General features: G+C 40.9%; 1 protein-coding gene across 1 annotated transcript; it reads left to right on the top strand.

The window, feature by feature from the left end:
• The first annotated feature begins 12438 nt into the window (after positions 1-12438).
• GLP1R (glucagon-like peptide 1 receptor) lies at positions 12439-67155 on the top strand. The gene is made up of 12 exons (XM_010581129.1): positions 12439-12529; positions 13824-13934; positions 36687-36796; positions 39433-39539; positions 42982-43135; positions 44687-44846; positions 53349-53409; positions 57538-57607; positions 58330-58418; positions 61299-61437; positions 62326-62367; positions 66966-67155. The coding sequence occupies exons 1-12, from the start codon at positions 12460-12462 to the stop codon at positions 67131-67133; spliced, it is 1281 nt and encodes a 426-aa protein (XP_010579431.1). The 5' UTR covers positions 12439-12459; the 3' UTR covers positions 67134-67155.
• The last annotated feature ends 4934 nt before the right edge of the window (positions 67156-72089 follow it).

Genomic DNA, 72089 nt, shown 5'->3' with positions numbered 1-72089 from the left:
ATAAGACTGAAGTTTTTAGGTTTTCTTTCCTTTTTTTTTTTTTTAAATTATTTTAAGTTATTTAAATTGCAGTCAGCCTAGTGAGATCCTGTAGTCCACTGGAGCTTTGCTAAATTGTAGCGATGAGCACTGGTGTTTATTTTGTTTTTGAAAAGCAAATGAAAATGTCCTTTTTTTTTTTTTTTTAAACACTCCATATAGCTAAATGAGTCTTCATTTTGGAGATCGGAAGTACAAAGGATGAAACTTTAATGAATTCATGACTCGCTCATTTTAATAATTGGAAACTGTTGTGTAAAGGATGTTGAGAGAGGTTTGCATACACAAAGACTTATTCACAGGATCTGAATAAATCTTGGTTGCCATAAAGGAGGAGGATGCACCTTCCAGTGACCTGAAAAGAAGCTGTTCCTGCAGGTTGTTGGAGCACAAGGTTTTTCATGTACCTGCCATTTCTAGCCTGGTTTTGGCTATGGGCTTTAAGAATATAATAAAAGTTGACCTTTTTTTTCCTTTCCACTTAGTATTTTTAATTCTACATGGGTAATAAGAATGTTTGGCTCACTAGGTAAAAATCTTAATTGCAGCATATTCTACGGTGTCTAGGTACCGCATATCAATCTTAAAGGTCTATCTGATCTACTGACTAGTCCTTCATAGGGTTTAAAATTTGTAATTTTATTACTCAGTGATGAAGAATAACTTGGTTTATTTTGTGGGTTGGGTTTGGGGTTTTTTTTGTGTGATGGTTTTTTTTTTAAGGAATATTGGTGATTGCTCTCAGCCTGTTGAGAGCTAGGTGTGTCAGAGTAGTAAGACATGGAGAGAGAAGCTGTGGTAGTGAGTTTCTTTAAAAGATGCTCTTCTAATAAAAGTGCATGAGCATCTCGGACAGCTTTGGAGATATTAATCTTATGTTGTGATTTGCTGCATTTCCATAACATGCAAAGTAAAAATTAATTTAAGTATTATATGTGGGTGTATGTGTAAGAAGGGAGGATAAGATGGCTCAGAAATATAGGCAGAATCCAATAATTAAAGTTAGAAAGTGAATGGAGACTATTAATGCTTCCATACTGTGAATCCACTTAAGGTCCTGTGCTTTGAGTCATGTCTTCCTAGACTCCACATACACTCAGTAGGAGGGAGAGGAAGAAGACAGCAAGAAAGGAAAAAGGCAAGGGACATGTAATGCTGTATTCTCTGGGTGATTTGGAGGGGTGTAGGAGGGGTGTGTGTACTCACGCACGTGCATGTGTGGCTGGTGTGACGTTTGAGTAGAAGTTTCACATACAGTGGCTAATTTACCGATTTTAAACTTAAACATTTCAGTGAACTTTCTGTCCTCAAAATCTATGCTGCTAAAGCAAAGATACCTGAGGTGGAAGAGTGATTGTTGTCTGTAGTGTATCAGTGTGCTACTTTGCTAGCTGTGAGGAAAAGACATATTTTGGGCAAGGTAGTCAGGCATGAAAGCTTTTACCAATCTCTAGAAGCAGAGGTGATGTACAGTGCTGATACTGCAGCACTTCTATCTAAGGATTTTGACTACTTTACCCAATCCATTCCTTCTAATTGGAAAAGTAGAAAGAAATATAAGCTACCAGCCACAGCTGTAAAGCTGAAAGAGTAAAAATGACACGAAAGGAAAAATTATCTTACAAAAGCACAAATACTTTTAACTTTGAGGTGTTCAAGATGCTGATAGTGTCTCTGGTACCTCCAGCTGTGTAGTTGTCTTCTGCAACAACTTAAACCATTCTTGTAAGAAATGGAAGCGGTGGCTAATATAACGCAAGTGATGACATATAATAAAAAAGTAAGGAAGCTGATAGCAACAAGTACAAACCAACAGTTTAAAAAATGCTAATAAAGGTTAAAGTATCTGAAAGGTCTGTGGCGACTGGGGCTAAAGGACAACTAACTGGCTCTTTTGTCAGAAACTAGGTCAGTCTTAACACTGTTGGGGTGGCGGAGTCTGGCCTCTCCTCCACAGGGCTCCAGTGCAGAGTGTTAGCATGTGGTACCATATGGTAGTAATACCATGAAAAATTCAATTTGTGTTTGCTTTCACTAGGAACTATTAGCTGTTTAATCTGATACTCATCCAACAGTGTTGTGAAAAGGCTTAAAAATGATGTAATGTCATAAATACTAACCAACCTGTTATCTAGGGAAAATTGAATCGGGTATATTTTAACTACATCAGTCCCATTTTATTAATTAAAATTATTGTGACATCCTTCATGTTTTGCAAGGTAATTCCTTTTAAGGAAACTTATTTGCATGGTTAATTCAACTCAGACCAGAAATAAGTGTGGAATTCAATACTGAGGGTAATTGACCACAGTAGCATCTTGCCTAAGGGTGCATTGGATTCTCTGTCACTTGGAATCTTCAAGTCAAGATTAGATGTGTGTCTGAGTGGTATTTTCTGGTTAAGCTAGCATGTGTGAGATGGATGCAGGAGTTAGTGTGGGGCTCTAGAAGGTGCTATGCAGGGAATTGATGAGATTTTCATTATGGGTCCTTCTGGCCCATCAAAGGTCACCATGGTTGCCATGTTCCATTCCTAGTGGCAAAAGGTGAAAAATCATGAGTCATCTAGTAACAAGCATAGATGAAGAGACTTTAAGGGCTATATCTCCAATAACTGAAGTCCTCAAGTCTTTGTGAGTAAAAACATATGACTCCTAGCTTAATGTTTTTATACAGGTAGTGGGCTTCATTTTAGCCTCCTCTTAGTTCTAAGATGGTGGATAATTAAGATAATACTTATGCCTTACTGTGAGCTGTGCTGCTTTTGTCTCTGCTTCACAGCAACTCTTATCCTCTTAAGCATTTTGCATGTTTAATTTTACCCTGGAGAGTTTGCCTGGCCGGCTCACAGTGTGATGGCACAAGTGCTTATGGTGGCATAAGGAGAAGAGGGGAGCGAGGCATGGGGGAGGAAATCACAACCTTTCTCTGAGGACAGAGAAACCACCTCTTTCAACAGCAGTGCTGGTTTATGCTGCTTTAAATGCTGATAGTTATGCTGTAAGATGACCCTGTGCTCCAGAAGTACATCTTAAGGATGAACTGAGAAGTAAAACATAAAAATTCTTTGCAGAGCAGGTTAGTTCAGAAGGCAGACTTTTCGTCAGGAGAGACATGTCAAATAAAGCCACTGCTGTTTAAGTTTCCAAGTTTTTTCCTCTAGTCTCTTCTCTGCGAATCTGTTCTGTTCCTACAAGTGCTGCTTGATTTAAGGTTAATGTCAGATGGGAAATATCTGGCTGTGAAACTACTAACATGGAACTAATGGAATGATTTCAATTCTTTTAAGTGACCTATCTATTTTCACCTTTATTACTGCATGGTCACTGCTTCCCTCAGTGCTTTGAAAATTGGAGCTGAGGGAGGGGAAGCTTTGTGCCCAACTCAAAATACTCATTTTGACAAAGGTTAGAGACTTGACTGTAGGGGCAACTTGTAGCAGCCTTCCAGTACCTAAAGGGGGGGCATACAAGAAAGCCAGAGAGGGACTTTTTACAAGGTCATGTAGTGATAGGACAAGGGGTAATGGCTTTAAACTGAAAGAGGGTAGATTTAGATTAGATGCAAGGAAGAAGTTCTTCACTGTGAGGGTGGTGAGGCACTGGAACAGGTTGCCCAGAGAAGTTGTGGATGCCCCATTCCTGGAAGTGTTCAAGGCCAGGTTGGATGGGGCTTTGAGCAACCTGGTCTAGGGGAAGGTGTCCCTGCCCATGGCAGGGGGGTTGGAACTAGATGATCTTTAAAGGTCCCGTTCAACCCAAACCATTCTATGATTCTATGTTATTACAACATTTTTAATGAAATGCTGACTTCCTCTTTGAGTAGCATAGGCTGCATTTTGTTTCTAGATCTGTGAGGGTAGATCAGAAGTGCTCTTCTTGTCTTCAGCTTTGTAGCTTCCCCTGCTCCCAGAACACTGCTCAGCTTTGGCTTTGTTCCTTCCACAGTGTTTCTAGTGCTACACCTTTTGTATCTGTCTAAAAAATGCAATTTAAATTCTTCATTCTGCTGTTTTGCTTGCTCTGTTGTATAACTGCATCAATAAAAGTTGTCTTCTAAAGAGCACTTCACAATGCATGTGTCAAGATTTGCAATGCACAGTAAAATCTCCTTGTACTGGAGTCCTATGATAATTTAATTCTCATGAGTGCTGGCACACTATGTCTCCCACTAAAATTGTAGGATTGCTTTCTGCTCTCCAAGAGTTTGGGAGTTATAGTTGCTTTTGAATTTTGCTTTTTTCTTCTGTGTCTCTGCATAGCTGCTCAGTAGTTTCTTCTGTCATGTTTGACTGGCTCATGTAATACATCCTTGACAGGAACATTTACCAGAACAGATGAAAGACATTGTAATGAAAATAACATTTTCTGGTAACAATGTCTGTCAGTCTAAATATGTTTCTGCTTCAATGGTAAGCATATGGATTCATGGGTCCTACAGTGACCAGAGGAAACTTCTCTCCAGGCTGGGGAAGCTCTTCATGGGGTAGAAAAACTCTGCAGCTAACTGTTCTTGTCCCAGGTCTGTCCATCACTGAAGACAGAAACAATAGAATAACCCTTCGAACACAGGTTTGTACCAGATTTTCAGTCTATCCTACCTGACTTAAAGGAGTTTGATTTTATTTATTTATTTATGTCTCTAGAAGATGATGCTTAATTTTGTAGCATGCTGAAATATTAGGCTGTACTTTATTCCCTTGATTTTGAGACTGCATGCTATGCAAGTTGATTTAGGTGTTAAAAAAATTTGCTTTGACATCTATGCCCCTGAATGCCAGATAGTTTGCCTTAATCCAGAAAATGATAGGAGCCAAGAGAGATTATTCTCATTGAAGTGCACCTTGTCAAAACAAAAATTTCAGGGATGGGAAGAGAAAACTGGTCAGTTCCAAAGGACGAATGAAGCATTCCAGGATAGACCTGGGACGTTTGGTCCTGGAGTGGAAACCCTTGTGGTCAGGGCTGAATTCTCCCACCTGTTCAGACAGCTTATGTGTTTGGAAAAATTTGTGAAATGGTAAGCCAGCTGAACTGGGAGCTGCCTGTGCCTAGTCAACAGAAGGACTGAGAAGTAGGAATGTGCCTCGAGTCAGTTTTGGTTTTGTTCTTTAAAATGCCTTACCTGAGACTCTGGGCAGAAGCATTCTGTGTTTGGGAATCTGCATTTCCAAACCTTCTTTAGGAGATGCATATGCTTATCCTTTTTCCTTAATCTAGAAAGAACAGGTCTTAAGAATGAGGGGAGGGCATTGGTGATTGGTGCCCTGTGCTATTATAGGCTGCTATGGGATTGAGCACAGCCAATCCTTCTTTCTGAAGCTGTGCAGGTGTGCCAAAGAGGAAGAAAAAAGCATGAGGGCAGGCAGGCCAGGATGAGGGACCATGTGGTGCAGTGGTTATTTTCAGCCAAGAGAATAGGGATGCTGAGATTCAGCCTCTGACTTAAACAAAAGAACAACAAACACCACCACACCACCCCCAACAAAACAAAAAAACTCCCCACAGGTGTTTTTATACATATTCTTGTCTTTGATAGGAGTGGTGTTTGTTCTTTCAGGATGCTCTTTGGATGGGCTGAAATACTGTTTTGAAGCTGCTCAGGATGAAATGGAATAGGGGGATCTTGTGTGTTTTGGGGAGTTATTGAAAGCCCAGTGTTACTGTTCAGGACGGGAGGTGTGCTGTCAGTCTGGGCTGAGCAGCTCTGAAGAGACAGGCAGAGGATGAGTGTCTCTTCTGTGCATTGATCAGATACAAGTGCCTGATGAGAGCTTGCTCTTGCAGCTTTTGAGTTCAAAAGCTTGATGTCATGAAACTTAAAGTCTTAAACCAGTGACAGAATAGAGGGGTCTCCATGGTTAGACAGCTGGTGAAACACTGTTTTCAAGATTTGCCATTATCAAAGTACTGGGACTTTGTTTTTCTTGAAGGTCTCATTGTAAGTGCTAACTGCTGCAGTCTAAGAGAACTCAGCTGGCAGATGTCGCCAGGGAGTTTCTCACTGAACCAGTAGCTCCTTTTGTGGGAGTTCATTTGCTGCTTTTCACTAGCAGGGAGGATGCTGAAAGGTTTCTTTTTCTGGCGCTCTTGAGCTACTTGAAGTCACTGGTTCATTAGTAACTAAGGAACAGAAGCGTTTACAGGAAAAGCTCCTAGAAGCTGGCAATAGACTTTTCTCTGAAAGAAAAGTTGTTTTGATCTGCTGTTTGTTTTTTCTGAAGGGTGAGGGATTTGTCCAGAGTGATCCAACCGCTGATGAAGTATCTTGTAAAATATGACTTGGGAAGCATAACTAATGTTATATCATCTGATCAGTCAAGCAGGCCTACAGAAGGGACAGAGAATAATGACTTTACCTCAAAGAGTTGCTTCGTCTTGCATAATGTCAGATGACTACACTAAACTTGATACCGGGCAATATAATATGGGAAGAGAATGCAATAAATATGGAAATCTGGAGGATGTCAGCTGTCCTAAAGTATGATCTCATTTTATGATTTCTGGAAAAGGTATTGCTCAGATATCTTTAATGATACTTCTTTTGTACTATCTATAGTGTAGGGACAGCACTGTAATTTTTTATGTACCTCCTCCTTTGACATGGCTTCAGTACTTAGAGGAGAGTAACTGGACTGTCAGAGTTGTTGCCTATAATGGATTCAGATTCGCTCATTACACAGAAGTTGAACTAAGTAGTTATAAAATCGGGTTAAAACTCATCTATTTGGGGTAGTGAGGGAGGGAGTTCAAACAATAAAGCCTGCTCCCATACTAACAGACTTCCAGAACATCTTTTGGTTTTCAGGAAGCATTGTACTTGAAGGACTGATCCTCAACAGGATTGCTTTGTCATGGGGTGAACAGTGGGGTCGAAGGACTCTATTAATATGAAGTTCAGTGTTGGGTGTTTTGGTTTAGTGTTGGGATTTTTTTTCTGCAACAGTTAAAGAAATGTAACTGTTCTCACAAAGTGGTGGTTGGAGCATCAGCATTGGCAGGACTTTTTTGACAAATTTATGGTAACTCTTGAGAAATTGGATCTTGACCGATGGGCTTAGGGAGGTAGTAATAGCATCCTGCCATTCACATGCTTTCATATTTACTTCAAATTAGAAGTGGAGAAAAGCAATGACAAATTGCAGGTGGAGATAAGTTTGTTCTGTGAACAGCTAGCCCTGTTGCAGAGTTGTGCTGTGCTACAGCCTCTGTTTTTAAACTTCTGCTCCCAGAGGTGCTGTTGTGGCAAGCCGAAGCATCTTGTAAGTTGGCAAAGTGCTTTCAGGAAGGTGACTGTATTTAAGCCCCACACAAATTAGTTTATTTAAGTTTGAAACCTGGAAATAATTCTTTTTTGGACAGGAGGAACCTCATCCCAATAAATGCACGGTGATACTGGGTCACAGCAAAGCTTTCTGTGGTAGCAGTGTTGTGCTCTGCTGCATTTCGGCTGTGAACTGAGGACAAAACTGTCTTGTAAATTCAAGCTTATGTCCACACTTTGAACTGAATAAACCTGTTAGGTGGCCAGCTTAGCTTCCACTCTGTTGGCTTTTATTGATGCCAACCTATAGTTTATGCTGACATAACAGATGATTTAATAAGATCCATATTATATACGACAGAATGCCAAGTCAGAATGAGCATAAAGCTAGTAATGTGGAATCTTCACCTATCTTGGACTTAGTTGCTATGCTGATCCTGAGCAGAATAACCTTGAAATAATGTGTCACATTGGAGTTTTCAAAGAGGGCAGTAAAGTTTGAAAGTAACTCAGTGGTGCTTCTGACATGAAAGGCAGTAAATGTAATCCAAACTTTCCTGTCATGAGGCAGATATGTCATTGTTACTATCTGAGGGAAGAATACTAAGGCTGTACCAAAGTGTGGTTGAATGCCACGTTGCCTAGCTTTTGCTTCTGAAGACTAAGATTAGTATTTTGGAGGTCCCAATGGTTGTAACATTACATATGAGCCTTTAGTGGCAAGTTGAAGTCTTGCATATTATCCTGAAATGTTAAAAGCATGAAAAAGCTGTAACATGAGTGTTCCCATTTAAAAACAGACAAAGACTTAAGAAATACAAATGTAAGGAGGAATTTCTCGTTCTGTTGCATGTAAGACCTTTTATATGGTTGTAGGAGAAGAGGGAAGAAGATAGCCCCAGTAGTCACCGGCTGCTTCTGAAGCTCTGAGAATTCTCCCTTCCACTCTGAATGATGCTGTTTTGTGGTGCATTTTGTCTGGTCTGAGCCCTCTGCAGGTTTATACTCTGTGTGCTCAGATTTCACTGTATTAAAATAGTGCTTTTGTAGCATTGATCACTTTGGAATCTGTATGGATGCCATTTTTTGCTGCAGCAGGAATAGTTTCAAAGATGTTGAAAAGTGATTAAAATGATTCCTTTTACAGTAGGGTCTATGAAGACAAATGATGGCTACGGAAAGAGGCTTTCCTATAAAGGCGTTAAGGATTCGTAAGGAATTCTGTCTTCAGACTGTTGAATGAGCTAATTTGTCACTAGAGATTAATTACACTTAATAATATACATACACTGAAAGGCTCCCAGTCTTTGTGCTCTTGCCTGTCTTCATTTTTCTGCATCCATTTTATGCTTTTTAGGCTGTACCATTACTTACCTCATTAATGTCCTTCATCCATTCTTGCCTTTTGACTCTTCCACCTTAACCAGTCAGCCATGTTTCCAGCCTCTTCTCCTCCACTATCATTCTGTGATATATTTTCACCACAGCAAAACTACTGCTGTTTTTCCTCCCATGGTTGAGTGTAACTGGGGGGGGGGGAAGAAAAAAAACTAAAAAAACCAAAACCAAACCCACAACTAAAACGCAAGGACCAGTGCTTTTAGCAACAAAAATATAGTCCTGAGTTTAATAAAGCTATTTGAACTTTTGCAATTTGCTCCAAATCTTGGGTATTGTCCCAGGAACCTTGTCCTCGTATATGTGTGTTTAGTGCTTTGATGTTGCAGAAGGAATTAAATCATTCTTCAAGAAAATATAGTATCTCTTATTCAAATAACTACTTACATTGTAAATTTGTGGCACTGGTGATTCTTGTTCACATGGGCCAAAATCTCTGGGAAATCGGGATTAGGATCTATTAAAATAAAATTTAAGTCAATTTGTCTGATAACTGTGAATGTGGTGGTTAGCTGAACCAGAGTAAACTGTTGCGTAGAGAGAACAAATTATGTAGTCTTGGAATTTATATTTGATTGTCTTATTGCAACAGACAATAGATAATAGAAAACTGTCTACCAAATCAGTCATCTCCACAAAAAGGCATGTCTAATTATAGTTTGCTAATCTCCTTGTTCAAGTTGTCTTCTCACATTATGAGAAACCAATATAAGTAGAATGTTTCTAATTTTTCATTAAATGGAGGGATAGAGGCTTGCTTTTTCCTAAGCTGTAATTAAAGCTGGTTCTTCCTGCATTCATGAAGGGAATAGATGAAAAGTCGATTTAGAAGAAAATACTTTAAGGCTTGCTGACTCCATAAGAGCCAATTTTCTTAGTGTGATCAGTTTTGAGGATATTTTCAGGGTATTTTAAAAGGTAGAGTCTTGTTTCTAAATGAAACCCTGTATGCATCTTTATCTTGTAATGATTTTAAAAGGTGAATTTAGATTAACTTGATGTGGTCATCTGCATGCATGATCAGTAGTTACTTTTTGGGAAGATGTGGGACACTTAGTAGCTTCTGAAATTATTCTGAATCATAATTTAAGAGTTCATCCTGAAAAAGTGCCTTCTAATTAAGTTATTAAAGTGTTAACCTGGTGATGAGAAGGTGGTGGAAACAGTCCTATCTAACTTCCAATAGCCACCCTTGTAAAATGAAGACCTTTTCAAAAATGTATAACCTGAAAGTTACTTTTTAAAAACTGCCTGAGAGAAACTTAGGTTTGAAAGTTGTTCTCTCTTTACTCAGCCTACATGGATCTGTAGATGGCATTTTAGTTTTAGAGTTACTGGTTATGTGTTTCTTTACCACACCTGTAGACCTAATTTAGGTGATGATGTTTTCTTTCTCCTTCGGGTATGCTGAGCACAGATCACTACGCTACAGGTTTGTGTGTTTCCATAAGCACATGGGGTTAAAATTCAGTAGGATGCATTCATTTTACGCTAGGGACTTCAGCATAGACAGACTTTGGCAACATTTATTGGCATAAATAAGATGATTTAAATGAGGCACAGAGGCACACAAGGGTCAGAGTTTCAAAGATCCACAGGCTTGTGCTTGTTTTGACTTCAGGGGAAGCTGGCTAAATTATTCTAAAATTATGGCCATGAGGCCCTAGCTACAGTTAAGTTGCATGTAAAGATAGGCAGTTATTCTTGAAACATAACACAGGTATCTACTAAATGTTGTACTTCTCATCATGTGTACAAGAGCATCTTTGTAATTAAATATAGTGGCTTAGTCCAGGCAGAAGCATGATGTGTATGGTGTTTTGTTTTTTTTCAAACACTTTTTTTTTTTTTTTTAATTGGAAGCGTACAAGAGAAGAGGACTTGAGAAGTCTGTAATCCAAAAATGCTGGTTCTACTTCTGTTCTTTTATACCAAGGTGACTGCACTGGTGTCTAAATTTTAGTCATGTTGTAGTGGACAGCATTCAGTTTGGCTTTCCTGAGATGCAGTATAGGTTTAAAATGACTTCTTTGTTTTAAAACAATCCTTCCCATGCCCTGGTTTCCTTCTAACTATCTGCAAAATGTTTAGAAGCACAAATCAAAAATAAAAAGTAGCAGTTGAAGCTGTGGGGGTAAAATTACAAGGTTTATTTACCCTCATGCTTCACTTAATAAACTGATAGACAGCTGGGATTAAATGAATTTTCCTCCACTCAGTTTTAGTGTGTTGTACCATTAGGTTCATGCTGTTGATTGTATGTCTGAGACATCCATGCTGGGCCTTTCTCTGGAAAAAGAATTCTGAGTTAGCTGCATTATTGATCACTCTACAACCTGCTAATCCTTGCATTTGTAATTCAGTTTATATGAATGTGGAGAGGGGAGAGAAGGACTTATGTGTATTTACTTAAATGCAATTAGTAAGCTGGGCCTCTGTGAGCCAGGTGGAGCATCTGCTAGGGTTAAGCGAGCAGCCAGCACTAAATTTTGCAGTTTAATAACAGCTAATTTCCTTTGTGCTCAGACAGAGTTTGTACATACTTCTCCTCTGTCCCCTCAGTACTTGGGGTAGCTGACAGTGGAACCTGCAGCTGATCAAACTGTGCAAAAAGGAGGTCCCTGCTCTTTCTGCAGTTTCAGGAAAAATACACTGGATGCAGGGAAAAGCTGTTATTCATGGAAGAAAAGCTGAGCTGGAAAAGCTTTCATGCACGTTCTGGAAGAATGTGTCGTGGTTTAAGCCCAGCCTGCAACTAGGCACCACGCAGCTGCTTGCTCACTCCTCCTGCTCCCAGTGAAATGGGGAGGAGAATCGGGAAAAAAATAAAAACCTGTGGGTTGAGATAAGAACCATTTAATAACTAAAATAAAATAAAATGTAATACTAACAATAATATTATAATAATTGTAATGAAAAGGAATATAATAAACTAAATTTAAAAAAAAAACAAACCAAAGAGAAGTGATGCACAATGCAATTGCTCACCATCCGCTGACCGATGCCTGAGCAGTGATTTGCCCCGCCCAGCCAACTCCCCCCAGTTTATATGCTGAGCATGACGTTCTATGGTATGGAATACACCTTTGGCTAGTTCAGGTCAGCTGTCCTGGCTATGATCCCTTCTAGCTTCTTGTATACCTGCTTGCTGGCAACGCATAGGAAACTGAAAGATCCTTAACTTAGGAGAAGTGCTACTTAGCAACAACTGAAACATCAGTGTATTATCAACATTATTCTCACACTAAATCCAATACACACTGTACCAGCTACTAAGAAGAAAATTAACTCTATCCCAGCCAAAACCAGGACAAATGCTTGGGGAATATCTGCTGAATACAGTGAATTAACTTGGTGTCATTTGTGGGGTAGCAGAAATACTGCTGTTGGAAAGAAAACCTCTCCTAAAAGGACTTGCTGCTGTCCCTGTCTTTTCATAAGATAATAAATCACACAACTGAGGCATGTTTAAGAGAGCAAGGCTAGATCAGTTGGGGTTTCAGTGAGGACACAGTACAGTTGTTGTGGTTTTTTTTCAGTTCCTTGTGGTACAAATAGAAAGATATTTCTTTGGCTGCTATCAAGCAAATGCATAGCAGTATCTTGTACCCTTTATGATAAGCAGTGCTCTTTGACTTGTGGTAGTCATTTTCACACTTGCCCACTAAGGCTGCATGAAAAACACACAGTTTAAGTCCCTGTAATGTCTGAGACTCGTGATTTCTCTTTCAGAGTTCAGATGGGTCCCTCTCTGGGGTTATGCAGAAGTGGAAGGAGTATCAGCTCCAATGCCTGAAATACTTGTATGAGGCACCCCCCATTGTGGCAGGTAAGCCTGCTTGGTAGGGATAGGATGTATTAATTTTAAAATGCATGATAACAGTAGCAAGGGAGTGATTATGAACTTGATAATACTTCCCCAGCTTGCTTTCGAGTCCATTTCTTCTTTATCCCATTTGCTTCCACCTGCTCTCTGTGGGACTCTTCCCTCTGCTGAGGAAGCATTTTATAGAACAACTTCATTGTAAGGATGTTAGTCTTTAGGTCCAGAGTGTTTTGCAGTGGCAAGTGGTGGCTGTAGCACATCAAAGCAGCACACTAATGTAATACCCCTGAAACTTTTTTAGGGGCCAGGGTTGAGAGAGTACACAGGTGTTAGGAAATCTGGGACCATGCTGTTCCCATTGACCTAGCAGTTTGTGGGCCTTAAAGTTGGTATAATTTGCTTTTGAGCATTGTAAAATGCTGAAATAGCTTTAAAAAAAGTGCCTTAGTGAAAATGAGAATGCAACTTGTCTTAGCAGTTGAGCTGCTGTAATGTGCTGAGGGCAGCTGCAATGTGCCAGCATCATGGTGTTTAGAGGACACTGGTGGCTTGTCAATGACAGTCACAACTGGACACAGTGTGGCCTCTCCTATGCTTCAGTGCTTTTGTGACACACTGAGGAAGATAAGATGGGTCTAAAGTTGTACCTGTGAAGAATTATTTCAAAACTGTTAATTTTCCTTTTCTTAACTACATTATTATGGCAGAGTGAGAGCAGTAGCTGATGACAACAATGGCAGGGAAACATTCATCTCCCTCCGCTCCATTATCCTGTTGAGTGGTTGAGTGCTGCCCTCTAAGAATGACAGCTAAATAAATTTGAAGTTGAAGTATTCTCGTGTTGATTAAGCTGTAATGTGAAGTTATGGTTGTGTGTGGTATTTCATTGATGGATCTATATATTAGGCTAGGCTTTTCAACTGCACGACTGTGAACCATTCTTGGGAATGACTATCTACAGTATTCATAGCAAAAATGATTTTAAATTAAATAGACACGTAAGGGTGTAAAAGAGAAAAGATGGGAATGGATCAGTATTGATTTACCTTTCCCTTGATTTCATTCAAGACCCTAATCTGTTCTTCGGTCCCCCCCGAAACAACAGTTTCCTGTTTTGTGTGGATAAACTCTTTTGGACAAATATCTCATTTAACTCCACATCAGAGCTTAATTGCATAATGCTGGTATGGCTTAAATGCACATCTGTGTTTCCTTTTATCTTCTGCTCTTCAGTCTTTTCCTCCTTGCCATATTAATACAAGGCAGTGGCATGACCCTCCCTTCCATTTCTCTGCAGAAGGCAAGTTCTGCAACAGAACATTTGACAACTACGCCTGCTGGCCCGATGGACTACCTGGCACCTATGTGAATGTCAGCTGCCCCTGGTATCTCCCCTGGGCTAACACAGGTAAGACCCTTTCTTAAAGCTCCTTCAGAGCTTTAAACCAACCCTGTTTTCCTTGCACCATCTTAGCAAGGATAAAATTGGCTTAAATGGCTACGAGTGCAGTCAGTTCTCTGCAGCATAAAAGTAGGAATGGGGCTCAGTATGATACACTATCTCCATTTAGCAGGAGAAAATGAAAATGAGAGAAGAGACTGTTCTTAAGGCTTGCATTTTTGTGCTTTCCTCTGTTTTTGCTGCTTGAAGAGTTGTGACTATTAATAAAATAGCACTGTGGTGCTTGTTGAAGACTATCTAACAGTAATAATGGTGTAGTTTGAAAACTGATATAAAAGTAGCAAAGCTAGATGGTAGGTCATTCTGTAGTAGATAAAGACAAAAAGGTCTAAAGTGAAAGTGTTTTGTGCTGCTTCCTGAGGTAAATTTATTTCTCAGAATGCTGCAAGATGAGGGCATTGTCAGTGGTTGCAAAGACTTTTTTTCTCTGAATGACTGAATATCACCTTTGGATTTTACACCCTTATGTACATGTACACATGATGCCACTTGAAGGCAATGTGTATTGGATTACTTCGTCTAGTATTCTGTCTTTAAACCAGTGACTTGTACAGCTTGTTCTTTGTGAAGACCTTTCTATGTTTTGAAGTCTAAATGAAACAGTTTATTAACTAGCTACCTTGGTGTGGCAAATTGACTTTGGCCCCTGTCAAGGGACAGAGGATACTGGTTAATGAGGATGTATAAATCTGACTGCTGGATGTAAAGATGGTTTAAGTGTGGAGTACATGTTATAAGTGTTAGTATGAACAATTTCAGGTGTGAGGAAAAAAGGGAACTGGATGGTGTGGTCAGAGGTTACTTAGATGTATTGGATAACATGGGACCTTGGCGTGATGCAAATGGTATGGAATAAGGGATGGAGATTATACTGGGTCTGGCTGGGATGGAGGTAACTTTCTTCATAGCAGCCCATATGGTGCTGTTCTTTGTATTTATGGCTAGAAGTGTTGATAATGCACCAGTGGTTTGGCTGTTGCTGAACAGTGCTTGCACAGCATCAAAGCTCTCTCTCCAACCCACACCCTGCCCAAGGCCAGTAGGCTGGGGGCTTGCAAGTGGTTGGGAAGTGACATAACTGCAACAGCTGACCTGATCTGACCAAAGGGATATTCCCTGCCATAGGACATTGTGGTCAGCAATAAAAGCTCAGGAAAAGGGGGAAGAAGGGAGTGGAGGCATTCATGGTTATGGTGGTCATCTTTGCAAGTAATGGTTACACATGCTGAGGCCCTGCTTTCCAAGAAGTGGCTGGACATCTGCCTGCTGATGGGAAGCAGTGAATAAATTCCTTATTTTGCTTTGCTGCAGCTTTTTATTTCCATATTAAACTGTCATTATCTTGAAGGGGTGGTGGCATGGGGGGAGAGGGGAAATCCTCACACCAAAATCAAGTCATCACAACACCGACAAAGGTGGACAATTTACACACGCAATAAAACTCCATCCCTCATCCCTTCACTGCTTTACAACCACAGAAGATTCCTCACAATTATTCCCCTCTCTGGCAACATCCAGTCCTAGTTTTACCTGTTACCTCTCCCAGTTACTGTCTTTATCTTGACCAATGAGCTTTTCCATCTTATTTTCTCCCCCATCTTGTTGAGGAGGGTGAGTGGCTGGGTGGGTGTTTGGCAGTTGGCTGAGGTCAACTCATCACATCCACTATGGTATCTTCAGGGGCTGCAAGGAAGTCTCTGCTCTGGTGCCTGCAGCACCTCCTCCCCTCCATCTTCTCTGACCTCAGTGCTCGCAGGGCTGTTTCTGACACTTTTTTTCTCACGCCTCACTGCCAAGCAGTGTTTGGCCCTTTCTTACATACATTTCTGCTTTGGCAGTTTTATTCCTGTCTTGTTTGTGCTGAACGTCTATGTGGGGTGATTTCCCCCCTTTCCCCCCCAGATGTATTGCTCTGTATTCTACCAGGTTTATATTATGCTACTGTGTCCATAGTTCTAACTTCTGCACATCTTTTATATTATCTCAACTGTCTTGGTAGTAACTGCCAATTTGATAACCTCTGAAGTTAAAATGGTGTTTGCTAATCCTCTTCAGATTTTTAATAAAGATATTATGTGTTTAGAATGGGTAAACAAGCTTTTATAAATGTATGAAATCATTATTTACCTCATAATTAATTGACATAAAATTATTGGATGCTGCAGAATTTTTTCCAATAATGCTAATCTTTCTGGATAGCTAAAACTCTTCACAGGATTAAACTTTCCTCTAAACCTGTTTACTTGCAGTCTTTAAGACCCTGGTCATAGTTATTTGACTTCCAACTGCTCTTGAAACATCACTGCTGGAGAGAGCCAAGGTTTAACACAATACTGCAGATTAATAAATTATTGGAATGTGCACTATCTTTCATACTTTTGGAAATAAGTTTTTTAAAAAGAATTAATTATCCTGAAAACAGTGTTTGTTTCAGTGGAAAGAATAGCAGCATTTTGTATAACCCCTTGCTAGGAAGGGTTGCAAAAGTACTTCAGAAAGTCATTAAACCTCTGGACGTGTTCCCTTGTTGTGCATACTGTGCATATACCTCAGTACCTGTTTTTATCAGCAAGGAATAAGAATGGAATACGGAGGCCTTTCATTGTCTAATATAAAACAAGAAGTTTGTATTGGTGCCAGGTACGTAATTTAGGAGCCTGAATTACTATGACCTGATACTATTTCGTGACATCTTGTGGAGTCATGGTCAAAGTGAATGTTAATGGGTTGCCATGATGAAGAGGTAACATCTTTATAATGGAAGATCTAGAGCAACAGGAAATTGGACACCCTGTGATTTACAGTAATCACTAAAGCATGCTTATTACTTCTTGCTTAGCCCCCTACTTGTAACTTGAAATAGATTCTAGCACTGCAGGGCTTCCATCTCTTCACCTAATGGAAATGGACAAAATGAAAAGGCAAGACCTTGTTTGGGAAGTACCTTCAAAACATGTTCAGTGAAGGTCATCATTAAGTATGAAGTGCTTCAGCCAAGCTTACTCATTTAAGACTGCTGTCCCTTTGATTAGGAGTCAGGTTTCTAAGTGCATAAAGTTTGCTGGGGGACTTCACACCATATCCCCAGAAGTCCCCTGAGGAATAATTTGAAACACTTGAAACTGAATACTGCTTCTGACAGGGTACTAAAATGGAGCAAGCATTGAGTACAAGTCTCTCTATGACCTGGCCATTTTGTAAAAAGTGTAGAAGAGTTGGAAGCAGGGACAGGTGACCCAGGAGGCATATAAAGATGCTGATCATTCAAGGATAGGGTTAGGAAAGCCAAAGCCCACCCAGAATCTGACAAGTCATGTGAAGGGCAACAAAAAGGGCTTCTAAGCAGATATGAGAGAAGATTTGGATCCACTGCTGAATGAGACAGGGAGGATCTTGTGACAAAGGATGGGGAGATGACTGAGGTACTCGCTGCCTCCTTCATCATGGGCTTTACTGGTAAAACTTGCCTTCAGCAATCCCAGGCCCCTGAGATTAGTGGTAAAGTCTGGAGCAAGGAAGGCTTGGCCTTAGTGGAGGAGGATTGGGTTATGGAACACTTAAATGGGACATACACAAGTCCATGGGACTTGGTGGCATGTACTAACAAGTGCTGAATGAGATAGTTGATACCATTATGAGACCACTCTTGATTGTCTTTGAAAGGTCGTGGCAATTGAGGGAGATTCCTGAGGACTGGAGGAAAGCAATTGTCACCACTATCTTCAAGAAGCGCAAGGAGGAGAATCTGGGGAACTATAGGTGATTGGCCTTTCACCAGTCCCCAAGAAGGTGATGAAGCAAATAATCCTGGAAGCTGTTTCCAAACACATAAAGGACAAGAAGGTGACTGGGAGTAGTCAGCATGGCTTTATGAAGGTGAAATCATGCTTGATGAACCTGATATGACTAGCTTGGTAGACAAGGGGAGAGCGGTGGATGTGTTTATCTTGACTTTAGTAAGGCTTTTGACACTGTTTCCCATAACATCCTCATTGACAAACTGAGGAAGTATGGATTAGATAGATGAACAATGATATTAACTGAAAACTGGCTGAGCTGCTGGGCATATAGGCTTGTGGTCAGCAGCACAAAGTCCACTTGGAAATTGTTCCCTAGTGGTCTACCCCAGGGATTGGTAGAAGGGCCAATATGGTTTAACATCTTTATTAATGATCTGAATGATGGGACTGAGTGCACCTTCAGGAAGTTTGCAGACCATACAAAACTGGGAGGAGTGGCTGATACACCACATGATTGTCCTGCTATTCAGAAGGACCTTGAGAAGCTGAAGAAATGTGCTAACAGGAATCCTGTGAAGTTCTGCGAAAGGAAATACAAAGTCCTGCCCCTGGGGAGGAATAGCTGCATGTACCAGTACTGACTGGCTGGAAAGCAGCTTTGCAGAAAAGGCCCTGGAGGTCCTGGTGGATGCCAAGCTCAGCATGAGCAGCAATGTGCCCTTGAGGCAAAGAACACCAACAACTTCCTGGGCTGTATTGGGAAGAGCATTACTGGCAACTCAAGGGGATAATCCTTCCCCTGTACTCTGGGGGGTGAGACATATCTGGAGTGCTTTGTCCAGTCCTGGGTGCCCTAGTATGGGAGAGACATGGACATGCTGTAGCAAGTCCAGCAAATGACCATGAAGATTGTTAAGGGATGGGAGTGTCTCTCATATGAGGTGAGGCTGAGCGAGCTGGTATTCTTCAGCCTGGAGAAGAGAAGGCTGAGGGGGAATGTTATCAATGTGTATGATCACAAATTGAAATACAGGAAATTTCCTTTAAACATAATTATTTTACTGTGAGGTTGGTCAAAAACCTGGAACAGGTGACCCAGAGAGGTTTTGGAGTCTCTATCCTTGAAGAAGATGACTCGACATGGACCTGGGCAACTTGCCTTAATTCACCCTGCTCCGAGCAGGGTGTTGTACTAGGAAATTTCCAGCGTCCCCTTCTAGTCTTGGCTGTTTTGTAATTCTCTGTTTCTGGTAATTTTTTTAAAATAAGTCTTGGTAGCTAGTTACTGTCAGGTGTTACAAATTTCCATTGGTGTCAGCTAGAATAGGAGATTGGGAAAAAATTTTGCATGGGAAGAGTTTGTAATCTTGGAGCATTCCTTGGATTAATTACAGGGTTTGCAAATCTTACACTTTAACAGCTTTTATTCTTGTTTGTGTCCTACTCTTCTTGTCCTAGTAGCTATCAGTCTTGAGCCTGCCCTTCTGCAAATCTCAACAGCAGATGTAGCTCAGCAGGTCGCCTAGCAGAGTTGCAAGCCGAAAATGATGTGGAGAACTTTCTACCTGCTCAGCAGGTGTGTGCTGTGTCACTAGTCCAACCCCACATGATGTTAGTAGGTTCTTGGCTCTGCTTGCTGCCACAGGTGTTCACTGAGGTGTAACTTTCTTCTTGTTTCCTTAACGTGGCAGCTTCTGAATCACTGCCTGCATTGTGGGTGTGGGTTCAGCAGTAATGCTTTCTCCAGGTCTTCAGATTGCTCATTTATCTCAAGGTACAAGAGCAATTGCAGGGAGTTAGGAATCTGTTTGTTGAAAAAATTGAGACTAAAACTGGTGTTCTCAGTGCTGTACATCTATTCAGACTTGTGTGCATACAGAGACTCAAGACCAGTCTTCACAAAACAAATCCATGGAGGATGGGCCTGCAGATCTTTTGTGTTGAGCAATGTGTGCAGTGGTAAGGTGGTGTCTCACAGCACCACTCATCTTGTGATTACAACATTCATCTTCTGCCCTTTTTGAAAGTGCTGCTTGCTAAGGCAGCCTATAAAGTACAGTAGAGACAATCAATACTGTCCCACTTGTGTGTCAGATCTCTTTAGAAATGCTGAGTGTGAGACATTTTTCATTGTGTTACCTAGCGGGTGTGTCAGCATCCCTGCCAAACTCAGTATTAGCAAGGTGACTGCAAGGATGGACTCTGAAGGCTGGGAATATGTCAGTGATAATTGAATAAAAGAAATCCCAACATCAAACCAAGATTTTATGCTTGAGACTGTGTATCCCTGTACTGCTACAGACTTGCTTTGTAAGAGGCAAGTAAATTAAACCGGAAATTTTAGAGGAATTTTTGTTTTATAGCTCGCACTGAAGTACTGGGCATTGGGTTGTTGGTGCGCTTTTGGGATGTGGCCCAAAGGTTGGTTTGTTACATGTTTCTTCAGTGGCACTTCACTACTGCCTTTTTTCCACCTGCAGCTGTGCAGCAAACAAGATTGGGAATTTCACCCAACTGAAATGCGGGGTTTTGTCCTCATTCCTTTGAGACTTCCCCACCCCCTCATGCAGATCAGTTTCCTGATTGGTACGATTGCAGCTGTATTAGCATTCATCTGCTTCAAGTATATTGGTCATTGTAGGATTGCCTTAGCTCAACAGGAAACTGTGAAATAAGGATATTATAGGTGTCTGGGTAATCAGTATCACACTGAAGCTGAAGGAGCTGAGGTTTAGAGTAGCCTCTGCTTCAATGCAGGTTAAACCATTGTCACTGGAATGAGAAATAGGTGGCTAATGTGTCTCACAGCACAATGCAGGGGTTTGGTATCATAGCAAACGAGGAACCCAAACACTGCTGGGCTGTAACTACATGGTGGGAGTTCATAAAATTATCTGTGTCCCTCTACTGCCATATAAAATAGCTTTGTGCATGTAGTGAGGAAGCCCTTTGGGATAATGAGAAGCAGTGGCATTGGGGCAAACAGAAGGTGGAATGGAATCTAATTTTGGTCAAACAAAGCATTCTGTTCAGGGCTCTGTAGTGAAATTAATAAGTTTTCTCTTTGTGAAGACTTCTTGTTTTTTCAAAGTGGTGTTTTGAGTGCTTTGAAAATATGAAGTGAAATGTTGGGATTATCAAAACAAACACATGCTTAATTTCTGCCATGCCTTGCTTCCCTACCCCCAAAACCAAACCAAAGCTTTTTTTTTTTTTTTTAGCCTGCTTATACATCTTTGAAAGAGCAAACTACAGCAATTTCAAACCTGTATGGGCTATTTCACTCCAGCTCTGTTTTGCTTCTATTTGTTCTTACGCAACTCCCACTGTTGGACAGGTCTTCATGGGGAGATGGTGAAATAGCAGGAGGGAGGTTACTGCTAAAAGGATTTGTTCTGTAAAGTTGGCAGCACAGATTTTGGACCACGGCCAAAGCTTGTTGAAGACAAATTTCACGTACTTCTGGCTGCCTGAGTCAAAGCTTTTGCTCCCATATGTGTCTTGGGCCAACCCTTGCCTTTAGTGAAAACCCAGAAAACCCATTCAGTTTATGGTAACATTGAAGTTACACCAGGTAAACTTTGCACGTCTTGCTATCCACACTGTAGTCAGTGAGATTACCACGAGTTATACTAGGGCAGCAGCTGTCTCAAAGTCTAATCAGTGCAGAAACCTCCAAGGGGAGCAGTATTCCTTTAAGGGACAGTGGGCACCCCACCACACTGTCACTGACTGTGTGCTTTTTCTTGTTACCTTCTTATAATTGAAGGCCAGCTGCCAGTAACACCATGTGAATTTGGAAACTGTGGAGCTGCACAATTCATCTTGCAATTATGCCTCCTCTGGGGTTCTGATTTTCTATTGTTTAATAGCACTAAATCCTTTTTAATTAAAAAACCTTCCAGAGGTACTAGTTTCAGACGAGTTACGTGAACAGTAGCCGCATCAGTTGCTCATATATGCACTGGGCTGTACAAAGGCTGGCTCCAAACTTGCATTAACACAGATGTGCCTGTTATTCAGATCTCTACTCAAAATCTTCTGAACTACTTGAATGCTTTTGTTTCAGCTTAGGACCTGTCTCTGGTTTTGAGGTGTCTGACACCTGAATTGGCTTGACTGCTGGTCTGTATCTGTATTGGTATCTTGCTCTGGCACTGTAGTGAATTTTGAAGCCACTCCTTGATTGTCTTACTTGGTGTAACTGAGTTAGTTTGAGCAGTTTGGGGGTCTGTTTCTTTGGAGGGAACTAAACCAGAGACTAATCCAGGTGTGCACTGGATTCTTTTCAGTCCTGGATGGAGACATAAGACCTAATGCTTTGTCTGTACTACTATGAATTCTTCCAATATGACCATACACAGGCCATTGGAGGACTCCTGAACTACTAGGCTCTCGTTAAATCCTGAATGTTTCTTGTGCCAGGTAGAGGGCCACATGGCTTCTATGCCTTTAACTACTGTTGACCATGATGCCTCAATGCTTTGTAAATCCCCATGCTCTCTAGATCCACCTTTCTCCTAGTTTGAAATCCTTTCCTTTAACTAATAACTTCCATTGTCATTCACCTTTGCTTGAATCACTTGTCTCCTATAATTCACTTTATTTTCTGTATTATCCTCTCTTTACTACATTATGTGTTGCAATGGTGACACCTGCTCCTTTGTTCTCCCAGAAGACCAGGCAAAGTACAGCCTGGGGACCCCTGGAAACAACATAGCTTTTCAGCCTGTGACGTGAAAGACCTGAAAGTCTCTCTGGTGGCAGAATAACCCAGCAGTAATATCAGATGATCTCTGATAGTAATATTGTGGCTGCCTCTAGCTACTAGAGATGCAGTCAGAGTCTGATTAAATAAGTTAAAGGGTGTCATGGAGGTCTGGGACCACAGTTTTGCCCAGTCACAGAAATTGCATGAACTGAGCTTTATGTGGGGGTGTGGTAATGCAGAGGCCGGAGACTGGGTTGCTGGTCTAGAGTATGTTTAGGTGCAAGGACACATCCAAGTCAGCTCTTTCCCATTTCCCCCTGCTATAACCTACATTTGAGACCCTTTTTCCAGCATTGCCCATTCCCTCTCTGGTGACAGAACTGCTTTTACTGATGTGTCTTTAGGTAGGTGTGGGCTCTGGGTGGAGGTCTTTGGGTGGAAATGGGGCATTACCTCGGAACTGCCAAGTACCAGAAGTTACCAGTCTGACCATGAGGATTTTATGCTTTTTAAAAGCAATTTCCCTAGAGCTATGAGATACAGGCAAACCTTCTTGTGGTGCAGCAGAGCTGACGGAAATTGTCTGCACAGTCCCCACCCTGCATTAGTGTCTAGCTTAGTCCTCGCTACTGTTTAAATCATGAACTCAGCAAGTCCTAACACCTCCCTCCTGTGTGGCATCTTCCCCTCCCCAAAACCTGTGATTATTGACTTGCACAGTTGTAGTGGCATCATAAACAGCAATACTGCAGATCCTATTCCCTTGTACACAAGCTGCAGAAACGTAAGGGTTGAAATGGATTTTGTTTGGGATCTGAGAGATTCATCTGTGGTTGTTGTGCCCACCAAGGAGAAGGGCTGAAAAAGGAAATAGAACCTTGTCACATTTGTCAAAGTGTTGCCACAAGTGCTTTGGGTCTGTGGCATGCCATATCGTGACCTGGGTGAGAGAGGATTATAAGTAGACTTCTGTCTCAACAGTGATTTTGGGTCGTTGATTGTTGGTGGAAGTGGCCAGTAGCATAATGCCCTCCCCACAGCAGAGTGCTCCTGGACTGGGCAGGCAGCAGCGTGGTGAGGAGCAGGCTGGTGGTAAGCACTGGTTTGGGGTCAGGGGTGTGATATAACTCACTTCCATCTGTCTGTATCTGTAAGTCTTGCTCAATTGTTGTCCCATGAGCAACGTGGTCCCACCAGTCTCCTGGCCCCACTGTCAGCGGGCCATTGGAAAAGCTTCTGCAGCCAACTTTTCCTAAAAGTGATTTACCTGTCCCTGCTCCTCTCCCCTACCCCACCATCAAACACGGTCATGGAGGGCTGATGGTCAAGCAGCTGCTCTCCTGGGGTGTCTGCTGTGCTGCAGGATTAAATCCATTGTCCTGGTCCTCTTTCCTTTCCCCAGGGTTGCCTGTCTGGGCACTCTTCAGACTCAGAGGGGGAGGGATTTGGGGGACAAAGTGCCATAGTGCTACAAGCAAAAAGCAGAAACAGAAGAAGATGTTTGCTTTTGTTTGTGAGACCTCCTATGGGTAATGATGTTGGGGCAGTGAAATGCTGCTGTCACCTGTGCGAGGCAGACTGAAGGAAACCATGCATGTTGCTTTCTAGAGGGCTCTGTGGAAAGCCCTACAGCTGAGGAAGTAGACGTTTGTGAGAGTTTTCCTTCAGACAGTTTTGAAGTATATGCATGGCTGGAACACTTGTTTTGGGGGACCAGGTTAAGCCTTGTCTGGTTTAATCTCTCTCACTTTTTGTTTTATCATCCAGTTTCACAGTCTGAGATCTTAAAACCAAGACAGTTAGCAGATGGCAACGTGGACTTATAGCTAAACTATCTGTTTGTCTTTTAATATGCAAGAAAATAAATTTCACTTCAGATATTGGATACAGTGAAGATGATTAGATATTTATTACATTTCTTCCCTTCTTTGGTCTAATAAAACCAAGTTTCCAGAAAGCTCTCCATAATGGTGAAAAGGGGTGTGACCTTTTTTCAGTGAAAAAGATGTTGCTTTGCATTTGCTAACCCATAAGCAATTCAAAATTTATACTTCTTTGCACTAAAAGCTGTCTCAAGCTAATTGGCAATCTCAGTTTGCTTAAAAAAATAAAAAAACCCTGGTCTTTCAAGTTCGCTTCTGCCTCTGTTTGTTAGTCTTCATCTGGTAGTACACCAGAGAACTCTAGAACATATGCCTCTCATCTCAAGGGTAGATATAGGGACTGTTGGAAGAAATAATTTTAAAAAAATCATTAACAGATAGATGCATGTTAATAATAGCTATTGTGGGCTATGTGGCAATGCCATTCTTCATTTCATCAATTTTATTTGTTTAAACAAATGAAATACATTTTTAGATAAATTGCTGGTTAAGTTCAGATTGAGGTGCATGCAACAGAGCAGTAGCTTACAAACTTTCAGCTGGGGTGAGATATGTGACTTCCTTCAGGGACAGTGAAAAGCTCTATGCTCTGATTCCTCTTCTGCTGCAACAAAGCCATGGGTGTTCCTAATCAAATGTGTGATAGGAACAGAAGTAGGCTTTGCATGTGGCCAGACATTGAAGTGCATATATGGGTGATGGGAGCAGCTGCATGTTGTTCATATGTCAGCTACAGATCTGGTCACCTGAGGCCCTCTAGGAAGAATTTAGTTTTCTGCGTTGCTGGCCATAGCATAAATGCTGGACAGATATGCTGTATGATATCAGCTTGCTTTGACTGCATCTGTGGGAGTTACAGTAGTTGGCAGGACTGCATGTTTTCCAGCAATTTTTCAGTTATAACTGTATAATGTTTTTATTTTGTTAAAATAATTCCTTGAGATGTGCTGTCAAGGATATCAAGGCACACCTCTGCAGAGACCTAGCTAAGCCTCATTCTGTGACTGCTTGAGAAGTTGCCCCCAGCTGATCTGACTGTGAATAGGATATTTAAGTGAGAAATAAAGTTATACCCAGCTGCAAGGAAGCTACTGGACTACCTCTCTGCCTTGCCCATGCTAGTCTAGCAGGTAGCTTAGCTTCCAACAGACATGTTTGAGCTCACCAATGGCCTTAATTTTCATCTATGTTCTCATTACAAGTCTTGCATAATCGAAGTGTATGTTATCTAGCCACTTTTGTCTGCAGCACCAGTATACTCTGTTAAACAGAGGGACCTCAAACATTTCTTCATGTTAAAAAAAAAAAAAAGGCACTTAAGAACTTGCAGTTTTTAATTACAGTGGACAGCGTAAACTGAACTAATTAAGGGCCTGAATAAACGTAGTGCTTATGTGTGCTACATAATTAAATGCCTTGCTGAAAACAGCTTATTATCTTTCTGGCTTACTTAAATGTTGCTAATTAGTAAAGTATTGCTGCCCACCCGCCCCAAGTCCCAAAGATGGGATAAAACATGAATACCTGATCTTAAAACAGCATAGGTGGAGAACAACTTGCTAGAAGAGTCATATGACCCACAGCCCACTTCTTCCTCCCTTTTTCGGGAATCCCTGGCACTTCACCTCTGGATGATGGGAGATACTCCTCTCACATCCAACCTATACATGTTTTCTTGCATAACAAATATGCTTTTGGTGCCATAGTGAGCTTAAAGGTTGCTTCATTCTCCCAAGATCCTCAGTTGAATTTGGGTGAAGATACAGCTCAATCTATTTGTATATCTGTAAAAGTAAATGCTTTATGTAAAGATGAATCGCACTCTTTGCCTCTTGAAGTTATTAGCTCTGTGTTTGAATTTTTTATAGTATTTTCATTTGACAGAGTAGTTATGCAAAAAATGTGGACTGACTTAAAAGGCATCTGCATATAAGTAGTCTAGTTATAGAACATCCTTCCTTTTGCACCATTTCACAAATGCAGCTTTAACTTGAAAATGTGCTCACCTATACAGTGATTGTACTTGTTAATCATGTGCACGGTTTTATTTGTTTTGCAGTATTATCCTTTTCCACTCGTGTTTTGCTGGTAACTTGCCCCTTGACAGTTTTCTGTAATAGACTAGATTTTCATTTTCCCTGAGACTGGGGTCCTTGCTGTGAATTTTGAAAGTATGTTTAGTTCTCCTCAAACATGCTCCAGATGTTAACTATTAGGATTCCCATACATCACTTTAAATTTTCTTTGAATAAGAACAAAGTTTTTCTGGGCAACAGGTTTATGAGAGAACCTGGATACATGACTAGTTCAATGACAATAATAATGATAGTGGTTGTTGGCACCCAGCCAGACTCATCTGACCTTTCTGGAGCTAATTTACTTTTTGACAATTGGAATGAGCAGAAATGAATTAGGCAAGAAAAGGATCAAGTGCTCATCAGCATATTGCCTCTGAAAGAAAAAACTGGATTCAACACGCAAAACCTGTCTGATAATTGTCCTGGAGCTTAATGAAGCAAGGCATCAACAATTTCCTTTAAACAGTATGAAAGCATGGGTAAAAATGTGGAAAACATTGCGTTTGTGTGGCTGATGAATGACAGCAGACCTCTCTAAGTTTTTAAAAGTGTGAGGTAGCATTGGCAGCGGATATTCAAGGAAAGGATTGCACCTTGGCAGGAAAAGAAAAGTTTAAGTCGAAAGGATTGTTTGTCCATCCAAATACCTTTCAAGCAATGAAAACTGAGTGAAAACAAAAATGGAATAGAAAACTTGGGGAAGATTACCAATAGAATGCTGTAAGAGTTCCTGTTTTTTAGATCGGGGCTAGGTCCCAACTTTGGGGTGGAGAATCAGATTGGTGTAAAGATTGGCTTTGTAATGGAAAGGTAAATCCAGACATACCTGCAGCTGTAGTGGCCTCCAGTCATTACTGACAGGAAAGATGGCGGTTTCTGAAATAAAAGCACTTGGTGCTTTTTTTATTATTTGTAAGAGCTTGTGTTTAGTAGCTTTTAGGCTTGCAGAACTTTGCTTGACTGAGTATCAACACAATATAAGTTTGTTTTAAGGCTGATACTTTTCAAAAATAATCTGTCAAAACCTTGTTCTGCATTTCAGCGTGTGGATGAGGAAGAGGAAGATGTTTTCTACGGTATTGGTGATATGCCTCTTGCAGCTCATGGGGGTGAATTTCTTATGTGTGCTCCTGAGACTTCCTAGAGTTTGTACCCTAGTCTCCAGAGGCCACATCAGAGCGGAGCAGTGGTCTTTTCGCCTCCAATCCTGTGTGACTGTCGGGCTAGATGTGCTTTTGGCACACTGGCTGGGCGGGACTTCTTGTGCCCTTGCCAGACAAAGTAGGCTCCAGATCGGAGAGCAGAGGCAATTCATTGATTTCACCCTTCCTCACTGCTTGACTGGAGCAGGAGGAGCTGCTGGGGTGTGATGAGGAGGGCTGAGGAATGGATTGGCAAGAAAAAACATGAGAGGCTGCAGTCAGGTTGCAATTTTGTTTAATTACAGTGTTTTTGGAGAATGGCAAGTCAGAGCAGAAGCTGAGAGAGGAATAGGAAAGTGCAGGGTGGAAGGGGAAGGGTCAGCAGTGGGTAGGTAGATCAGCAGCATAGAAGTAAGCATTGCAGCAACAGGGAGGGTTGGAGGAATAAAGCTGAAGAGGAGAACCCAGGAGGGGAATGCAAGTAGGGGAGGAAGAGGAATGGTGTGATAGTAGCTAAAATGAGAAGGGCAAAGGAGGCAGAGAGAAGAGGAAGGGGTTGGGAGAGGAAGGCAGAGAAATGTTAGTGTTAGGGTATATCTGCTATGGAGCTTGAAACTCAAAATTGGTATCCCCTTGTTGTGTAGTAGAGAAATTCATTGGCAAAGCACAGGGATATGCTGATGTGGCACACTGTAGTGTCCTGAGCAGTTGAATCAAGGACTGTATTTCTTCTTATACTTGAGCTAGCTGGGTTTGGGGTTTTATTGCATAGTACTACTTCTTACCGTGTAGATGCAGCTTATATCTGTAATGCTAGGTCTGCAGAGAGAGTATAAGAGCAACATCTGTAGGAAAGCGTTTACCAGTTGATACAATTTTTCTTTACAGCTTCAGATGCTTTAGCTCATGTATACAGAGGTAATACGCCTTTAACCAATGCCAGAGTGCACAACTTGCTCAATAAAAATGTACGTCTTCACCCTGAAACACGTGAGACTTCATTGTATTTGTTCTACTTTGAAGTATCCGCTTCCTCTATTTTCTGTAGATAGTGGGTAATACTTGTGGAATTATAGTCATCTCTAAATTAAGTTTGATGGTTTGGGTTCCTTTTTATTATATGTTTTGCAGTTGCCTGTGCTGAAAGCTTTCAGTTGTTTAGAATTTTTTGGTTTATCTTTATAACTGTCCTGTGAGAGATGATAAATTAGGATAATTGAATCATTGGTTCTTTAAACCATTGTTTTTGAGGATAACTAAATACCACTAAATGCCAAAGATTGGCAGTTTGTTTGCAGCACCTGGCATTGGTTTTAGCCTGCATCTTCTGGAGCTTCTTGTTTTGCTCATAAGCTGCATCGAACAACTGGTGTTTATTTGCATGTGTATTTCCCTCTTCCTCCTAGCTATACATATTTAACATACTAGTTATCCATTGTTTATTCTCAAAGTTGTTTTTCCTTGCTTTAGCTCAGCAAACATTATGCTAATGATTTGCCTAGCTGTTTCCTTTTCTTTTAGCTTGTTTTTCTTTCACTGTCTGCATATTTTGTTTGTTTATTAGGGTTTTGGGGGTTTTTTTGCTTATTTTTATAAGTCCTTGGAGCATGGGCGTAGTAAAATAGATCCCTTCCTCTGCCCTTGGAAGACTTTAGTTGTCTTTTGCAGCCTTTTAAGAAAACTTTTTATTGAATAATTTTTTGCTTCATTTTAACATCCTCTAATGAGATGTTTTCTATTAATTAGATTAACTAACTGATCCAATAACTTTAAAACACAAAACCTCTTAGCACTGTTGTTACAAGTTTATTATGAATTAAAATTCCAATCATGTTTGTTGTTGCAAAAAATTTATTCCAACCCACTTTTATTCTGAACAAAACTTTTAACGGTGCTTTTTGGTATCTTACCAAACCTTCACAAAGCTGTACTGTTATCATAAATACTTGTTTTTCATAAACAACCTTCTTTTATTACCTTAATTCACATATCTTTTATAGTTCATAAACGCTCTCTATTAAACTTAATGCACACATATATGTGTACATTTTTATGAGTTGTTTTTTAAAGTACATTTCAAAAAGTTGTGAAGGCTGCAGTGTGGTCTAGCATAGTTAATGCAGCTCTTTCTCAATACGAGTTACTCAGCTGAAGTGCTTGGAGAGTATAGCTTCTTTTAGGGTAATAATTTGTGTTTAAAAACAGTATTGTTTTTCAGGAAGATATTTTAATTGTTTATGAGATACTAACTCCTACCCAACAATGTATAAGGTTACAACTTAATGAATGCTTTGTGATTTGGCATGGTCTGTTTTGCTCACACAACCTTTATTGGCCACCATTATGCAAGTAGTTTTTAATTAGAAAGCTATATTCTATCATTTTTCCACAGATCTCTTATTCCTTCACTGTGCAGAATGGATCTGCTTGTGAGATATGTAGTAAAGGGGGCTCTTCTCTGCAGGATCATTGCCTCACTAACTGTGGGAGTTGGTGTTGAGTGAGGCAAGATAGTGCAGAGCTGGCAAGGATGATCTCTGCACTAGGAGGACTGAATCCCCATGCAGAACAAGTTTTGTGGCTTCACAATTTTCTTTGTTGAATAAATCTGGCTTTACTAAGTGACTAGAATATGCTCTTTATTTTTTGGATCATCTGTGTACACATATGAGATAGTAGCACTTTGTGTTCAGTGGGGAGCTGAATGGACCATACAAATAAGAAAATACTGTGTTTGGTATAGACTTGATTCAGTATGCTTAAATATGACTTGACGTCTTACAGTGGTAAGGATGAATGATTTCCCATTAAATGATCTCCCTCTATTCTGTATCCTGAATAAAACAGTGGATTTTGTTGGAAAAAATGTATGACTCTGTACGTAGAATGGTGTTATGTGGGTTAAAACCCACATAAGTAGCTTTAGCTTAACACTTCCCAATTCTTGAATGTTTAGTTTTGTTGTGTTAATTTCATTCCAAAATGAATATTTTTAAATAAGAATTTATATGCAGGCAATATCCCTTGGGTGATGCCAAACAGCATTATCTCCATATGCAGTCTCTGACTCTGTGCTTTTGATAGTACAGCACAGGATTCAGGCACTGAGGATTTCCAGGGCATGCAGGGTGGGCTTGTGCAGCCTGTGGCATGGCCTGTGCTCGCTTAATTGCATCTTCCCTTGCACCATGTAAAGGTATCTGTTAGGTCTGCATAAGTTCACATCCATCTGTGGTTAGGAGTGTGGATGCATGATTCTTTTTCTCTTGTCACTCTTCTTCTTTGCAGTAATTTTTTTTTTTTTTTTTTAATTGGAAGAGGCTGGAAAGATTCTTAGACCTTTCAAGCTAGGAGCTAGCGATGGGGAAAATTCACAGTAGGGATATTAGGATCTTTCCCCACCTCTCACCAGACCATAGAATATAACTGAAAATTATTCTCTTCTTGCTGCAGGAACTTGAAGTGATCACCAACCTTTCTGCCTTCAAGGTAAAATGCAAGGCGTAGCTGTTTTTCAATTTTTTTTTTCATCACTAAAACAAAGAAGTTGGGATGACTAATATTCTATGAGGGAGGAGGAATAGCGGGGAGGGATACTAAATAAAGTACTTTTAGTTAAACTGCCTGTTGAGGTAATATAATTTCAGACGATGTGGCATTGAGCCCAGCATAAATGCGTATTTTGAAAAATGTGATTCTGGGACAGTAGTGCAGGCTGGACCTCCTCATGCTCCCCAGAGGCTTCGTGATCAGGCTGCTCCCTGGTGTCCTATTTCCAGCTGCACGCTCACAGGTGAGTCCGTGAGTCCTGGGTTTCGGATGTCTTCGCTGTAAGCAGCACCAGGATTGGGACTGAGTGACACTTATGCAGCAGCTTTTACAGCTGAGAGTGGCTCCTTTCAGGAGAGCGGTGCCCACGTCACACCACATGCTAGCTGAACAGAGCCAGCTGCTGACAGAGGCACAGTCTCCTACATTCTGATAAATTGTTGTCCCCATCAAAGGGCAAGTTGCTCATTTCAGGAACTAACCAGCCTGCTTTGAAGACTGTCGCAATGGTGTCATATTACAGAGTCCCTGTTTTATGGGAAAAAATTGTTACCTTTTCCAAAATGTTTCCCCTGCTGGAAGTGGAGAACAGATATTAACAGAGGAGAGGTCTATAATACTTGACACACAGCAGCCAGACAAAACTGTGGTCTCTCTTGTTCTTTTTCTCATTCTCTCATGTCTCTACCTGAATAGAATTGATTGGGTAGGACATGCTGTAATTTGTTTTTACAATGAATAATGTTCCAGTTTATCCTCGGGGACAGTTGGGTGAGTAATCTCACACCGACCTTGTCACCCTGACGTTGTAAAATGCAGATCAGGTTGGTTGTTTTAAGCAGAGAAATCATTTAATTTGCTTTTATTTCTAGTAAAAGGGGGCTAATAAGGAAATATTTGTGAGCCTCCTGCCCATATGATAACGTATTTTCTCTGTATGTGAAAGTATTTAGCTAGTTGTAGTGTTTGATTTGACTTACAGGCTCATCAGAGAACTAGATAGACGTTAACTTCAATGCTAACTCTTGGGCTCTTCTCTCTGTCTTTTATCAGTTTACAGAGACTGAGTTCTGGGCATCAATCCATGTTTTAACATGTAATTCTAACGAGGTGTGATTGACACTGTTCAAATAAACTGGCATCATTAAGTTGCTCCTCCAAAGGTTGCGCAACTTTGTGAGTGAATGCATTTAGCTTACAGGTTAAATAAGATTCCCTATGCACTGGCTGTAGATTTTCTTGCTTTTTTGTTGTTGTTGTTTGCAGAGGACAGTAGCCAATTCTAGAATGTAATAATCAGTGTGATTTGAAACATTGACTGTATTGTAACAAAAAGCATTACAAGACAGGAAAAAGGTATTGTAGGACTGCAAGGAGGCGGTAACCACTCGAACCTTCAAAAAAGATTGTTCGTCATGCTGGTCTATTAGAACTGAAGCTGATTGTTGTATGTTTGGTATTTGCACTGCATTAAAGGTAAGAGGGCCCAAGTCACTCTGCGGAATTCAGGCATGGACAAATGTGAATCACCTCTGACTAAACCACCTGCAAGCAAGAAGCTGAAATTGCTCGGCAGTTGAGGGGGGAGCTGTGTGTGTGCCTTCCTTCTGTTGTGGCACACAGGCAGCCTCCAAGCATGTCATTGTTAGTTTGCCTCTATGTATTAATAACTGAATTTTTTTCAGCAATGGCTTCATATGAAAATTGAAGGAAATGAGTTTCCTGGTGAGCTTTGGATCAGGCCCACAGTAAAGGGAGAATATGTACAACTACTATCCCTTTATCCATTTTAGGAGGTTGAAGATCTCTGCCATCCTAAGCCATGACCAGCTGTGCAGAGAAAGAGTCATAAAAAGTTCATGTGAAAAAATTGTTTTAAGAACATTTGTAGGTAGCTTTAATGCAAACCACATACTTTCCTTGGAGCAGTAAGAATGGTAAGAAACCTGCAGTGCTTGAGTCAAAATGTCACTGATTAGAAGCCAGTGGATCTCTTTGAAATTAGTTGGAACTGCTTTCACTAAGCAAAGATGAGAATTTAGCTTGTATATGAAACAATAAAGATCTAAAGTCTCCACTTCAGGTTTTTATCAGTTATTTTGGAGACACACCAGAGCAGAGTTTCTGGCGTTGAGACTTTTCTCTGTCCCTCTCTTCAGTGAGGCAAGACCAGGGAAGAGCCTTCAGTTAAGGTAACATCTCTTCTGATCTGTCAGTCATTAGCAGCCTTTTTCTTGTGTTTGGGCAGTAGCAGGTGGCTGCCTGTGATGGACCTGTTGCCCAGAGGATGAGTAGCTGGAGGTTGTTTGCCTTGTGCTTCTAGGAAACAGAGAAACCAGGAATGGCTGCAGGTGATGTGGTTCAGGAGGCGTCTCCTCTGAAGGTGCATCCTGCAGCAGCTGTGCTGTGTGAAGGCCAGGGCTCATGGGACTGTGGCTCTGGGCCTCCTTTTCTGGAGGGCTTCTGTGGCTGATCATGCACCATACAAAGTTGTCAGCACTCCTGGGCTGGGTTTGCCTCGCAGGTCCTGCACAGTACTGGTGTTGGGTGTGCCCAGCTGCAGGGGTGAAGGGTCTCATGTGGTGTATATCCATCACCCAGCCCTTCATGGCCTTTACACTAAACCTCTACTGATGTTGTGTGGGCTCTGTGGTATTGGACACATAACTGAGAATAATCTATTTCCACAATGGTAAGACTTGTTTTCATGTTCCTGAGTGTAACTGGCTGCCCTGCAGTACCTCAGCCCTGTGCTCTCTTCATGTTGTGGTTTGTGCGGTCTCTCAACTCTTTTATAAGCATCTCTCCATGTATCAACCAGAATCTCAACACCGCCTTAAAGTCTAAGTTTTCTTTTTTAACTTCTTCTATTTCATAAGCATTTTGGCTAAAAAGAATTCCATAGACCAGACATATACTCTCATACACACTCTCATATGCAGTCTCATCTATTTGGATTTTTGGTTTGATTAGTTCTTTTGCTTCTTAAGGCTCCTCCTGGATACAGGCAGCCAATTGGTCTTTAGTTGCCTCTGTGTCCTGTGCTGACCACCACTGTTTTGGCAAGCAGTGAGGCTACAACAACCTGACACAGCAGGGTTGTGGCTACCCTGAGGTCCATAAGAGCTGTCAGTCCAGTTTGAGTGTTTGTGTCTCCTAGATGTGACAGGAACTCTCCAGTGTAATAGGGTTACATTCGTTTCTCTTCATATCTAAATGAATTGTCTTGTCTTTCTGTCTGATGGCAAATTTCATGTTTCTTTTACTGTAAAGTCTTCCATTCTCCAATATATGCCAGGCTTCAGCATACAATAGATTTTCCTCCTTATAAATTCAAAAGAAGTGTTATCAATAAAAAGAAAATTAAAATGTGTCATGATGATTTGGAGAAAAAATAAATACACTGAGGCTAAGCTTTCATCCCAATTAAACCCTGACATTAAGAAATACTGGGGGAAAAAATTCACAAAGAGTTTCAGAGAATGTGAAATAATGTTTGGGGTTTTTTTGTTTGTTTGTTTGTTTTTTTAAATCAATTCTCCTTTAGCAAGTTTTTCTTTTTTTCAGGAATATAGTGGAATTTCTTTGTGTGAGATTTTCTCATAATTTTGTCTTGTAATACTTCTTGGTTACAGCTCACACAATGGCAGTCAGATGGAATTTTTGAGTCCTATGACCCTCTGGACTTTAACCCCACTGGATTTCACCTTCGTTGGCTTCTAATATATATGATATTTACTGATTCCCGATTCCTAGAACTGCCTTTGCATAGATGTTTTGAATGGCTTGCTTCAATTTGCTGTCCGTTAATCCTGAGGGGAGACAAAATGATGCTTGCTGCCCTCCATCAGGTGTAAGATCCGTAACATTGTAGCAGCATCCTGACGAAGGAAGTGGTTGGCACTGGCAGTAGATAATGAGTGCAGATGACAAAATATTCATAGCAGTTAGTGGATGTGAATGTGTATGTTGCATGTGCTGACCTAATCTCTCCTAGTTTTGTGTAATCATACACAGATATCCTTAATAGTAAGGAAAAACCTCCACCAGGCATAACTTAATTTTTATATCATCTTTATATTATTTTTATATTATTTCTTACTGGTATATTCAAGACACCAATTACAAAAGCAAATAGACTATGCCTACCAAAGCCATTATCAGTTACCATTTAGCATACTCATTAGAAATGGCTTATTAGAGTATGAATATCTGTATTATTTTTTAAAACATCATTCTTCACTTAGAATACCTACTACTAGTCTACTGCTGACAATTATCAAACAAATTACTAGTTGTCAACTAATATGCAAATAGCCTACTAGGTTGTTATAATTTCAAATAAGTTTTAATATTCTCCCATTGCACAGAAATGCTCAGTTCTAATGAGTTCTAGTTTGCAGTAATGAGGGAGCTGACAACAGGATGACGTTGCAGCAGGCAAGGCTGCGTTTGAGCAAAAGCTGTTATTGGGAGGTATTTTGATATCCACGGAGAACTGAATCCTCTTAACTTGGCTCCTCACACCTCAGAACATTATAAGTGTCTGTTTCAGAACATAGCCTCTGTAGAGGCTAACTCTGGTTGAGGAATTGACCCAGCACTGCTTTTTGAGGGGTAGCTTCATAACATAGAATACGTCAGTTTACTGGGTCACAAGTGTGATTAGTAAGAAACTTTGTTTGCAAAGCAGCCAACATCATTACTCTAGCTTATGCTCTGTTACAGGGGCATCTCCAGGTTGCTTATGTTCAGCTGCAAAAGTTATTAGACTTTCCCAATACTCCAGACACCAGAGAGAGGGTTTCTTTTGATACACTATGGTTGAGTGCTCCTTCCCCTTTGTACTTTCATTTTGGTGCTTCAGTCTGATCTAATTTTATTATGAGCCATTTCATCATACCTGCTTTTACAAGATCAAGCTGCTAAGTGCTTTGGAAAGACATTTTATTTATTGTTGCTTTTGTTACTCGAACACAAAGACAGAAGAAATAAAAAGAGTACATGGGCAGTTTTGGCAAAGATTTACAGCTTCATTTTGTAGTGCAGATGTTTGTATAAGCATTTACATTTTGAGGAGCTTGTGTTAGCATACCTGTTCTGAGGTTTCTCTGACTCTGGGTCTGCATGATCTCAGAAAAGAAAAAGCACATTTACTCTTTGTGCATCTTCTTTTCCTTGAGAATTTTGTAGCTGAGGCTTAACATTTCCACAATTTATGTGTCTTAAAATCTAATATTTCAGTGACCTGGAACTTATGCATGTTGTGAAATCCACACAAAGATGGCAGCAACTATTTCAGACTGTTGTTGCTGCTGAAGGGTAGCAGTTGTCCTGGAGTATGCACCGTCTGATCCCTTTGCAGCCATGTCCTCCCAGGCTGGTCCCTGGCCCTGAGGACAAGCAGCAGAAGCGTCCGCTTCAGGCAGAGAGCAGGCAAAGTACTCCCCCAGTGATGCTGCGGCTTCCCCCTCCAGCCAGGAGAGCAATTGCTGAGGAAGAAAGGTTGCACCAAGCCTTGGACCACTCTGCACACCTTACCCCACAAGCAGGCTCTCCTCCCATTAACCCCATGGCTTGTTTTGCTTCTGGCAGTGCTGCATGGGCAGGTGTACCGGTTTTGCACCCCGGAGGGGACGTGGCTGCTGAAGGAGAATTCAACCCTGCCCTGGAGGAACCTGTCTGAGTGCGAGGCCTCTGACCAGGTAAAAGTTTCCATCTCTTGCTGCTGTTGTTTAGACCAAAACAGAAGAGCAGAAAAATACAGTCATTGATGCCTGGGCGTTTTTGTCCTGTCAAAGTAATCTTTACCGACCCATCCTGGGTGCCTCACTTCGGTGAACCTAATGGTAGGGGACGTCAGGCCTCTCCCCTTCAACAAAGGGAATGTGAAGCATAGACAAGAGCAGGTTTAAATTTATGTGAGAGCACTAAGAGAAGTGAACCAGGTAGTCCTAGCTGCGGTGCAGTGCGGAGGGCTCAACTGCAGCCTGCCCGAACCGAAGGAGTGGCCTAATGTTATTATTCCTTTGCCTTTTCTTCCATTGGCACGTCATTACAATAAAGTGACTGTTTGTTCTCTCTGTCTTGTTAGCAGCTATTAAGGCAATTGAGGTCAAATGAACTGAAGGATATTTGCTTTTCACCTTTAGGCAGGGGTAGGCCCTGCTTTTTGTTTGTTTGGGGGTGTTTTTGTCTTTTTACCTTAATTTGCTGTGGGCGATGGAATTAGGCTCGTCAGTGTTATTTTCTTGCCCTATTGCTTTATACTCTGCAGGGAACCGAGTCACCTGGCACCAAATGAAAGAGAGCGTAGGGATTTCCAGGGGATTTTTGTCAGCCATTGGCGTCAGCTAGCGCACTGTGTGCGTTCTCATGGCACGTGATACCATTACTGCTGTGAGCCTCCAACGGTGATGCTTTTCTTCGCATAAATTGAGTGCACTCTCTCTGTCCCAGCATACTGGGAACAAGTACATGCCTAGCTGAAACAGTTCAAGTATATGAAATTCCCAAGTGCTGCAGGATCTGTGTCCTCTGGAGTTCCCATTGCTCAGTGCCTTGTTCTTCAGAAAGAATAAATGGCTGCAGACTAGAAGGAGATGGGAAAAGAGATAGTTTCTAATTCTCCAAGTATGTTAAATTTAACTTTTTCCTTTAATTTGCAGCCTTATTCCTTGTCCCTTCCATGTTCTGGGCTATCCCAGCAGAATGCACTATCTTAACACAAAGTGTAAGCCTGGTTGTTTGACTTTTCTGTGTTTGCCATTATGGTTTCTTCCAGAGCTGTGTTGGGACATGCCAAGGAGAGAGATACCTAATGGTAACACTTGGTCATTGGGCACCTGCCTCCACGTTTCCATGAACTGATCTGGATTCTAAAACCCTGTGCACATGGTGTCACTCCCTGAAATGTGAACAGCCATGCTTGGTTTTCCAGCTAATGTATATAGACCCCCTTAATAGCCTACTTTGGTTTATGCATCCTCTACATGAGAACAAGAGGTTATTTTGATAAGTTTGCTGTGTATTATGTTACAACTGTTGCTAAAAGAAGATCCAAAGGGTTTGTGAGTGAATCCTTATAAAATAACGTTGTTTACTTTAAGCGTGCAATGTGGTTTTGATCTGCATAGATGATTTAAATTGTTGGGTCTCAATAGTTTGCCTGAGCTTTCATACTGAAGAGATTTTTCTTTTCTCTTCATAAGGCAGCTCTCGTATCCTTCCCTTTAAAACATTAACCTAGAAAATCCCTGAGGAACAGCCTGTATGCTCACCTTAAATCCTCCTGGCTGTGCTGTACAGTGAATAGCTGTACTTATTTCTGAAGTACAATGAATGTATTCCTTTGTACAGCACAGGTCTCAGGAGTCAACTGCAGAATTACCAGCTTGAAGAAGAGAAGTAAAATGCCTGACTCTATTTAGACAAAGATACATGCTTAGAAATGAACCAGAACAGAGAATATGAATGTGCCTCAGAGGCTGCTGAGCAATAACTCTGTGTTGTAATTCAGACCTGCTGTAGCTTTTCAAATACTTCTCTTCTCCCTAAAGATTTTGGCCAACACTTTCAAGCAAGGGTCTCAGTGGTCATGTTTTCAACAGTGAACCTTGAAGAGAGCCACAGCCCAGGACTGTCAGGGGGGTGTGAGCATTCCCGCGGCTCTGGCCCGTGTTGGGTTGCTCCCTCCCAGGCAGTGCTGTAATACTCAGGTCATGAGATGGTGTTGGGCTATGGTGCATTACCAGGAGGTTGCATAGTTGAGGCAGAAGAGAGACTGTCTGGGGGCAGAAAAGAGTTTAGTTGTATGAATGCAAGGCATGCTTTGCATCGGAGTCGACGAATAGGACCTGGCTTGTTTAATTTTAAGTATAGATGCAGCTGAAGGACCCCCCTCATTACACAGTAAGGAGACTTGCTTTAAGTGTTCAAGTCTGAAAACACCAGCTTTGTGATTTTTACTGCAGGGTTGAGTTGTGTCTGTGCTTCCTGCCATCTGTTTAAGACTTGCTTGTGTGGTAATTCTTGCCTCTCCAACTTTATTGTGAAATAATGTAACATTATCTATTTTCTAGCCTGGCTGCAAAACCTAACTGTTTGAGTGAACACCTGGGAGCAGCTGGGGAATTAAGATTAAATTTTTATTTCTTTAGAGCATACAGAAAGCGGAAGACTGATTTGATATGTGCATTTAAACTTGAAAGTAGGAGAATAAGTTCTCATTATCATTAAGAAAAGTTAGAAAGCAGCTGGGAGAAAAGAACTGAAGCCCATGAGCTCTGTCTTTTCCCCCCTCCCTTTTTTTTTTTTTTTTTTCTCCTTTATATGCTCTCAGGATGCACCAGAAGAACAGCTCCTGAATTTGTCCATCATATACACCATTGGATATGCTCTTTCCTTCTCTGCCCTTGTAACAGCAACTGCCATTCTTCTTGGATTCAGGTAACTGGCGAAGCTCTGAAGAGAGTGGAGAAAAGGTGTTATGTTTTTCTGTATGTTAGTATCAGACTTTGACAGAAACATTTGATTATTTTTTTCCCTTTCTTCCATCACCTCACTATTTCTCTATCTTATGTCACTTCTCTGTTCCTTCCTACAATCATTTCTTCTCAAAATGCAAGTAAAATTCCTAAATTTTTGCAGTGTTACCTGTATGAATGCGTAGAACAGATGCTTTTTATCAGTTGAAATATTTTATTGTGATATTTTTTATTTCAATGAAATTTCCACTGGAAAATATGGAAAAAGAGAGAGATTCCAGCATGCCATCATGGCGTGGCCTTGCAGATGAGGCACTAGTCTGGAGTGTGAGAGGACATTTAGGACAGAAGTTTTCATCTTGCTTTCCTTGGAATTACACAGAACATAAAGCTCAGTCTGGCCTATTTCCCAGACCTCACATGCAGGGTATATTTCAATGCAGAAATGGATTTTTGACACAATTTCTCTTTTTGGATAACTTTCAGAAATTCTTACTTCTTTTGCAATGTGGAAGAGAACCTAATTTTGAAACTTGAAAAGTTTTTGTGAAAGAAATTGCTGTTACCTGATCAGACTGGTGTATTGGTTTCATCCAGGTATGCGCCAACAAATTGCATGGAGTGCATCAAAATTAAGACACTATTTGTTGCACATAAAAATGATACACTGTGTAGGTTTAGTTAAAAAAAAAAAAAAAAAGGAAAAAAAACCACAACAACTTTGGACTCCAACAGAGAGATTTTTTTTTTTTTTTTCCCCCCGTTTGTAAATGCAAGAGGTGTCTTGATTCCAGCCAGACTTTCCTGCAGTTTGGGGATGCTGAGCACAGGAGACTGATATTTAGAAAACACAAAGATGTGATCCTGCTCTGTTGTGGGAATGAAGTCCCTCTGCATCAAGTCCTGCTTCCTGCTGCTGTATATAGCCAGATCCCATCATCTTTCTTACACGCTGATGAGTCTGCCTCCTAAAAAAGTACAGTTTTCCATCTCCTGGTTACTCTTATTCAAAATCAGGTCAGGAACCTTCAGTGCTCTGATCCTTAAGAAACTTTCTACCCTGACTAAAGAATTTCATTGCCAGTTAATGACTGCTGTGGTGCCAGCACTCTCTGTTAGCAAGGCAGTCCCTCTCCTTTCCTCCCTCCTAAGTGTTTATATCCCTTACGTATTTAAAAAGGTCAGTCGTGCTTCTTAGCTTCTAATTTCCAAACCTGAAATGACGAAAGCCTTCTAATATTCTACTACACCTTGTATTATCCCTCCTCTGTCCAGAGGAGAGGCGTAGGCTAGCAATCCCAAAGAAAATTTAAAATGACTGCAGAAATGCAGATACATGCTCACCCTCTGTGAATGCCACATGATAATTATGATTTGTACACGTTGTACCTGTGCAACTTTGGGACTCATCTGACAAAGCACCAGATGGTCTTGAAGTTTCCAAATGTCTCCCAGGATAAGTGCTTTCTCCTTGTTTCACCCATCAATGACACTTTTTTGAGAAATCTTATCAGCCCAAGTGAAAAGGTCACAGAATGCAACCATATACTTTTTGAAGGAAGGAATGAAGGATGCGCATGTTTTTTGGCAGGGAACAAAGAACAAGTTTGTCACTGGGGACTGGTAGGAGAAAGGGAATTCTGATGCCCTGACTTTTGTGGAGAGATGCTTTAGCATTTTTTCCTTTAACTGTGAAGCAGGGACTGGAGAAGTGTACACGAGTGTGTGCTGCTGATTTTGAAAATGAGATTTCAGAGATGTTAAAGGGGCTGAGAGCATTGTTAAAACTATGCCATCAATCCATTCTGTGCTTTCCTGTCTAAATTGTCTATCTGGAGACAACTTGGTCCCCCACATGGGTTGAAGGTGCTGAAGACTGGAACCTCTGCTCGTGGCCTCTCCCCAGTAGCTATGCAACCTCAACAAACGGATATCAAAATCTAATTCAGTGGCACCAAAATGCTGATGTTTTCCACTTTTGTAATAGGAAGGTCTTTTTAAGTCCTTAGACTACAGAGTAACTTTTATATTTGTTTTTAATAATGATACAGCAGAGGAAACAATATATCTCCAGTGTCCAATTTTGCATCTTCTGAAAGAAGTGGAAGAAAAGTCTGCAATTTCAGTGATGGAAGCTGAATTAGGGCCATAACTTCATGACTGAAACAATTTGAATAACTTGCATTGCCTGTAGCAGAAATCCTCAGTAATGACTTGCAACCTATTTTCTTCAATTGGCTAATTTGCATAATTTTTTCAATCAAATTTAAATGTGTAGCAGTTCTGAAGGGTAGAAACAGATTTTGAGTTAAAAGAAAATAAATATTTATCATAAGGAAAGTAAATATTCATCATAGGTAAGTTTTGAAATAAGCTATGACTTAAGTGATGCAAAAAAAATCTATTTGACCAATGGAAAAAAAAGTTCTCCTTCCTATTCAGTGCAAAACTGATAACTTTCAGGCCAAGTTAGAGCAATAAAAATAGACATTTAAAGCATAAGTTCACTGGAACCCTTGCTGGAGCAATTGCTGTTTATCATATGTTACCTGTATCTTTTAGCATCAAAAAAGAATCATACCCAGTGTAACTTCCTTTGAAGCAAAGTATGTACCCTTGCAGTGCTGGAAGAAAAATGTTTGTGGATAAGGCTGGTAAAACATTGGCAGTGCTCTGCCATTGGATGCCACTTATATGACTGCAGTTTCTTTTGCTATCCATTAACATGCTCTTTTTTGACAAGTAGCAATTTTATTGTCTTTGCAGCTGGCTGTTGAAGTTCAAGAGGATTTTTTTTCTTTGTTTTTTTTTGTTTTCAATTCTGAACGCAGAGGTGAAACTTCTGTTCCTTTTAGTTCTACAGAAAGTATTTACAATTCCCCCAGGAGGCAATCTGAACACAGATTTTTCTCTTGTTGTCAAAATGGTAATTCACAGATGGATATTTTTTCATTGTGGGTTTGAGCACAGCCAGAAACTGTAATGCACACCAGCTCCTGAGCCTTGCCAAGTTGAACCTGTGCAGTGATATTGGGGTCAATTCAGAGAGGTAGATTCAGCATTTTGTGAAACTTGACTTTTTTAGTCCTTTCAGATATGTCTTCTGAAAATTACTTTATTTTTACACTTTTTAAACTTTTAAAATATTTTTTTCTTTACGCACGGATCTCCTTCCTTTCCCCACATATTCACACTTAGGGCTGAAATTTTCAATGTGTCTTTTCCTTGATAGTGATTTCTTCCCAAAGACAGTTTGAAATCCCTACAGCCATTCTCAAGTTATGGGATTTCCTCTGGTACCTCCTGATTTCCAACAGGGCTCATTGTTTCCTCCCTCAGTCCTATGCGTGATGCTGCAGCTTTTACATAGGTAGTGGATCATGATGAGTTCTTCCTTTTTACAGACATCTGCATTGCACGAGGAATTATATTCACCTGAACCTCTTCACCTCTTTTATCCTCCGGGCTATATCCGTCTTCATTAAAGACTCAGTGGTGAAGTGGATGTACAGCACAGCCACACAAGAGCACCAGTGGGAAGGACTTATCTCCTTCCAGGTAGGGGCAGACACTGTGGCGGTTCTCAGGGTATTGGAGTCATCACTGTGGTGTGTCTGCACGACGGCAGGTGTTTTCATTTTGTACAACCCTTGTTGTACAAAATGCTGTTCTTCAGTCCACAGAGTTTCTCTGAAACTTGTAGCACAATGTATGCGGTTGTGGCCCCGGGCTTGGTACAGGCAAGTAGTTGATGCTGTGGCATGTTTCTCTGCCTGGGGGAAGTTTGCCCCTACTAGACAGAGAAAAGATGAAGAGGTGGATTTTTTTTTTTTATATATACAAATGCTCTTATCTTCTTCTCATGCTGCAGGTTCATTTCTTCTAGCAGTGACAAGAGGCCATTCATTTCCCTAAGCCGGTACTTTTTGTGATAGGACTGTCCATTTTGTATAACGTCCAAATTAGTTGGTCATTCTTGGAGATCTTTATAATCTGTTGATGACTGAAAAAAGGGAAGCATCTGATTAAAATGCAAATTTGAAAGCATTTAGAAAAGCTTTGGAAGAACAGGCTAATTAAATACTTGAAGGGAGAGGATATACAACTCTTTTGTGAACACAATGAAAGCATGCCTTTCTCCCTTCAGATCTGGAATACAAAAGGTACTTGAATCTTCAAAGAAAGGGATTTTCATTATCTGTACAGCTGTTGTGATTCTAGAACATGGGTACAGCACTGCTGCTGCAATACAGGGTTGAGGTCGTAAAGGGCATGTCTTCTGATGCATACTTAGTACCCATCCTTTTCTGACGCTCTGCCTAAGGCTTAAATGTTAATACCACATAGTGAATCTCACATTATGGTTGATTTTTTTTTCTCATCCACAATGTATCAATTGGCAGAAAATAACATTGTAATACATATCTTAAATGGTATGGAAATGTTTGTATTGGATTGTCAGTCATTCCCTCCTTCCAAAAAAACTCTAGGCTTTATGCTTTCACACATGGTTTATCCAATAGTGTTTTCATCAGATCTGATGGGTATACTAATTAGGTAATCAGGTTTCATACTTATCTAAAGCCCTGCTGACCACCTCTCTGTAATTTACCAGCCAAGAGAGATTTTGCACTTAAATGTGGTGCACTGGGCAATATTACTGTTCTATCAAAAAGCTTTTACTTTGGAAAATAGTCAACATTATGGCATCCACTATTTGCTCTTTAATAGAGAAATTCTCAGCTGCAGAATAGAGTATCTGGGGAAGTGAAAAGATTCACTGACTGCAGTTGATACAGTACCTTTCACTTGCTCTTCTTTTCATCTTTGCGTTGTGCTTTTTCAAATTATAATACATCGCTTATTGAGGGAAAATGCAGAATGTGTAAATTTAATTCTTTTTTAAAGGAGGAATGTTGTTGAAAGCATCTATCTGCTGTGTATATCACCTGTTACTGGCTTCTGTCCCTTCAGTACACAAATGTGATTAATTTAGCAAGTATTGTTTTGAGGAGCAAGAGTAGGAGAGAGAACCGGTCTTTTGGTTTAGCATGCTTTTAGTCTCAGCCCCTGTCACATTCATCTGAGCTGTGCTTTCTTCCATCACAGGAATCACTCAGCTGCCGCTTGGTCTTTGTGATGATGCAGTATTGTGTGGCTGCAAACTACTACTGGTTGCTGGTGGAAGGCATGTACCTATACACGCTGCTGGTACTTTCAGTCTTTTCTGAGCAGAGGATTTTTCGGCTTTATCTCTGCATTGGCTGGGGTAAGTTGATCTTTCGTATGTCCACCTGTGGCTGCATACACTGGCAGATGGTATAATAGGAAAAAATATTGTGTGTCTATTGTCGTGCTGCCCAGTTCAAGTCCTGCACTCTCCATTCCCTTTTTGTTCCCGATCCCTTACCTTGTTTGAGCTGGAGAGTGCTAGGCTGGCACAGCTCTTGGGTGCTCATGGCATAGAGGCTGTGCATTCATAATGCAGGGGCTGTGCGACACCACAGAAACTCCCCAAACCAATGGCAGGCGCATGGTACTTTTCATGCAAGACATCAGTTTCCCAATACAAAATATGCGTGGGTGATTCCAGGTGACTGTAGATTTTCCTGGACTGCCCTGCTTCATCTCCTGAAAGTTTCCCATTACATTCAAACATGTGTTAACTACTTGTGGCGCAAAATAGCGATGATACCTTGTACCTGGTCAAGGATAACAGTAGAGAAATGGTGGCAGTGTGAGCCGGGGGGATGCAAAGGGGCTGAGGAACAAGGAGCTGCTAGCAGGGAGTTGTCAGGTTGGTTATGTGGACAGAGCAGGTTAAGTAGTGATTGTCGGGCAAAAGAGTGGTCAGGGTGTGCATGCCATGGGCATGTATGAGCTTGAGATTAAGGACTGTGATGCCTTGAAATCAGTTGCTTGAGCCAGAGTCACCTTCTATAGAAAAGCTAATGCTTTGATTCTTTCACTGTCCAGTTAGCCTGAAAATATATTACTGTTCAGGTTTAATCCTATTTTTGGAATGATCTCTTGTGTGCTTTTATTGCGTTCTCTCCCTTCCTCTTCTCCCCCCTCCGCTTTGGTGGAAGTCAGGTGGCTTTTGGAAAGCTGAAGGTAAATCCAAGTAAATACTGCAAGTGCTTTCACAGAAACTAGTTTGAACGTTTAAATTGCTTTGACTGTCCTTCTCTATGGATTTTCCAACTGTGAATATTCTAGCAAATTAGTTCACTGGTAAAATGCATATAAATGGCTTACTGTGAATTACCCAATTCTACTGAACAGTGATATATGAGGAGCAAAGGCTTTCTGGTGTATTGATGGGAATAAATACATGCAAGTAACAGCAGTTTCCTGCTGGAGAGTTTTAGTTAAAAAGTTCTCTATCTTCTATTATTGTTTTATATAGGACATGCAGCAAAAGCAACAGCATCTTGTATAACATTTGAACTATGTCTATTTTAATCATATTTTATGAATAGCCATACCCTCAATTTAAAAAAAAAAAAAAAAAAAAAAAAAAAAAAAAAAAAGATGAGGGAGCTAGCTATCCTGAAGCACTGACTGAGGACATGAGAGGAAATGGAAAGGAAATTAAAGCACAATTATATCTAGCCAAATCCTGAGGGTATTGTGTTGTATTATAAGTAAGGGATAGGATAGTTTTGATCTGAATCACTTCTAATTAGAGTTTGTCTCTTGCAAAAGCAGAAGGCAGAAACAGAAGATGCTCTTTTGGTTTTGCTCTTCCTTTACAATCAAAGTTTTGCTACTGTATATTTAATTTCTGGATGAGTTTGTGGAATTGAGTGGCAATGCCAGAACTTGGCACTGGATGTATGGGTTTCATCCAAGCTTCCTAGAAAAGCTCTGCCCGTGCCATTCAACCCTCATCTGTACAGTTTCTTGCTATTCCAGCCATGGCTGCGTATGCAAACCTTGCCAATGATTCTCCACCTTCAAATGCAGAAGCATCTGCTGTTTCACTGCTCCCAGATTAGTTATACCAGTTTCTTCTCTAACAAATGGAAAGATACAAAGATCTTTTCTGCTCTTTCTTGCTTCTTCACTGGTGATTCCATTTTTTGGGTGCTCAGGTCCCTCACCAGGTATCTTTCTGCTGTATTCAATGCTTAGAAGATTTTTGGGTTTGGTTTTTTTTTTTTTGAGCAGCATGATAGCCTCAGCATAATGCCAAGGCTTCAAGAGAGACAGTAGGTTCCTGTTTGAGCTGAGAGTCCTGCTCTTTGAAATAGTTGATTAACTGTAAAAATAAAGCTGGATCAAACCAAAAATATATATTTAATTGTCAGAGCTGAATTGATACCCTGACCCTTTGTTAATGAATTGTCCTCTTACAGGATAATTTTTTTAACCTGTTCATTACTCATCATTTGATGAATATTTATGTTTTAAGATTTCATATATGTATTGTTCACAAACTTAGTGGGTGTTAGTCATTTCATGTTGTTATTTCTTCTAATTATAACTGAACTTTGTGATCACTTACAGACCATACAGTATTGTTTTTGCTGTCTGAATACCTTCTGCAATCCCCCATGTGATCACATATGTTTGCACTTGTACTTCTCTCAAATGTACATATGAATAAAACTGTGTATGCTCCTCAAGGTTTTTGTCCACCTGAGTGTTTGCAGATATTCTTGGTCATTATGTTTGCCCTGTTGTACTTCTTTCAAGGAACAACAGGTCTCAGAACAAAGAAGAAACTAGAGCAAATTACTTCCTCAGGTAATCCCAAACAAAACTGTAATGTAAGGGCCAGCTCTCAAATGGGTAGAAATATCCCAATACATATTTCTGTCCAAGCTTTTAAACTGCTATATTAAATAGTGCTATATTTTGTTATAACAGGGGAAAAAGTCCACATAATTGTGTAAATAAAGAAAAGCACTTTTCCCATTTTATGTCTAACATGATCATGTCATCTCAATTCAAAACACGGAAAGGGTAAACCTGCTTTTCAAACAGAAACTTGTAAAAGATACCATACTCAGTCTGTGTTTTCCTAGGAACAGTTAGCAGTGAGGAGTGTAAAGAAAAATTAATAAATATTTCCCAAATATATTTTTGCTATGTGATAATTTCAGGTCAGTTCATAATGTTATTAGACAGTAGTCCATTTAGTATCAGTTCAAATGAGTAATTATTCTTGCTGTTGGAAGTGTTTTATAAGGGGAAAAATCTGTTTATCTTGTGTTATTGTACTTTGCAAAATCTAGAAAAGTTATAAAAGCTTGACAGACCTAAGGAAACCAATGTAGTTTTAGAAATTGGCAGTCACTTATATCAACCTCATGTATATTAATAGGATTCTATAAACCTTCCTGATTACTTGTGAGGTAACTGTATTCCTGTAATGGCCACTTCCTTGCTGAGATTTCATGCCATACTAGGCTTTGAGATGGCAGTGTTAAATTTTTCCTATTTCATTTAATGTGGGAAATGTCTTGCTTATGTCTTCTTTTTCTTTGTAAAAGCAGACTTTCACACATTTGTGTCAACCTTGAGTTGCACATATCCTACTGCAAAAACAACAGTTTATGCCATTTTCAAAGCTGATGGGGGGGGGGGGGCAGAAACACTAACAGCATCAACAAACAAAATTCTTAATAGGCTAATAGTAGAGCAGGTAGATGAGTTTTTACTTTCAGTGTGGAGATCAGCACAACAGCAGCTAAACAGGATGTTGATTCAGATAGTCATTATCACTTGTAGAAAAAAAATCTGTTGTTATACATTGCTGGTACCTGGTGCTTCCTTCCTCTGGCATAAGAGAAATCCTTGACCACAGATCTCACCTTCTAGAGAGAACAAAACATTTGCAGAAGGGGGAAAGAAAACAATGTCACTACGGAGATGAAGATGATTACCTTTTTGTTTTGTTTGTTTCTCGGGATATGCAGACTGCTCTTCATCAGGGTGTCAGAACACTAACTCAGTGTTCATTGTGTCTGAGCCCAAGTGAAGAGTCACTGAGCTTGACATTGACTTCAAGCAGCTGTGTCAGTGCTGTATAAAGTGTCTCTGGAGAAGAGCAGTTTATACTGTAATGCTGTTGTATGCATCTTTCAGCAGCTTTTAGTGGAAAAAGGACCTGATCATATTCAGAAGCAGGGAGAAGGGAGGAGTGGGGAAACAGCAGCAACATCCCACAGTGACTGGGTGTGACATCCAGGCAGGAAGAATGACAGGAGACAATTTTCAGCACTAAAGGCTAAGAAGAAAATGTTAATAAAAAGCTAAATCTTCTCTGAGCTTCTGTGGCAATTTTAGACCCAGCTGCACTTACAGCAGGGAAACTGCCATAAAAAATAAATAATCCCCTTCCTTCCAAGCCTTGGCAATCCAAACTTGCTCTAAGGAAGAATACTTTGCGGGAATGAAGCTATTAAAGGCAGGAAGCCTGGCTAGGGTGTCAAAATCCACATCCTAATTGTGAGGAAGATCTGACTGGAACACAGCCAGTAAGAAACCTTCCTTCTGAAGCCCCCAGTATGAACTAGGTGTAGCAGCAACAGGATGCATTCATTGCACTGACCACTTCTTGTGTGTTTTCAAATGAAAACTGTGTTTCAGTCAAGGATGTGAAAATAGGTTTTGTGTCCAGACTGATCTTGGTAGGAAATACGTCTGTCAGGAGTTTCTCTTAATTCTCTTCACTTTTTTGTCTTCTGGATTAAACTCTTTCATGCTTTTCCTTTCTTAGAAAGAAAAACATTTCATTTCTTCTCACATCTTCAGTGCTCTTAGTCTTTTTACATCTAGACATGTTTATTGCTTCTTTCAGTTCCTCATCACATACTTCCTGCATTCGTATGTCAAGCAGTTGATCAAGTCAGACCACCCTGATGGTTGAACCAAGTCAGATGGTATCTGAAAGAGGAGGATTGGAGTTCTGGCAGCAATAGGGTCACTCTGGTTTGTGTGCCTGATTGTCTTGGAGGTTGAACTTCTCATCACATGGAAACCAGTGATGTCATCTGAAATATGAGCTTATACACAAACTCATGTGTCCTAAAATGCTGTATTTGGAATATGTTCTTATTTAAGGATCATTTAAGGCAGAATGGCAGTGCTCTGGTCCTACAGAGACAAATTTACTTCATAATCTCTAATCAGCACATGAGGATGAAGGGAGCCTCTCTTGCTCCTCATATATCTTTCTTCCCTGAAATTGCCTTTATGTAAAATGTGGTACAATGCAAAGCTAGAAATGCCATGTGTCTGTAAGAAAGAACACTTGCTTGCACCTCAAGGTAAGGGAAAGAAGCTGGCATGGAACAGCACCACCCAGTGACACCTTTCATGGTACCTGCTACTTAATGGACTCCAGAACAAGCCTGAGCTTTTCTGTTCTGTTACCAAAATATCTCAGACTCATTAAACGAAGAGACTGATTTCTACATGCTGTTATCAGGACATGGTAATTTCCACTAGCAGCTCCACAAATTGCTCTCTTCTCTGCTCATTAGGGACAGTGGAGCATTGTGAAAATGTCAACCAAACGGTGGTTCCTGTGCAGAATTTCTCACAGCTTCCTTCTCTAACCTACCCCATCCTATTATCATTCTGCATAATGCCTGGTTTTCCAAATTTTTTTTTTTCTTACTATGCAGATACCTGTCCAGGTGTAGAATATGTAAGCTAGAGTGAAAATAAGTAACTCATGCTGCTTATATATGCAGTGGGGTGTTAAGATGTTGATTTGGCAGTTCCATTACTTTCTCATCATCTATAATATATATTATTATCACAGCCTATAATTCAGATGCCCCGTGCCCTGTCATTTGAAGTTGAACTTTATTAGTTGAGCTGTAGGCATGCTTATTTCCTAGTACACTTGACAGATTTCATAATCACCATGTAGTGTTCAAAGAATTTTGGTCAGTTATCAGCCTGAGAGAATTAACAAGGCAGAAGCTATTATGAGCAGGCTGTTGCAGTTTCTGGCATCTTCAGCAGTGATGTAGTACAGAGAAAAGTAGACGTTACCATTTCCAGAATTCAGACACCTTTCTGTGGTTACTTAATCTGAGCAAAGATTGATCCCAGAGCTTTCTGTATAACAAAGAGCAAAACCAGGAAGAATTCAGCCTATATTTTAAATAAGTGCATCCTATAAACGGGTGCGTTTTTTTCTCAGATATCTGATATTCTTTGAATAGCAGCAGCAAGAGAAAGAAGTGTAGGACTGAAAGTCAAATGCACCAAAACAGCTGCATTTTGGGAGCCCAGGACTGGAACGCAATGCTGATTCTGTTAATGAATGATAGTCATCTGTAGAGTTTATTCAAGGAGTTGTATACAGTTTGCTTCCACTGCCTGCTCAAGTCAGCCAAACTTCTCTTGACTGAATGAAGTAACCAGAATAATATTTGCATTTGTGCCAATTAATGCAGGTTATTTAGGTATCAAGATTGTAAATTAATCTATGGAGAGCCTCAGTGATCCTTGCAAACTACAGTTATTGCAGAGGTGCTGCAGACTTGCTCTTTTGCTGTTGTGAATGACTTCTGCAGACTTTGAGGTGGATTAGGGAATGTTCTTGGGGCAGCCTCCTCTTTAGATCTTGACTAGGGCTCTGGAAAACTGGATGCATTCCCATCTGCTGAGAGTGTCCCCCAGACAGTGTTCAGACCCACCCATTTCTTAGGACAAGACTTTGTGAATTTGGTAGATGTCAGATGGTATGCATGTAGAATTTGCACTGACGTTCAAAGCTTACATATATGTATTGCACTGTTAATTCCTTGTGTCTCAGATTAAATGTGTATTGCTAGCATGGAAAATAACGTGACTGATGGTGTTGCAACACTAAGGCACCAGGGGCCTGCATCACAAGTGGGAGTGGGCAGAGGATGTTGAACAAGTCACCTTGTACATGCTGCCTATTAATTTGTATAACATTTGCATAGCAGGATACTGATGCAGTTCAATAATACCAGCCTTCTCTCTAGCTAGGCTCTTTTGAAATATAATATTAATATCAGATTCTCAATTCAAATGTCAAGTAATGTGATTAAATATGGAGAGATTTCTGACATATCCAGAAGATGGAGATATCCACAAATCGTTATCGTTATCACTCGATATATCGGTTCCCTCCATCTTTGTACTCCCAGTGTTCGTGTCTTATCCTGTAAGTTTCATATTAAGATATCTTAATTCTCAGCAAAGTCAAGAAAGGAATAATTCAAACTGTAATTAGTTTCTCTGAATCAAAGGCTCATTTGTGTTTGGAAGTGATTTGTAATGAGCCTGTTCTTAATCTCTTATGCCACTATCAAAGCAGCATGGAGTTCTCAGTAACTTTGCTCCCAAAATATTGTGTACTCTCGGTATCAAGTACATCCATGGAACATGTTCAACCACTTCCCCCAATGATCTCACTCAATTCATTATCTTTGCTATTATTCTAATTATTGGTATTTTTTTTTCTTGCTGCTCTTTATTCTCTTTTTTTAACTGATTAAGGAGAATTAATTGGTCTTTTGTGCCTGTAGTATTTAGCTATTCTGTTACTAGAGAAAGAATACAGTACAACAAGACAGAAGGTTTTTACAGATAAGACCAGTTACAGATACTGCTTGTAGATTTTTGGACTGCAAGAGATCACCAATTTCCCTGTGGCTTCTGCTGTCAGGAACTGTGTATTTGCCCTGTGCAGTGCTTACTGTTGCACACTGATGTTCTTATGGTCCCTTACCATATTGATTCTTAAGAATGGAATAACAAAGCACGTTAAATGTTGCCCTTCCTATACAACGTACATACATCATCAGACACTGTCCAAGGAGGTACACAGAGGAATTAGACCATCTTGATTCATCCTTAGGCAGAAATTCCTCATCCTGCTCATCGAGTCTCAACGTGCTTTCCTTCCTTGTGGGCTTTTTTGGCACTCCCTTTATTGAGTATTGGTTGGTAGACACACTTTAAAATTATTTTTCAAGACCTAGGCATTTCATAAATGAAATAAATTAATTTGAGAGCCTTTGACATTGTAAAGCAAGTAATGACTGCCAGCTTATTTGGCTTTTCTCTCTTCCCTTTACAACCCAGATAAACTGACCAACTCTAGCACATCCACTGTCAGGTAAGCATAGGACCAAGCCTCTTCCTAAGACCAGATACATCTGCTGTCTTTGCTGCAGCTGCTCAAGTCCATGCCAGTACCGCAGCCCAAACTTGGGACTTCTCTGTGGGGGAGGCCTGAGCATGCTTGCTATGTGTCGTGTGCCCATGGTGCCCTTTGCTGTTGGGGGTACGTGGGGATGAGTGTGCTCCAGCCCGATGCCAAGAGACAGCCTGAGCTTGGTGCTGCCTGAATACAGTGTAGCTGACCCACAGGCAGGAATGTGGATGGAAAGGCTCCAGTCAGAGCAGACTACGTTCCCCTCTAGCGTGATTATAGCGGCTAGCACAGCTTCCAGAAATTTCGTTCCCTTGGCCCCTCTGTGAAACTTTCCACGGAAAAGCTGGCATATACCAAGTATGGGGGTGATGGTCTGTTGTTCATTTTTCATGCCTATTAGGAGCTAGGTGGGGGCCCAGACAAAGTGAGTTCATCCATTAGTTACTTGCAGGTTAGATTCCTCCTACCATTGACAGCCATCTGTGCTGGGCAGGAGCTGCAGCCTTGCCACCAGTTAATCATGTTGCTTATCATTATGCGGGGGGTTTGTCCTCCTCTCTGCTTTTCCCTGTCTCTCAGTGTCAGTGTCAACCTTGTCTCCTTTCTTCCCAGGTGTGCCAATGCTGTTTGTTATCCTCTGGGGAACTGTCAAGTACCTTTATGAAGATGAGGGGTTGGTTTAGTTCTGATTTTTCTAGCTACCTTGTTTGTGCTGTATGTGTGCACCAGCAGGTCATTGTTTGCTTTCTGGTCAGTGTGGTTTGCTTTGGTAATGTGCTGAAACCTCACATAATTGCTTCTGTTTTGTCTGAAGGTCTCGCATAACATTTCAGAAAGGAGCATATGTTTCTTTCTGATCAGAACTTTCTGCATGTCTGAATGAATCTATCTTTTTGCAGGTTAAGGAAAGGTATGTTTTGTTTTTCTGTAGTTACACTATCAACAGTAGAAGTCATCATACCCAACCAAGACCGCTCCTGATACCGTGCCTTTGGCAGTAGCCTTTACAGTTGTGCTTCTGAGGAAGGCAAAAACCTCCCACAGGATTCTGCCTCCGATTGTAGTGGTTAGCTTATGCCTAGCAGCAGACATGCGATTGCCTGTTCTTGTTAAAGCTTCTGTTATTTAGATCTTCTTAAAATAAAGGCCCATTCTCCGTCTGCTTACGTTAGTCTTGCTGAAGTCAACTATACCATACACAAGACTACTGCAAAACACAAAATACTTTTTGTCCACTTTTACCTTAGTGGCTGTTCTGAAAAATTGCCTTTATATATGCTTTGTGTACCAAATAGCATTGTGGTTTGTTGGTTTGTTTTTTAAAAAACAAAAGGGAGGAAAGTGGCTTCCTCTTCTTAGTGACAGTGACTGCCTGGAAATGTTTGGGTAGCTTTCTTTGTAATGAAATAAATAACTTTATGCTATTTCCTTTTTATTCTAAATGTACTATTTATTGGGTCTTCCTCTTACTTAGTTTCCCAATAACCTAGCCAGCACTTTTGTAGAGGGTCCTTTTTTTTTTCTTTTTTTTTTTTTTTTTTTCCAATCCCCTCCCCACCAACACAATCCTTGATGGAGAGATGCTGCAGTGTGAAAATTCAGTGTAGTCAGAGCCACCCCCAGACTTTTTTCTGGTGTTCCTGAGTATTAAGAACCAGGGTTTTTTTAGTGTCTTTCATAGTACTGAACAAGTTCAGTCAAAGCTGCCTTTTCTGGCTTAAGCAATGCTAGGATTTTCTGACTTTCCTTTTCAAGGTTGACTTGATAATATTCTGTAGCAAGATTGTGGCTGTACTGATGTATTGCAAGTTTTGTTGAAATTGCCAGAATAGGTATAGACAACACATGGCCTCTGAACAGGCGACGTTCTGTGGACGTATCTTCCCATTGATGTAGAAAATGTATTCAAAGTGCTCATGCTGAGCCTCCTACATTATGTAGTGCTCAGAGCTGATTTATGTTTTCTATTAAGGAAAACTGTCACTCACTGCCTTCAGCGGACCTTAAAAGGGGCAATTTTGCACCTTATTGAATTTTCTAAATCTTGTATAAATATTTGTAAAATACAGCAATAAATAACCACATGTAGCAGCTTCTCTGAAAGGCAAGATTTCTGTGCCTTGGGCGGGCATTTGCTGGAGCAGCCAGGGATATCTTTCTTGCTGTTTGCCATAGCGCTGTCACCATGGATGTGCAGCAAGCTCTAAATTTCATTTGTGACTTAAGTACTTCCCTGGTTATGAGGAATGACTGGAAGTAAATGTGGTCAGGGTTGGGAATTTGAGGCAGTCCTGTGAACGTAGCCATTTGAATGAAGGACTGAAGCCTGCAAGACTTACTTGGAGACTGGCTCCTTCTTCCCTTACATGTGCACGTGTAAACTCCTTTAGAAAGCAGCTGCTGTTTTAAAAAGTTGAGCTATTGAAAAAGACTTTGTCTAGATTACAAATAAAACTAAAGGCAAGCGGTACTTCTTAGTTATTAGACTGTGCCTAAAGAGCTGATACTTACACATCTTTGTTTCTATCTGCAACTAATTACGGGAGCAAGCCAGCCAGCCTACAAACTTTTTAAAAAATGGAGCCATTCAGCTATTCTTCAAGGTAAAAATTTAGTGTTTTCATTTTTAGAAAAAGCATACCAGATTGGTAAGCAAAGACAGAAACTTACCAGTAGCATTTGTTTCACTGGACCAATTCTCTCTTCACAGCTCTGAAGCCATTAGTTGCCAAGCATCTTCTGAGTGGTGCTAAGCAAACTGTAGGGATAGATCCCAATCACAGTAGATGTTGGTGTGTTTGTCAGTGTGGCAATCCCAGAAAGCACAAATGGACAAGAGATCATGTACAGATCTATCAATTTTATTTTCTGGGCACTTTAATAGCTGTGACACTTTAATTGGGCTGTAATGGCTTTTTTATTGCACATATTTGTATAAATTTAGAAGTAGCTAAAACTGCTGTGTGCCACAGGAAGCAAATTAATACACAGAGAAATGTAGCAGAGTTAATGTAAAGAATCATTTCTCAGCCTCTGTCATTATCAGGAAATTTTAAAATTGCCTCTGCTTCCACTGCAGCTAGTCAGAAAATTAGAACTCCGCTTCCAGCCATGCCTGTTATCCCGCTGGTCTTGAGAGGTTCAAATAAAATTAATTTTAAAGGCTCCATGAAGCTGGCTCCCAGTCACGTGTACCAATTAAGAAGTTCTTCTGTTACTCAGATTGCAGCTCAGGTATGCTGACTGCATACAATATGTACACCTTTTTCTCTGGTATCTAAAATACAATTGATTTGTAGGTTGTGGAGCTGCTGGTTGCAATAATATGCTTGTTATATGCATTAAACTGAGATTGAAAGGAAAAATTAAATCCTGAGCCCTTCCCTGGCTTGTAGTACCTGCAAGGGAATGTGGAATTGCCACAGCCAAGGTGCTTCACTTTCCTCTCTAGTCTGTGAGCATGTGTGGGTGTGTTGTTGTAGCATGGATCCTTTCCACGTGCTGCACGTTTTGCTAGTTTCTCTCGGGTTGACTGTCCCATTACAAGGGTGGGGAGGGTTTACTCTCCACCAACATCACGCAAGCTGAAGTTTCATAGGCCTATTAAGAAACCTTAAGGAAAGTTGAGCATATATATGTTTTGGCAGATGAGATTTGGAGATGAAGAAGAACTGGTTTTGTGAAGGAACCTATGTTTTCTGTAGTGCTGTTTCATAGTTTTATGCCTGCTGGCTTTACTGATGACTGTTGCTTTTGAGTAATGCTGAGCAATTTGGCAGGAGGCTAACAAAGTTATTTCATAGAAATATTAAGAATGCTGTCTCTGCGGAACAAGGGAAGTGGCATATGAACGCTACCCCAACACCCGGGCCGTTGTGTGCACACATGGCCCACCATACAGTCGGTGGTGGCTGGCTGTGGCCAGGGTGGGACTTAAAAGAACTAGATGTACAAACCCCCCAGTGTAAAGTTCACTTTGAACCAGTGGTCCGAAACTGTGGCTTTCAGGCATCACTTTTCTTGTGATTGTTCTCCAATATTGCTCAAGGACACAGGAGTTTAAAAAGCTAAAATGAGACTTATAGGGACAGTGAAGTATTACATTGCCTGCAGCATGTTACTTACTTGGCAGAGGGCTCAGCTGGCCAAGAGAAGTTGGGAACTATTGCTCCCATCTTTGATTTTACTTGCTTATAAGTTTTAAAACTCCCTTTGGGCCCGAAACCTGTACATATACACTGAAGGAGCTGGAGTTTGCTGCCTTAATAAGGACAAATAAATAGATGACTGATCTAAATATTGATACAAGAAAAGTGATGGAAGGTAATGGGACAAAGAGCTAACAGTTAAATAATAAAATGACCTGACACTGGAGACTGAAGAGCAACAAAAAATAATGCAGAAAGTGGAGGATAGGAACCACGCAGGAAAAGACTGACTCAGACTCCCCCAATCTCCTTTCAGCCACATGACAAATTTGACCTTGGTTTTAATGGAGTAAATCTTCACAATTAACTGATGATAATTCATAGCAAATTGTGGAGGACAGCTAGCCATTAGTGGGCAAGAAAGGCCGGCAAGTAGTACCCAGTTGGATTGTGATAGCTGCAGCAGTACAAAGCATTCAGTGTTTCTAAGAAGCAACTGCATCTGTTTCCATGTCAGCATGATGTGCTTTCCTGGTATCTAGTCCTCAATATTGTTTTCCATCTGCATTGCTGTGACAGAATGAAAAGCGGGAGATTTTAGTAATGTACTGAAGCTTTTTCTTCTTGTACCCTTCTTTTTGCCATCTTCCTAGTTGCTGGACCAGAAACTATAACATGAATTACTGGTTAATCATCAGACTGCCCATTCTCATTGCCATTGGGGTGAGTATGGGGCATGTGCAGCGAGCTGGCAGATTTCCAGGAGAATAGGACATGATATAGTAGAAAGAGCAGATGTGCATATGGCTGTTGTGCATGTCGAAAGGCTAATAACCTTTGAGGGTATTGACATTTTCATTCAGAAATGTGATTTTATGAAACCAAATTGGTTTCTGTCACTGGAATTCCCAACTAGCATTTTATTTGTTTAATTTGGCCACATGTTGTCATGTTGCAGTGGCAGCACATGATAACAAAACAGCATGCCATAGCAATCCAGTGAACTCCCCTGTGTGCAGAAAGCTATGGCAGGTGGTACAGGGAGGCAGAAGATAGTGTTCCAGGTACTGGGCTACAGAAGAGCAACAAATGGTGTGGAGAAATGCCATGTTCTGCATCCACAATACTGTGTCAGTCTCAGACCTCCAGACAAGGCAAATGGGCCAGCCCACACCTTTACTATGTCTGACTCCCCGGAGACGTAGGTAAGCTCCCCTGCTTTGTTTAGTGAAGTGCCTGCATTTTCAAAGGTGATTTGGGCACTCATAGAGGATGTATTTAGAGCACAGTTCCTTAGCAAGGAGTTGAGTTCCATGGCAAATTCTGTAGCTGCAGAGTAGCAGGATGCACAGGGACCTACACATGCATACACAAACCAGCTTTTTTGAACACTTAAGCACACATGTTTCTTGATAATGATATAAATCCTTTTTTCATTTCTCCAGGTAAATTTCCTGATCTTTATCAGAGTTATATGCATCATCATCTCCAAACTACAGGCTAATCTGATGTGTAAAACTGACATAAAATGCAGGTATGTCATATGGTGGTCTGACACTTCATGCCCATCAAAATGGAAGTAGGCAAGGAGGTACATGAAAGGAATGGATTGACAAAGGTAGGATTTTCCAGTTCTGATGGCTTGAAGCCATTTAAAAGTCTGACTGTAAATTTACTCTGTCAAGGGAGAAAGCCCTTGCCCTCATGACTTCTGCAAGCAGCAGGAAGGTTTGATGCAGGTGAGCCATTTCTCAGACGTGCACGTACATTCATTTCTTCATGTTGTATGTTCAAAAATCTGCTGTGTAAACAGAAAGGCTTTGTCAGAAAAGGATTTACCCAGCAACACAGCCTTCTTCACTGATGAAGACTATAGTCTTTGTGGTCTGTCTGGAGGTTGGTGGTTATAGCCAGAAGCTTTGGGGAAGTCTTTTACCCAAAAGAGTTCAGTTCGTTGGTATGCTTCTGATGATAATAAGACCAGTAGTCAGAGATTCCTGTATCAGAATTTTTTGTCCCCCCTTCTTTTCTGCTCAAAGACAGTGGAAAAAATTTTGGGTGGAGGGAAGACACAAATGCTGTATTAGAATGTGTTGTTTTAAACAAGGACCAGTCTAGGTGCCCTAGAAAGTCACTAGCTTAGATATGTTTGTGTATAGAAAGGAGGAAAGTGTTTTGCTCTCAGGCCAGTCTTTCCTTCACCTGTCTCTTGTTGTTCATTCATTTGACAAAGAGAGCGAGCTCGCTGTTCAGTATGGCAGCAAATCTCTTCTCTCTGCAGAAGGACTGGAGTTGTGGAGAAACTTCTCCCCTTGCTCAGGGAAAGGATTTTTTTTAGGGAGGTCTTAATTACCCAGGAAGCCTTTTCATAGCACTTTCTATGGCTTCCTGCTTAAGGCAGAGCTCTCCAAATATCCCATCTAGAACAATTAGCATTCATGAAATAAGCTAGGGGATTGCTGTACACCTACACAACTCCCCTTTTTTATGCAAGTGGTGTCTCCAGAGCCAATTCAGTGTCAGCCTCCCACTTCTACCTCTTATCTCAGGCAGGTGGTGGTGGAGCAGAGCCTCCATCACAAGACTTGCTGGTAAGCTGCTCGTTTAAACAAGTCCCACTTCTAATGCAATGGTCTGCCTAGATCCACTAGAGATCTGCATTTCTGCTTACCTGTATGTGTAAACTGCTCAATTTCAGTACTTGCTGTGATTCACCAGCCCTTGGTCCTTGTGTATATAGGACATTGGCAGGCCAGTGGATGGGCTGACAGGAGCCTTGCACTTGGTATGTAATAAACCCATGCAGAAGTATAGGATGGCCACTGACTGGGGAGAAAGCAACTTTACAGACCCAGGGATGCTGGAGGACAATGATTCAGCAGTGTGCCCTTGTGACAGCGTAGGCTGACTGCATCCTGGGCTGCACTAGCAAGAGCATAGCCAGAAGGTCAACCATCCCCTCCATTCAGCACTTGTGAGACTGCTTCTGATGTCCAGGTTGAGGTTCCCCAGTACAAGAAAGACAGTGTGTCCTGTCCCTCCAACCCCATGGGACTTGTATCAGTTTTTCACCAAGCTAGTTCAGGGGCTGGACCAGGTGACATAGAAGGAGCTGGTGAAAACTGGGTTTATTCAGTCTGGAGAACAGAAGGCTAAGCAAGGGTTTAATTGCAGTTTTCAGCTACCTAATGGTGGTTATATAGGAGATGGAGGTGGACACTTTTCAGAGGTGCATAATGAAAGAACAAGGTTACAAGTTACAGCAAGAGAAATTCCAATTGCATGTCAGAGGTGAAAAAAAATTCACAGTGAGTGTGGTCGGTCGCTGGAAGAGAGGCCCAGAGGGGCTGTGGAGGACCTTGGAGATACTCAAAACTTGGCTGGACACAGCCCTGAGTAACCAACCTGCTGTGAACTGGAGTTGGACCAGAGACTTCCAGAGGTCCCTTCCAGTCTGAATGATTACATGATTCAGAATAGCAGCCAACAGCCTTAGGAGGGCACACAAGATCTACTGACAGCCCTGCTAGTTGAGTGATTTTGTATCTACCAAACTGTCTCAAGACATGTTGTTGTGAGATGTTGATAGTTTCTGTGGCCCAGGATAGCCCTATAAACTCCCATGTGAGGCTCAGGTATCTTTCATTATGCTATTGGGTGACTAGCACGTATGTCTATCAAAAGAGAGTTAAGGACCATTCTTGTGAATGTTTTCCTGTTGTTGTATCCCTGAGCATTGCTCTCTCACAGCTGAAAAATGTTTTGTTTCAGGTTAGTTTGTCTTTTTTTCCTTTGCTAGCTGTGTCTTTGAACTTGCCATTTAAATCACAGAGTGATTGCTCACTTTTAAGACAGTTTAACTGCTTTTACAACGTGTTCTGCATTTATGGTTAGTTACAGTGTTTTGAAGATTTAACACACCTCAGATGTGGGAAGGAATAGCAAGTACTCCTCCATTTGCCAGGGTATTTTTAAAAGATTCCAATTATTGATAGCTGTTTCTTTCAGGCTATCAACAAGGTAGGTTTTGGTCATCTTTCCCACTTACAGATGGGGAAAAGGATACACAAGAAGACATCTCAGGTACAAGAAAGCACATGGCCTCCTCCTGAGTTTGGAAGAAGATTTTCCAGGTGAAATACAGCCAGTAGCTGAATACAGAGGTTTGCTCTCAGCAGCAAGTGGTCTGCAATGGAGTGGCATGTTGAAACCTACTAAGGTTATTTTGAGGATTTTTTTTTTTTTTCCCTGCAGCCTCTGGAGGAGGACCCTGCAACACAAAGTGGTGCAGTGACTTACCTAAGTTGACAGTGTGTCAGAAGCAGAATGCAAAAACAGTGACTCCCAGTGATCATTGGGATCAAGAATGATCTACTCAGTGGCATTGTATTTTTTTCTTTCTTTGTGATCTTAGGCTGGCTAAGTCTACGTTGACTCTGATCCCACTGCTGGGGACCCATGAGGTCATCTTTGCCTTTATTACTGACGAGCATGCCAGAGGGATGCTGCGCTTTGTGAAACTTTTTACTGAGCTCTCCTTTGCTTCCTTCCAGGTAGCACTCACACTGTACCCATGCGCATGAGATATTTTTTGACTGCTGTTTGGGGACCTGCTTTCTCTCTCATTCATTGCATGTTCCCTGTTCTTTGTATTTCTCAATTTAGCACTGGATATTACAGGATTATGACAGTGGAAGGGAAAGTATGAGGACTAATTTTTAATAGTCAACTTAGATGTTAGTGTCACTTAATTTATTTTCAGTGTCTTAAATATGCTACAATAAACTGGTATTCCTACCCATGTATGAATATCTACTTCCTATGGGACACCTCAAGGCAATAATGAAATTGTGATTTTCTGTAATTGTATAATGGCATTGCTGAAAGCAAATGTGCTTTCTCCGGTGTTTTTGATACTCCTTGGAAAATCTGTGCTGTGAAAGGTAGCTGTCTACAGCTGTAACTGCATGTGAGGAGGATGTAGGTTTACTGTGATTTTTATTTAGCTGTTGCCTTAGGTAAGGCATTTTCAAAAGAGTCTCATTTTCTAAGGGAATTGTTACTCTTCTAGTTTCCCTGCTCACCCACTCATTTTCTGTTTATCAAGCACAGAGCTGTATTTAAGATCCCTATGAATTGTTCACTTACGAAGAGTTTATAACTTGAAACCAGGTAAGGAAAAAGAAGGGAAAAGGAATCTTTAGAAAAAAATAATAGGTTGAAGAGAACAGTAACTCATTTTTCCTAAGATCATGTGCTTTGAGACATAGTTTGGTCAAACCTATCCTCTGCCATCAGAGCTGCCAGGGACCACAAATTGTCTCCATCTTTCAGTCTTCTATGGGACATGCCAGTGTAGAGCCTCTAGCCCTCTGCATGTTTGTTTGGCAAAGCAAGGAAAGTGCTCTGCTCACTGCTCTTCTTGTTTTTGTTGATTTCAGGGGCTGATGGTTGCAATTCTCTACTGTTTCATCAATAATGAGGTAAGAGAGATGCTAGTTGTTCCAGTTTGCCTTATCAGCATTCACTATAGGAAAAGGAAATGAAAAATGGTCTTGAACAGCTAAACTGTCCTTGCTCAGGACTTTTACTTTTTTTACAGACCCTTCTCTGTACAGCTACACAGGATAAGTCCTCAGACAAATGTTGTTGGAAGGAATTCAGGCAGTATAATTCAGGGCCACTATTTGCAGACATGAAATCTTGCAAGTTGTCTTGCTCACAATTGTATAGTTTGCACTGCTGGAGCTTTTCCTTTATTAAGAATTATAGCTGCTTTTCTTAATCTGTCTCATAGAGCTGCTTGCTTGTGTTGGTGAATGTCAGAGTAGAGCCCGTTTTACTCTGAGAACCGAGCTCAGCTGGCTGGTGAGGTTGGAGAGTCCTCTTGGCTAATGCCCATTTAGTTCAGTTTCGTTTGGTTTCCCTGTGGCCCAGCTACTTGAAGACATCATTGCTCTCATTCTAACTGAACTTCATGGAGTGGTGAGCTCTCCCACAGGCCCAGAAGAAGTGTAGCCAGGGCTTTGAGTTAATTGATTGCAAGTACCATCTTCTATGGCTTCTGCTGAATCCCAGCCCTGTTGGGGGAAAGAGTATTACTCTGTTTCACTATTGCAGGAATCTTTCATATTACCTTCTAAGTGATTATTATTATTCCTTCAGTCAGCAGCCAGGTTTTCAAAGGAAGCAAACACTATTAATTTGGCAGCCCATTATTAAGTTCAATGCACATCAAAGTGTTTTACACTCATGCTAAATCTACTTTTAAACATGACACAGTAATTCAAGATCACCTATTGAGAGATAGGCCTCATCAAGGAATTGGAATCAATGGAAAAATGTTCTACTTGTGTCATTATGGCCAGGCTGGAGTCAACAGAAAAGCAGCAGGCACCTGAATTAAGCCCTGCAGGAGACTTCACTTTTGTAGCTTGTGGGTAAGATTTTGTTTAAGTGAATGTGTTAATTGTACTACTTAGAAAAGTAAGAGGTGGGTAGCAGCAGGCTTTGCTCAAGCATGAATTAGACAATATTTGTTTCAAATCCCTTGTACAGCTTTACAGGTGTACTTCAATCCTAAAATGCAGCACCCTCTGCTGGTGCATCATGTATTTCTTTTGATTCACTTTGGCCTTTGCTCATACATCCCCTGTGCAGCTGCAGCCGGGCCTCTCATGAGTAATGCCCAATAATTTCCTCCATGTGATACAAGGGCAAAGTTACATCACAGCCTAAACTTTATTACAAACCCTGAAACAGGTAGGCTTGTTTCATTTGAGGGAACTTACTGTGAAGTAGCCTACCTACGTTTCTAAGAGGTCCTTCAAATCTCTTGTTGCTATAGTTCTCTTGCCTTTGTAATGTAATTCGTAAAATCTAACCACGGTGTGCTCAGCTTCACAGAAAGCTGGCAGACAATCTAGGATGAATTATTTTGCTTGTTCAAACTCTCGTTAGAAGAAGGGAGAAGGATTTTGTCAAGCCCAGTCATCGGCATCTATAAAATAAATCCATGTAAAGAGTTTGATTAGGTCAAGTCTCTTCTATTTCTTCCCTAAACTAAATGAGAAACTGTTTTTCTTCTGACAGACTATATGTGCCCAAAGACTATCCTTGTTTGCAATATGGTCTATATTTTTATTTTTGTCGACCCATTGACTCCTTTTCTTTTTTCTTAACCGTACAGAATGAAAGTTTTTTGCAAGTCCTGGTGCCAGATCAAGAGTAGAAATGAAGCTAGAAGTGATATTAATGTCCTTTTCTAGTATCTACTTATGGAAAAACATTAAAATATGTTCATATTTCACCTGAAAGATTTTAGATTTTTTCTGATACTGCTCTGAAGCCAACAGCATGGTCTCATTAGATTGCCTGTTATCACCAATGTTTTTTGCAAAATGAGCTGGGCTTAATATGACCAGTTTATCTGCAGTTAGTGATGCTTTCTATAAGAAATATTCTAAACCACAGAGAGGCTGCCTCTTTCCACCAGAATTAGTTTAAGCTGGTTTGGGTTTCATTCTCTGTAGTCTTGCTTCTCGTTTTTGCCTCCTTCCTATCACAATGGAAGTACACGTCACTCCCTTCTACCTTAAAGAATCTGTCTTGACTCCAGAACTCCTGATTTTTTTTTAATTATTGCCCTATCTTCCCTCTTTCCATTCTCTATACAGACTACCGGTTGAATGCCTCCACCAGCTCCATTCCATCCTGTTTCAGACCTATTTTCCTTTCACTATGATTTGTTGAGATGCTTTTTTGCCAAAGTTGAACTTTTTTGTAATCAGATTCCAGATTCATTGCCACATTCTCAACATCCTTGCCCATTAGCTGCATTAAGCCCAATCAGCTGCTCTCTGTGAGAAGCCTTCTCCACCTTTAACCCCCCATGACCATCTTTTCCAAGTTCTCATACCTCTTCCCTTTCTCTTTCAAAATACTCTACATAAAAATTTTCCTTCATCCCCTTTCTCATGGGAGTTTTGTTCTTGGTTCCCTTTTCCCTGTATAGCTTATTTCTGGGGCATCTTATCCACACATGGAAGTTACTAGGCTAATTATTTTGCTGAAAGATCTGTAGATCTGCTTGCGTGCTCAAGAGCTGCCTCTTTACAAAATAAATCTTAACCTATTCCCTATTCACAGCCGTCTAGGCAAAAAACTCAGTTCAACATGGACAGCAGAGCTGTTCTTTACCCTTCTCCTAATCTCTGGAGAGAAAACTAATATTCTGTTATTCAGATCCATTCTTATAGTCTTTTGCTCAGGTCTTCTCATTCAGTCTTGCAGGCTATTTGTATCGTAGCTCTAGGATACAGCCTGTCGTGTCCAGCCAGACTGAAGACTCATTTCCTCCCTTTGATTGATTCTGACATACCCATTTCTATTACTCATTGACTTATTCTGTCAGTTAGTAGGTTCATGCTTTCTTTCAGGATCTGCCTGTAAATGTCTACAACTGCTTTTTCCCAGTGCTGCCTATTAAACCAGCTGTTTTCCATGCCCACCAAAGGTAGCAAGTACTGGGGTGGTAATACGGTCAATTCTTCTCCTGCAGACAGTATAGTCCCTGCATCTCACTGTTTCCTTTCTGTCTTTATCGGGCTGTTCTCCCTCATTCTTCTATGCCAAGCTATGCCAGAGATACTGTCTTTTTCTGGTGTCTTTGCGCAGCTTTTGACACAATGACCCACAGTTATCATGGTAAAACAGAAGCTTCTATCTCAGCATCTTTCCTTCTGACCCATTTTGTTGTGATACCGGAGGGACAGATTCTGTTGTTAGAAATGCAGAGATGCAGCTGGTTCCCACCAGGACAGTATTCAGTACAAGGGCTGTAGCCCAGAGCTGACAAGCACTGCTAGAGGTAACCACCAAGGGAAGACAATTGGTTATGTAAGGCTTTGCTCCTTTTTTAGGGCTGCCTCCCAGATTCAGTTTTTCATAATGAACAAGCAGAGAAGACATACAACAGCTGGTTCCCTAGGATGTTTCCCTCAGAGTATGAAGGTTTCAGCAGCCTGGGTATGATGACAAGCCTGCGCTGGAACTGCTATCAACCTATTCAGTCTCTTGGTGGTCAGTACTGGACCCTTAAAAGGAAACAAAAAGGAACTCTCCAGAGAAGGCTCACTTGAGTGACCCATCTATAGTGAATTTACTTCCAGGCTGAAGTACATACCATAATGAATTGATTTCTGTAGCTGCACTCCTGCCTTTTTCTAGAGTAAAAAAGGTTCAATTTTATGTCCTCTGCCTTACGTGTTAAAAGCTAATGGAGGTTCTTACTTCAGTCAAGTGGCAAGAACTTTGTCCATGGAACAGGAAGATCTAAATTCTGTTCTTGTTTAGCAGTTACAAGACCCTGGATAAACTTCCAGATGAGTACAGAGGTTACACAGTGTAACCCAGAACCTGTGACTGGATGAGCATATTTTGTAGCTTTAAAAAAAGCTAGTATCTGGAATGAGATATTGTAATTGCTATTTAAAAAGGGGGGGGGAGGGGGTGGAAGTACAGTCTTTAACGTGCTAAATTGTTGGTTTTTCAATTCTGAATAAATCTTCATTTTTGTATGGAATAAAAAACCTGTAAATATTCAAAGAACAAAAATAATCCAAGACATAACACTATTTAAATCAAAACAGAAGTTAAAACAGAGCCCTTAAGAATACCTATGGTGACAGTATTGAGCAGGAAGCCAGTCTTTTCAGTCATTTCATGGCTGATAAGCAAAATCAAGTTAATTGTTAGTACTGGTAGGGCATAGAGTATGTTCAGTATTGCAGCTGAATACAATTTAGAATAAAATAATGAAGATAAGATTTCCTGGCGCATAAAAGAGCTTTATTTCTACAAGTAAAAGTGAATGCTGTCATTATTTTAAATATGGAATACCCTACAATGGATTAATGAGATGATTGGATAATTTGAAGCAATATTGCAGGTTTAAAGCATTGCCAGCTTTTCTCAGTAGTATGGTATCTTTATTTTTTCCTTGATCTTTTATAATGGAGTCATTTAAAAATCTGATTAGTTCTACATTCATTCCTTTTGTTTCCTTCTTTGATTGTGTTAGGTTCAGATGGAGTTTCGGAAAAGCTGGGAGCGCTGGAGGTTGGAACATCTGTATGTCCAAAGAGACAGCAGTATGAAACCTCTGAAGTGTCCGGCCAACAGCATCAGTAGTGGAGGCACGGTAGGCAGTAGTGTCTACGCTGCCACTTGTCAGGCCACATTCAGCTAAGATTTCTGCAGGTGCATCAGACTGAGAACAATGAACTGTATAATACACCTGAAAACCCTTAAATACCCAAGCAAGTGGCTTAAGTATGCCATTTCCAGCAAGAAACTTAAGCATATGCTGCTCATTGCCTGCAGGCTGTTGGACAAAGGTTTCTAGGGAAAGCAATCTGCTAATGTAATCAACACATCAGAGGAAAAATTGATCATGTCTAAAGTAAGTTAAAAGAGTTTCTTCCTATTCGCACACAAGGCCTCCAGGTGTCTAAAACTTAAGCATAGCATTGATCCAGTCTGAAACCACAGGGTCAATGGCTTATTACTGTTGAGTGGGTGAACTGAGTGATTGACTGATTAAATTACAACGACACAGAATATGATTATTGCCAAAAAATACATTTAGATTTTTATGGGGATAGGGTTAGGTGCTATCACCAGTTCTAGAAAAAAAGAACTTTGTGGGACACAACATGCGTTTTAGGGAAGAATCAGTTTGTAGTAAGAGTTTCCCAAAGCTAAAGTTGAAAATATGCTTACCTGTTTTCTGAGTAGGTGCAGAACAGCATCCCCAGTGTCTGTCAATACGGCAGGCAGTGTGGTGTACATTCCTGACTGCTCTTTTTAAACTTCACTTGAAAATAATAAACCAAACCCAGTATCTGGTAGGGGCCTCTTCTGCTATTAATACCTGCGTGTTATCTCTGTTGACACGAATGGAAATATCCCCTGAATGCACAGCCAATCCAATTTTATATGGTACTCTGCCTGTCCAGTGAGTGCAGAGGTGTTAACGGGGACAGGATAATGACTTGTGCTTCAAGAGGACATTTTCCTTCTAAGCTATACTCCGCTTCTTCTGGGTGCAAACACGCAGCTGGTCTTAGCAGACTTCACCTACTTGGAAGAGATTCCGTAGTTCACAGTGTGGGCTCACTTTTGGTTTTCCTCCAGCCGTGCTCGTTTTCTCCTGACACGAAACGCCCGCGAGGCGCTGCTCTCGCGGCGGCGGAAGGCCGCTTTGGAGCGGGCTGCGGGTTCAGCACGGCGGACAGCTCCCGCCCCGCCCGGGGTGGGCTGCCTTCCTCCTCCTCCTCCTCCTCCACAGCCTGCCTGCCAGCAGCGGGATTCAAAAAATTCCCGCCCCCCCCGACACTATCCTAAACTCAGCAGGCTTTTGTCTGTTTAAAACTGCGAGGGCTCTTGCAGTGAATGCATCTGCACTGCTATTGATGTTACCCTCCCTGATGTTTAGAAGAGTTGCTGGGGGAAAACAGAGGTACCTTTACAAGCAGGACATGATCCACTGCATCACTTAATAACAGGCTTTGCATATCTTTACTCAGCTGTTATTCGGGCTCCCTTTACAACAAAGAGGCAAGGTGCCTAAGACTAGCTCTGAGAATATCCCTGTCCATAGACTTCTTGTAATAAGTAACTTCCACGGCGTAGCAGATAGACTACTCAGCAGAGAGAAAAAAAACAAGTTTCAAGTCTCTCTTTGCACTTGCATTCACAGCCCCCATTGCCAAGAAAGTGGACTGGATATTCTGGGATGTAATTCAGCATCTTTCCTGCCTGAAGCTAGATTGCTTTGCATGGGATTATTCAATCATTGTATTAGAATCCAAATTGCCAACAGGGTGAATTAGTTTTGCAGTCATCAGGTTAGAATTGAATTAGAGAGGATGGGTTACCTTCTTCTGCTATAATGCTTGTAACTGAACTCCAGGGGGAAGTCAGACATCTTTGTCGAAATCCACCACAGTTCACAGGCTGGCTTATGTATGTTTAGCATGCTGGCTTCTATAGGGGCCATTTCCAGGCCTTCCCTTCCTAACATTGGTTGCAGAGCTGACCTTGGAATGAAGCAAGCACCTCAGGTTCTTCTGTAAATTTAATAACTAGCTTCTGTGTTGTGTGACCATCAATACAATACCCGAGTACTACATGCATATGTTAACTGCTGTCCTGCAATTTAATTAATTAGCTTCCTGTATGTAGACAGTATGCTTGATGTTTCTATTTAACATCTACCCTTAAGTGCTTTGAATAGGAAAAGACTGATAAAGTTAGTCACTAGTAGATGAAAAGGCAGCACAATGACAGATGAAACTAACAGCTGTATGATAATGCACCCTGGAGGGAATAATTTCACTCATGAATATTCACAAGTGGGTGCTAGTTTTCCAGGGCCCTGCTCAGTTGAGTGCAAACCTAGAAAAAAAGTTTTTGCTACTTGCACAGCTGTTAGCAAGAGGATAGTTTTGCTGTGATGCTAGGAAGTTACAGAAGTGTTTTACTCACTATTATGCTGGAAAAAGTATACATAACAAATGAAAGAGGACAGACATAGGAATAGAGAGTATTTACATGTGTGGTGACAAGCCTGTACTTAGTTGCTGTCACAAGATTCTTTCAACAGTTTGACATGCGAGTTACTAGGCTTTTTTGGCCCCTTCTGGTCACTTAAGAACTGTGGGGCTTTGGCCCCGCAAGAATAGCTCCAGCATCAGATGTCAAACTTGCCTTTGTAACTTCAGCCTTGTTAGAATCCAAGACAAAAATAAGATGACAAAGTGGGATCTTAGCCAAGCAGAGGGTTGTGGTGGAATTTTTTTTTCCCCTCTCTGATTAAGCTCTCACTTCTTCAAACCTTTTTAAGTCCCCTCTAAGTACTGAGGGAACAACTCAGTGAAAGTAACTGCCACCAAAGCAGAACTACAGTAACTGTGTATTTCTCAAAATACTTTCAGCCAAGCCTAAACACCAATTTCTCCATCATACTTTATCTACTTCAGTAAAACCTTTTGCAAGCCTTTGTTGTTATTCATGCCATCTCTATTTCAGAATTTATAATGTGCATTTATTTGAGTAGCATGAAATAAGCAAAGCAACACAAAGCACTGGAACAGATGAACGTATGAATTTTTATTTCTTGTGCCTTTCAGCTTCATGCTCACCTACTGTGGTAACTTGTTTCATGAAGCAGTAAATAGAAGAGTCTATAAATTTACCTGAACATAACATAACTAGTTTATAGCAAATGAAAACTTTATTTCCAGCATTGCTGCTATAAAGTTTTAGAATTTCATGGATATTACCTTATATTTAATATTTATTTGCATATATTTCCTTGTTTTAAAAAACACCCACAGACTCTAACCATACAAGTTGTCAGATTATCAACTCCACATAAATGTTACACTTATGTTTATTTTTATCCTTGTGAATAAAGTTTCAACTCACAAAATTCTGTCACTTACTGGTGGTTTTGGGTTTGTGTGGGGGAGGGGCTACAGAAGCTTCTAGAAGCTTCCCTGGCTCCAAGTCAGACCTACCTCTGGCCAAGACCAACCCAGTCAGCGATGGTGGTAGTGTCTATGGGCAGTGGAGAGGGGAGTGGAATGTGAGAGAAACCCCTGTGCAGACAGCAAGGTCAGTGAAGAAGGAGGGGGAGGAGGTGTGCCAGAGGAGGGGATGCCCCTGCAGCCCGTGGTGAGATGGCAGGCTGTCCCCCTGCAGCCCATGGAGGTGAGTGGGGGAGCAGATGCCCACCTGCAGCCCGTGGAGGAGCCCACGCTGGAGCAGGCAGATGCCCCCGAAGATGGCCGTGACTCCATGGGAAAGCCCACACTGGAGCCGCCTGTGCCTGAAGGACTGTGGCCTGCAGAAAGGACCCATGCTGGAGAAGTTTGTGAAGGACTGCAGCCTGTGGGAAGGACCCATGGCAGAGAAGTTCATGGAGAACTGTCTCCTGTGGGAGGGACCCCACACTGGAACAGGGGAAGAGTGAGAAGTCCTGCCCCTGAGGAGGAAGAAGCAGCAGAGACAATGTGTGATGAACTGACCCTGACCCTCACTCCCTGTCCTCCTGTGGGGGAGGTAGAGAAAATCGGGGGGTGGAGTTGAGCCCAGGAAGGAGGGAAGGGTAGGGGAAAGGTGTTTTTTAAGATTTGGTTTTACTTCCCATTATCCTTGGTTTTTATTTGTTCAGTAGCAAATTAAATTAATTTTTTTTTTCCCCAACTTGAGTCTGTTCTCTGCCCATGACCATAATTGGTGAGTAATCTCTCCTTGTCTCAACCCATGAGCATTTCTTTGTATTTTCTCTTCATCCCACCACGGGGGAAGGAGTGAGTGAGCAGCTTCGTGGTGCTTTGTTGCAGGCTGGGCTTAAACCATGACACTGCTGTATTTGAGTGTCACTTGACTACTACTTACTCTCTAATTAGAAGAACACTGTCTAAGAATGGAAAGACTCACAGTTCATGGTTCTCCCAAAGAAACAAAGCTTTATATTTGCAACTTTATCTCCACTACAAAAAGGCCTTTGAACCTGCAGAGGCTATGGTAATCAAAACCAAAATGCAGCATACTACTTGTGTAGAGTCAGAAGGAATCAGTAAGAATAGTGAGAACACTAAGGGGTTTTTACCAGAGGGTGGTGGAATTTGTGCAAATCCAAAAATTCTGTCCTTGGTTTTAAATAGCAGCATTTGGAACTTGGACAAGAGATCAACACTAGAAGCTAAGAGAGCGCTGTGGAGAGCTCCTGAGAGATGCTTAGCAGTGTTAAACATACTACTTGTGCTTTAATCTACTATTCTCTTTCCACTCCAATTAAATTCAATAAAGAACACTTTTTTTTCCCCAACCAATGATGGAACATGGGGTAAGTCAAGCCTGAACACTGTGTGTAACTTAAATTAGAAAAGGCATAAGGAAACAGGATTTGAAAGACAAATTTTTTACTTTTCTTCTCAATTCAGTCCTCATAAGCACAAGCTCTACCAGCTGCTCTTCACTGTGACTTAATGATTTAATGCAATGATCTCTATAGTACAAATACCAATGTATCATACAAGTACACCTGACAGTCTGTGGGATGATGATGAGAAGCATCATCAGCTGTGCTGTGCTAAAAGGACTGTATCGAATGACAGGACAAATCCCCTGCCAT

Source organism: Haliaeetus leucocephalus, unplaced genomic scaffold (assembly GCF_000737465.1).
Source record: "Haliaeetus leucocephalus isolate CR32 unplaced genomic scaffold, Haliaeetus_leucocephalus-4.0 Scaffold752, whole genome shotgun sequence".
In the NCBI taxonomy this organism is placed as follows: Eukaryota; Metazoa; Chordata; class Aves; order Accipitriformes; family Accipitridae; genus Haliaeetus; species Haliaeetus leucocephalus.
Note: the sequence above shows the minus strand (reverse complement) of the source record. Positions and strands in the feature narration are given on the sequence as shown.

Bases quoted from the DNA above. Each gene is read 5' to 3' on its own strand.
- GLP1R (XM_010581129.1), top strand. From the start codon at position 12,460: ATGCAGAAGTGGAAGGAGTATCAGCTCCAATGCCTGAAATACTTGTAT. The intron at 57,608-58,329 runs GTGAGTATGGGG...TCATTTCTCCAG, and splicing joins CCATTCTCATTGCCATTGGG to GTAAATTTCCTGATCTTTAT. The intron at 61,438-62,325 runs GTAGCACTCACA...TGTTGATTTCAG, and splicing joins TCTCCTTTGCTTCCTTCCAG to GGGCTGATGGTTGCAATTCT.